We start from the raw sequence: 72089 nt of genomic DNA on the forward strand, positions 1-72089 counted from the left end.
CAACAATGCCACCGTGAGAGAGTCCCTCTCTCTTCTTCACTCCACTCAACACTCATATGTTATCTTCTCTCTTTTCGTTGCACGCCACACCACCACTCCAATGCTACACCAGTAGCCCATATAATTCATAAGCTATTGAATTGCCCAATTCCTGCCCACTAGACCCCAACCAAGCAATAATCACTAGAACCCAACACAAATTAACATTTACAACCCTTGTCTTTTTTTTTTCTTTTCCACTAAAATCCAACCAAATCACATATAGATTCTTTAGAACTCACTATAAATCTTTTCTCTATCCACTCCATAAGTTGTACCTAAGAATTCACTAGAGATTACTTACTTTCCACCTTAAAATTCATATATTCTCTACTTCTTTGTATAGGTTTTTGAAGCGTGCATGAGACAGACATGTTGTCAACTCATAACATCTCTTACGTTCCATCCTAGCTCCAACGCATGACCACTAAGCACCATCCTTATTATTTCCACTCTGGTGGCTTTTAACACTACCCTATCTTGTTTTTAATGATTTTTGGTTGATTCTGAAGGTCATTTTTGAACTTCTAATTTTTGAATTTATTCCAAATAATTTGTTATTTTTTTTTATATAATTGTGTTGAATATGAGTTTCGTTTGATCAACATATATGAATATGTTATGTTGCTTTTGATTTGGCCTTGAGATGATTTGTATATTTTTCATAATGGCCCAAAAATGTAAATCCTATTAAGTTTTATCCTTAGATATCGCATAAAGATAAATGAATTCATGTATGTAAATATCAATGTTAGTATTGGTTTTCATATCCTTATCTTTCTTTGTTGATTTGTATCTTCCTCGTAACTTAACATTGACCTAGGAGTTATAAATTCTAATTAGGTTTTTTCTTGGATGTCATATTAAGAGTATGTGAATTGATATGATGTGCATGAATCTACTTTTACACTTTTATCTTTTTTATATATCGAGTGAACTTGGGTAGAATTGGTATAATATTATAAGGCACATTAAGTGTGAGTAGAGGCATTTTAGTTGATTTTGAACATAATCTAAGAAACGGGTTCAAAAATCAATTCACCATTCACCATCTTTTAGGGTCCAACACTTGTATTTTAAAAGTGGTGATTGGTTATTGCAGCCAAATCTAGATCCCAAATCATTATCTTTAGCATTTAGTAAACACATATATACCAATTTAGGTGGACAATTAGTAAATAAGCACCATATGTATATTTTATTATAAAAATCAACACAAAGCAGCTGACTTTAGGTAGGATGTTTTAGGGTGATTTTCACATTCCTTTTATCATAAACAACTCCTTACCTAGAACCTCTAAAAGACTATTTAAGGTTTCTAGTTACCATAAAACTAGGTGAAGACATCTATTTTTTATTTTTACCTTTAGTTCACTAAAATATGTTCTACGACAGAATGATAACTCTACTAAAGACTTTAAGAGCTAAGCTTTGTCTATTTGATTCTATGATAATATAGTCGTTATGCTTCATGTTCTTAATGTTTTCCTTATTATTTTTCCTAAACTATTTAATGTTTTATTATTGGATTTTATATTTTTTGTATGATTATTTTGGTTTGATTGGATTTCATATTTTTCATGACTGGATATGTGTTTATACCTATGCACATACTTCATAACATTTATATTTGTGCACACATTGTTGTAGGTCAATTTGGGGAACCAGTGATGTCCCGTTAGGTCATTGATCTAGACAATAATCATGAAACCACCAAACTCTCATGGATAGTCTATTAAGTCATGATTAGTAAACTTATAAGGCTTCACCTTAGTCAATGCTCTTTCGTTTTATAAGCCTTGATTTAGCGTATTAAAGCATGTTAATTGAGTAATGAGAGACCTTTTTTAGACCAATTTATATAGTTAACTTACCCTTATATATAATGGCCATATCCTTTTTGTAGGATGTCTCATTGTATTACCACTAGTAAGCCTAATCTGATGGGTAACAAGAAGATCCAACTAGCAAAATATTTGTTTGATCCTATTCGAGTGATTCTACCTAGTTTGAGCTTTTTCTTCATCTCTTATAGTTTGGTTTTATATAAGGTCTTCGAGAGAAATTAAGTTTTCAAAATTTGATTTTTATGTCTCTCTTTGTAAAAACTTAAAAATAATTTGCATAAATATAAATATTCATAAATATAAAAAATAATTGATTGGATATAAAGTAGTCATTTATAATGGGTGGTAAGACTTATTGAGTCTTCTGATGATGATCAATAGTTTTATAACTATTTTGATGCCCCTAAATTCTAAGCAGAATTGTTTTATCAACTTAGACACTTTATCATGATTTTTGTACACATAAAGATTTTGTCTATTATTATCACTATTATTACTATTATTAACATAATTATTATTGTTATTCTTATCATTATCATTATCATTATCATTATCATTATAAACTAATATTATTGTCAATATTATCACTATTAGTAGTATTATTATTGTCTCATCATCATCATCACTAATATTATTATTATTATTATTATTATTATTATTATTATTATTATTATCTTCACAATTATTACTATTATTATTAACATCATCATTATCACTACTATTATTATCACTATTAATATTATAATAAACTATTATTATTACCATTATTATCATTATTAATACCACCACCACCATTATTATTATTATTATTATTGGGAAAGAGAAATAAATAAAAAAGAAAGGCTAGCTGGCGATAAATTGGTCACTGTAAGCTGACACACACCACCTAAGAAGGAAAAGAAGACAACAAAGAGAAGCCGCACACGTTGCCCCACGCGCCAACAATTTTTTAAATTAAAATATATTAATTAAATATTGAATGATGTTATTACCCTTGATCAAGCTAACAATTAACAAAATGCTAGAGGCAAAATACATATTATCCCTGATTCCATGTGTTACTTTTTTTGGAATCCAAAGGCACGTGTGTAATTTTATTGTATATAAAAAAAGCAAAAATATATCCCTGCTCGACAATGCTAGCTTTTTCTGATTTGAGGGGCTTTTTTGTTATTTAACTATTCATTAACACACGAAAAAGTTGACAATATCTCTAAATAAAGACTAATTTATCATATGAAAAGACAAAATTGCCTCTAATTCAAAGCAATTTTTTCTAGGAAAACAAAGGGATTATAGCATTTCCAATGAAAAATACTATTTAAAAGAGCCAATTTGATAATATGGTTTTTTTGAATATTGTAAATATAGCTTTTAATGTATTTGATACACAATTATTTTAACAACCCAATATGACTCAGTTGACTTGGAGGGTCTAAAAACAACCTAGACGATTCTCAATCAATCCAATATTAAAGGATAAAATTAAAAACAATTCAATTAAAAAAAAAGAACAAAAAAAAAAATGACTTGAGTCAACTTATGTGAACTCGCCAAACCCATGACATAGATTATGAGATTATGATAATCTCATTAAAGCAAACCGAAAAAACATTGATTTAAAAAAAAATCAAATGAGAAAAAAAATATATAAAAAAAAACACTATTGCAATGAATGTGTTCTGGTATTTTTACAAGATGTGTAGTAATAAAAATTTTATGAGAGAAATGCTAAAATAACATTTTATTTAGCTTTCCATTAGAGTATGAAAAACAAGAAAAAAAATTAAAATATTACTTTTTTATTTTTATTTTTTTGATTAACGTGGATGTCTGGGTTAGTTTGCGCGTATCTCGACTAATTCCACGGGTCCTGAAGTTAACAACCATGTAAGCCTCCAGTACCTTTAAAATTTATAAAACTCGAACTTATAAACTCTAAAAAATAAATTTAAAACCAAAACGATTAAACTATAATCCTTAAAATTACTATTTTTTTTATTTTTAATCTCCATTTAGCTACTGAGCTGGAGTAGCTTTTATTTATAGCGTTGAATATAAAGAAAAGAAAATAATGGGACTGCAGTGAATTTGCCTAACGTTTTAATTGTTTTTTTACAGCAATAAATGATTACGAATGGTACTTGTAGACCGGAACCTCACAATGTTTCAAAGCAAGGGCTGTCTGCCTCGTCGCTGGATGAAAAGTCACGTGACCTTCTAGTGAGATATTTTGTCGGATAACGTGTTGGAGCATGATTGGGTTCTCATCTAGTAATCTCCTAGCGGACCCTCTCCTAATCAGCCTAACAATAGTATCGCCATCGCCATCGTCGTCGTCGTCGTCATCAATCATAGTCTCCTCTTCCTCTACAAATAATTACAACACAGAGCAAAAGCCACCAAAACCCAGAGAAGAAATAATTAGAAGTGCAGCCATTTTTATTCAGTGTAAGCTTTTTCTTAAGAGAAGAAATGGCTCTCAGTGCTGCTTCGATCTCCCATAATAACACTCCACGCATTCTCTCCTCTTCTTCAAATACATTTTCTCAGCTCAACAACCAGAAGAAGATCTCTGCTTCTCCTCATTTCTCCCTTTTATCGCTTACTCCTCGCTCTTCTCTCTCCAGGTTCCTTTTCTTGTTTTTATTTTAATTCAGATACGTACATTTTTCCTCATTATTTTACAATGCTGCTCTTCTTCATTCCTGATACGTTATTAAGTTTTTTTTTTTTAAAAATGCGTTCAACAACGTTGTATTCTTTTTCTCTTCTTCTTTAAATGCTCAAATTTTATTTTATTTATTTGTTCATCATTTTATTCTGGGTTTTGAATGTTTTTTTGTTCTTCTCATTTTCGTGAAGATTTCTGTGTTCCTTTTATTTCAGGAGTAGTTTTGTTTCCCAGTGGGGAAGAAGGGAGCCTTACTATTTGCACGGCCATGTCTCGTGTTCGGTTAAAGGTTCGTTACCTCTTCTTTTCTCTACGTTGGGTTTAGACTCTTATTTCCTGTCTTCTTTTTAGCTGATTGGTACGATGGGGTTATTTGGCATTCCGTGTCTTAGCTGTTTTGCTGGATGAATCCAAGGAAAAGCTTCACCTTCCGAAAGGTGATACGTGGTCGGTTCATAAGTTTGGTGGCACGTGTGTGGGAAGCTGGGAGAGAATTAAGAATGTAGCACAAATTATTGTTCAGGATAGCTCAGAGGGGAAATTGGTGGTTGTATCGGCGATGTCCAAGGTGACAGATATGATGTATGATCTCATAGACAAGGCGCAATCACGGGATGGTTCCTATGTATCTGCTGTAGATGCTGTTTTTGAAAAGCACAAATTAACAGCTATGGATCTTCTTGATGGTGATGATCTTGCTAGTTTTTTGTCCCGGTTGCATCATGATATTAATAACCTCAAAGCCATGCTTCGTGCAATATACATAGGTATCGGACTGCTCTCTCTTTACATGCATGCATGTATATGAGGTGTTGAAATGGATTAAATCTCGTCTTTCTTATGCAACTAGTAAATTGCAATATCTGATTTTGTTTATATTTTTTCAGCAACTCTTTATTTTATTTTATCTTCAATCCATGTTGATATGAACTGCTTTTCTGTTTTCCTGTCATATCTGGCTTTCTACTGCAGTATTGCCTCTGACAGCTTTCTCCTTTCATCTGTTGCAGCTGGTCATGCAACCGAGTCCTTTTCTGACTTTGTTGTAGGACATGGGGAGTTGTGGTCTGCACAGATGTTGTCATACGTTGTTAGAAAGGTTCAGTGGTTATTTGCTCATTGCCATGAAGAATACCTGCCAATTGTAACTCTCACAATTTATCTGATTTATTGTTAGGTTGTTATTTTCTCGTGCAGAACGGGCTAGATTGTGAATGGATGGATACAAGAGAAGTGCTTATAGTAAATCCCTCTGGTTCTAATCAAGTTGATCCTGATTTTGCGGAATCTGAAAAAAGACTTGAAGAATGGTTCTCTCGACATCCATCAAAGACAATAGTTGCGACTGGTTTCATAGCCAGTACGCAACAAAATATTCCCACAACATTGAAGCGGGATGGAAGTGACTTCTCTGCAGCTATAATGGGTGCCTTGGTGAGGGCTCGCCAAGTCACAATTTGGACAGATGTTGATGGGGTATACAGTGCAGACCCCAGAAAAGGTTTGTTCTTGGTTTATTTACACTTGTTTTTTTTTCCCTGTACAAGGTTCTACCTCTACCGCTGTACTATCTAGTGGAGACCATTCAGATTGTGGAGAATGGCCTCATATAACTTTGAGAGGACACCAGTGATGAGATTGGATTGTAATGCTGAAAGATTCCTTTCCCTTTTCATCTGCAGTTAGTGAGGCTGTAATACTAAGGACATTGTCTTACCAAGAGGCCTGGGAAATGGTGAAGTTCACCACTCTTCTCGTACCTGTCAATGCTGAACTATCTAACTGCATGTTTCTAAGTTTATATTTGTGTGGATTTGCAGTCCTATTTTGGGGCAAATGTCTTACATCCTCGCACTATTATGCCTGTGATGCGATATGATATCCCCATTTTGATAAGGAATGTTTTTAACCTCTCTGCTCCCGGGACGATGATCTGCCGGCCTGCTGAGAATGAAGATGGCCAGAAATTGGAGTCGCTTGTCAAAGGTTTTGCAACTATTGACAATGTGGCTCTTGTGAATGTTGAGGGGTGAGGCATTTCTTGGTGATTTCATATTCATTGATTTCATGTTGTATTCATTTTTTTCTCTCATTTTATGTTTACTCTTCCGTTGGCAGAACTGGAATGGCTGGTGTTCCTGGTACAGCTAGTGCCATTTTTGGTGCTGTGAAAGATGTGGGAGCTAATGTCATTGTTATATCCCAGGTACTTTTTATCCCCTGGTTTCAGATTGGTGTTTTTCTCAGATAACATTTATGCAAAGTGACTGGATTTCATGCAGGCTAGTAGCGAGCATTCTGTATGCTTTGCTGTACCTGAGAAGGAAGTAGCAGCTGTTGCTGAGGCTTTGAAGTCTAGATTTCATGAAGCTTTGAATGCTGGACGTCTTTCCCAGGTTCTGTTTGGATTGAACTAAAATTCAACATAAACAGTACCAAGTCTATGAATCTTTATGATTTCACTGTCGTCTTAGAGTTTTTCCCTTAAATTCTTTTTATCTGTTTTTGGCTTATCATATTTTATGGGAATTGTGGAAGTTCACGTGTTATGACATTTTTGGTAAAACTTTTAGTGTCTGGAGAACAGCCATACTCGAAAACAGCCAACATTATCTTATTTCAGTTTCAAAACTTGAGCTCATGGACTTTTGAAATCTGATAGGGGTTTTTTGTTTTGAGTATGATCTGTTCCTGTCTTATGCACTGATCTAATAATAATTTGCTTCATGCCAATTTAATTTACTGTCACAGCTACATTTTTCTGAGCTTGTTCTCTGATATGTGGACTCTTGGTTTGGAGCTCTATTCCTGTAGTTTGCTTTCTCATTGGCGGAGCATATTATCTTTTTCCACTCTCTAATGTATTGGAATCATATTTTCCCACTTCATTGTTTTCTCAAAATCACTCTTCAGGTTGCAGTCATTCCAAATTGTAGCATTTTAGCAGCTGTTGGCCAGAAAATGGCTAGCACACATGGAGTCAGTGCAACTCTTTTCAATGCTCTGGCTAAGGTAAAATCATTTATATATATATATATATATATATATATATATATCGAGATGAGTAGTCTGGATGCTCAACGTGTTTATACTTTCAATATTATGTCTTCTTATTTATTTATTTTTGCTATTTTCTTCTGACACAAGTATGAAATGTTTTTGCAATGCAGGCTAATATTAATGTCCGTGCCATAGCTCAAGGTTGCTCTGAATACAATATTACAGTTGTTATCAAGCGTGGAGATTGTATAAGAGCTTTAAGAGCTGTCCACTCGAGGTTTTATCTCTCGAAAACCACGATAGCAATGGGAATCATTGGACCTGGTTTGATTGGTGCCACATTACTAGACCAGCTTAGAGATCAGGTGTGTATTTGGATGCTGATATATCTTTTATTTTTCTTTCATATGTCAGTAATTATGGAATAATTAATGTTTGAATGTGAACATTAATGGATCCATTATCTTCTGCGATTATGATAGAGTTAATAGCGGTTGATCTAAAGTAACATGACTTTAAAAATTTGTAATAGAGGTAAAAGACAATGGAAATGTTGTTTCTTATCATTCAACTGTCATCTATTTAAATAAGAATGTGGTGCTCGATCAACATTTAGAGGTTTTTTTGTGTTTTCTTGCTCACGCTAGTACTACTAATGATGAGTAAATGCTATATGAGTGCCCAAAATGCACTTTGCATAGTGTGTCGATGGTGACTTTCACCAAAAGAAGATTTAAGGCTGTTGGAGGTCTATCTTATTCTTTCTTGTTCTACTTAAACGAGTACTGCATTTCATAGACAGGTCTTTTTATTTCTTCCCATAAAAACCAACCTTCCCCAAAGTGTTTGCTTACATAAATCATGTTGCAAAATGCACTTTGCAACATTGCAAAATAAGCAGTAAATACCATGTTGTGTGTCAATACTTTCACCAAAAGAAGATTTAATGCTATTGGAGGTCTATCTTATTCTTTCTTGTTCTACTTAAACGAGGACTGCATTTCATAGACAAGTCTTTTTATTTCTTCCCATAAAAACCAACCTTCCCCAAAGTTTTTGCTTACATAAATCATGTTCAAGTTCTAGTTCAATCTAGGATTTATTATCACTCGAATTCTTATGCCGTTACATTAAAAATAAATGAAAGTTTTATTTCCCAAGTTTGTATGTCATGACCTCTGAACTAGGCACCGAAAGGTTTCAGTAAAGCTTGAATAAATGAGCATCAGGTTCCAAGAACTGTTCCTGACCACTGATACTTGCACCCTTGACGTTGGAAGCCATGCTGTGGCTTGCAAAATGGGTAGACAGGAGTTGAGAACATTACCTAATGGAGCAATGCATATATTTTATTCTTTTTTAACTAGGTATTGTTATTATTCTAAATGCTATATCAGTCTGAACATGTTATGAAATTTCTTTTGGCAGGCAGCAGTCCTTAAGGAAGATTTTAACATTGATTTGCGTGTTATGGGAATCACTGGCTCGAGAACAATGCTTTTGAATGATGTGTAAGTCTTAAGAATTACATCAGATTCCTGCCTGTATGATACTGTCTATTACCTTTTCTTTCTGAGTTCCTATGAACAACTATTGGTTAGCATGTGGCACATTTTTATCAAATAGCATAACTAAAATTTCTGCACGAAAATGCTAAACTAATAAACAAACAAACAAAAGATCATTCTCTTCAATTTCCTTTGCATATGATGTATTGTAAGTGAAAGACCATACCTAAACCTGAAGAGCAAGCATCTAGAATTCCGAGGTTTAAGAGGCTTTATGTTGTCAACTAATTTAATGCTGGAGGGAGGGGAGGGAGTTGCAAACTCTCTTCGAGCACTCAACAACTCATTCATTTAGCAACTCTCTTTCAGAAGCACTCGACACATTTAGCATATCGATAGAATTAGGGCCTTTTAATTGGCGTCCAAAATGTCTTCTCTTAAAGGGATGAAAAATACCAATTTAGTTGAATCAGGGCAATTTCTATTGGGATTTACATAATGCTTGTTCCTTCATAGTCTTTATTTAAAAGAAAAGGAAAAAGAAAAAGAAAAAGAAAAAGAAAAAGCATACTTAACTAATATACTCCTAAAAATTGTCCTACATAGACAAGATGTCGTGCTCATTATCCTTAATTGGACATCATAAAAAAAATCCACTTCGAAAAACTCAAGTTCTCATTTTCAATCAAAACACAAAAATTGACTATGATAGCCCTCTTAAGTTGACAAAAGCTAACACCAACTACATACATTAGTTGCATTATTTTTCCATTCTTCAGAATTGGTGGCTTAACTTTATAACTAAAATTCCTGAGACAAAAGGACAAGATGATTCCTTCTGGAAGATAATTTGTCCATAGGTATTGCTGTATTGACATGGTTGTTCAATTTGTTGGCATCAGTGCATTGTTACTAGGGTGGGTTTGCGTTCCCACGCTTCTAAACCAAAACATGACATGTTTTCTTCTTTATCCAACGCTATCACACACCTTATTAACAATACCTAAACCTGTCCTAAAATTTAGGATAGGTTGGTACACCCAGTTCATTCGGGTTGTTCCCATTTCCCACTCTTGCTAGAAGCAGAACTCAACCCTTGCTAAGAGTATATAACTGAGATTCATAGTTTACACGCTCCCTTCCTCTGAGATTTTGTGTTTAGAAATATCCAAAAGTTGTTGAATTTGAGAGCTATCGATTTATCTGGTTGGATGATTTGCACCTTTACAGATCATTAATTTGTTTTCTGTTTGGGGACAACCGTAATGCTTTGTTGGTAACAGTCATGTAAAGTTATGTTTGTATGTTCATTAAGCTCATTAGTTTCTGGCTGCAGTGGAATTGACTTGTCAAGATGGAGAGAGCTTGTAAAGGATAAAGGTGAAGTGGCTGACCTGGAGAAATTCAGGCAACATGTGCATGGAAATCATTTTCTCCCAAATACTGTTTTGGTAGACTGTACAGCAGACTCTAATGTTGCAAGTTGTTATCATGATTGGTTGCGAAGAGGAATTCATGTAATCACCCCAAACAAAAAGGCAAATTCAGGACCACTTGATCAGGTAACATGAACTATGTTGGGATATTGTTGTTGGAGTGTTGCTTCTTGAACTAGTTCCTCATTATTGCACATCACGTTTCTATTCCATCTTTGGTAGAGATTACATTTCTCTCTCTGTTCCTTTTTTTTTTTTTTTCTAAACTAAAGTTTTTGAGGTTTGCTACACTTTTTATTCCTGAAGTTGTAGCTCTACATATGGGTGCCTGATGATGAAACTTCTGCATCAATTAAGTTGGTTGGTTTCTCTACTTATTAACTTAACAGGAAAAGTTTGCTTCTCATCAACTATTTGTTAGTCGCTGAACATTTTGTTACTGCTATGTTTGTCATGCCTTTGTCATCATCTCTCTGCTTATGTCTTTGTCTACTACATCTGCTCTTCTTGATCTTTTCTTCTATATAAATTCAGTATTTGAAACTGAGAGCTCTTCAAAGGCAATCCTATACACATTACTTTTATGAGGCAACTGTTGGAGCTGGCCTTCCAATTATTAGCACTTTACGAGGTCTCCTTGAAACTGGGGATAAAATACTGCGCATTGAAGGAATTTTCAGGTGAGACATGTTTTTGCTTAATAGACAGAAACATGAGCACTCAAGAGGCTCTGAATATATTATATTATATAATTCCATCAATTTTTCTTTCAAGTATCTGTATCAGTGATGTTAAATAATTTCACTGTACATCTTTTACAAGCGTTCTCCCCATTTTGTTATCACAGTGGAACTTTGAGTTATATCTTCAACAATTTCAAAGGCACGCGAGCATTTAGTAACGTAGTGGCAGAAGCAAAGCAGGCAGGATATACTGAACCTGATCCAAGGGATGATCTATCTGGAACAGATGTTGCCAGAAAGGTTCTGTATACCTCATTAAATGTGTCAAATTTTTTAGTTCATGCCCTCTTATTGTCAAATAACTACATCTATTGGATTTTGTTCTTTAGATTTCATATATATGGATGACTTTCTGTCCCATGAGTGATTGAGTCAGTCTTGTGAATCTGAGTCATTAGTCAAATATATTGTAGGGTCAATGGGTGTCCCATGTTATTTCTTGCCACTAAACCTTGATTGAATTCAGTGGATGGAAATCTTTTAAATGCTGTTGTTGTCAGCACCAACTTGCAGTCAGTATGAAGACATGACATGTGATAGTTGACTAACTGCAACTTTATTGATTGTGAATTGTACTTGTCAGTTCCTCACAGTATATTCAGTTCGTTAAGAGCAGTCATAAACCTGCTGCATTTTACAGGTGATTATTCTTGCAAGAGAAACTGGTTTAAAGTTGGAGCTGTCTGATATCCCTGTTCAAAGTCTTGTCCCTGAACCACTGAGAGTAAGATTCATGTTATGTAAATCATAAACTGGGCTTGCGATACCAGTTTTCCTTTGACATTATGTTTTTAATTTTTGCTTCAGGCTAGCGCATCTGCTGAAGAGTTTATGCAGCAGTTACCACAATTTGACAATGAAATGGCTAGGGCGAGACAAGAGGCTGAGGATGCAGGGGATGTGAGTATCTCTCGAGATGTTTCTGCTTGTTTCTAATTACATTTTTAACAGAATTCTTCGATTGCCAACTTATCAAACTACAAATTCATAGGAATCTATGTGGATGCTTAAACAAGGAATATAATATGTTGTTTCATACATTTATATAAACATCCATGCAAACAAGTTAAATAGTTTTAGCAGATGTTACAGAAAAAGTATACCATTTCCGTGGGTAAATAATGGATATGAGGCATTGTGATGAGGGGGGCGGGTTGCTTTCCCCCATTGTAATGCCTCGCTGTAAAAATAAAAAATATATTTTGGCTTTTTCATAAATTATGTTAACTTTAGTACTTTGTTGATTATATTATGATTTGTTCCCATAAACCACATTCAACAGAACTTGTTATCAAACACACCTTTTGTAACCTTATGTGTTTGTAAAAAAAAATTTTCAGTTCAAAAGCTAACCTTATTCACATTTTCTAAAAGACATTTAGTTATTGGATCATAGAGGAAGGTCCATATATTCTTTTCACAACCATTTGTGATAATGGCTTTTGTTCTTCTGATGGCCTAAAACTGAGAAAAATAGTTCAGAAGTGATTCAGGTTATGTGATGTAGCGTAAATCAAGTTTATGGAAAAGGGAATTGTAAAGAGAAGTTCATTATGGATATCAAATGGGGGAAAAGAACACGTATTTCACAAACTCTTGATTCTTTTGGTCTGGTTCTTCTGGTGGCAAGCATAGCCCTGAAATTGAGATGTTATTCCCCGCTCCTCTGATTTTTGAGGGTCAGTGCCACTGGCCCAAAATCCATTCATTAGTGTTAACAGTATCAAGTACTTGTGAACTGCGGTGATCTCTGAAATCAAAGATTTTTTTGAATAAGTGTGTCATCCTTCCATAATCAATTTGCAAGAAAAATCCCATGGCCACTTTGTGTTGGTTTAGGTGGAGCATGTTTTCTTAAATATTTGTCTTCATATAACGTATTTTTTATTGTTTTTTTCTGTTTCCGTTCTCTCTTCTTTGTATGAAATCCAAAGGTCTTGAGATATGTTGGGGTAGTGGATGCGGAGAGTCAACAAGGACTTGTTGAGTTGCGAAGATACAAGAAAGATCACCCTTTTGCACAGCTTGCTGGTTCTGATAACATCATAGCTTTCACAACTACAAGGTATAAAAAACAGCCTCTGATTGTTCGCGGACCTGGTGCTGGGGCTCAAGTGACCGCCGGTGGAATATTCAGTGACATATTGCTACTGGCCTCTTATCTTGGTGCTCCATCATAATAGCATCGTTTTCTTGGTTATCATAATGTTATCAAGATACATTTTGCCTTTACTTCTTTCCATAGGCCTTAATAATGCTTTTCTTCAAGGGCAGTGCTGGTCATGCTTGAGATGTCGTTATGCATTGTAATTGCTCTCCTAAAATAAGCTTATCTGCGGAAGCTTCAGGGCTAGTATAGTGTGAGCTTAGTTCTGCCAACATATAAATATATGAATGGCCTTTTCTTATTTTCTTGCTCCAGGTCTTGTAGTTCCTGGAGAATGGGAAGTGTTAAATGTAAGCTTCCAGAAATGTTCACACTTGATATGATTATGAGATTGCCATTACTTTCGTTCTTGATCCTCTGTCTGAACCCCTTTGCAATGTGTAGTTTGTATTTATTCATGCAATTGATCTTTTGATTGGTGTGGCAAATGTGCTCATCTCAGCTTTAATAACATCCAATTGGCTATTTATTTAATCTCCTTCATTCGAAACGACAGGTACATGGGGGAATGTCTATTTGCAATTCTGAATAACAAATCTTGCTGAGAATTCAATTCAGTTCAAAATACTTTTTTAATTCATCTAAGAATAAATAAAGAGTCTAAAGGGTGAAATTGATTAAAAATAATAATTTTAAAAAAGAATCTGAAAAAATAATTTGAGTAAACTTAGGTTAAACCTCCAAACACGTAACTTGGATTATAAAAAGAACAATACTATAGAAAGTAAAATGAAAAAAATTACAAACCTTAATTTTCAGTCAATCTAATTGAAAAAAATTAAAAAAAAAACACGAAAAGCCACCTAAATGAACCCAAGTTAACCTGTTAAACATGTGATCTAGATTATGAGATCTAGATCATTCCACGAAAAAAAAATTGAAAAACAAAATTACAAGGCCCATTTTTAGTTAGCAACATGAAGTACATTGTTAAGGATGAGAAGCTTTTCAAAGATAGTGATAATTTAAGGATGAGAAGCTTTTCAAAGATAATGATAGTGATAGTTAGCAACATGAAGTACATTCTTCAAGTCCCATTTCTTAGCATTTATGTATAAGGTAGTTTTTGAAATCTTTTCAAGATAGTGATAATTTTTAAATAATTGTAATCATATGGAAAGATTCACTTAAAGGCATAAATTTAGCATGGATATCATACAAGATATCCAAAGCATGGCTTATAATTGTCTTTGAATCGATCATATTAAAATCCATAAATTTTTCAACCTTGTACTTTTTCATATTGGCATCTTCAATCTTGTACTTTTTATCCAAAGCTTGCCATAATACCTTAGCACTTTTGATTTAACTATATACATCATATAATGTATTGTATAATTCATTCGCGATATAGTTATTGCACATAAAATCACTATAATTCTATGTGTTCACAACTGTCACAATTATACGTCAGATTCCTTATCTGACAACTTTGACACTTCTTTAGTCGAGAACTTTGTCAAGTTCAAATAAATTAGATAAAATATAATATTTTTCTACTCTTAACTTAATCCATTGAACTTTTCAAGTTTTGCACACTGCACTAAAGTACATGATGATGGAATCATCCCTACCAATGTAATACTTGTCAAAACAATATTAGTTGTAACAAATGTTTCTTGATTTAAAATCATGATAATTCTATATAAACAATAGCAAAGATATGTAAATAAAGATTTGGCTTCTAAAAAAACAAGTAAAATACAAATAATATAAACTTAAATAACCACAAAACTAAATAACTTAATAATCAAATGTATAAAAACTATGCAAGATTTTATTAATCCCTTTTATATTATTTTAGTTCTTTTATCATGAATCATATCATTATAATTTTGTATAAAAATTAAATGAATTGCATGAACATAAAAACAAGTATAGAGGTTATACTATTAAAAGATATCTAGAAACCTTCTAAAAATTAAAAAAATCATAAAGCTAGATATGAAAGTTAAACAAAGATTATAGATTTAATTGTTTGATTCAAAAAAGTATAATACATACATGAATATAGAAAACTAGATAAAAGTTAAATTTAACTTAAGATTAAAGTTGTTAAAATATGTTTTAATAATTAATCTAGTTTTCATAAGGAATTATAAACAAAAAAAAAACTAATTAAAATAAAGTCTTTTGATTGTTGACTAAATATTAGTAATAAATTAAACTAGTGTTCATACTAGTTTACTATCTAAGCATGTAATTTTATATATAAAGACAAGCATGCAATTAAAACTAAATATCATTTGAAGATTTTATCATGTATACTAAACATATATCCAAACTTGCATAACATATTGAAGCATAATACTAGATTATGTACTAAACATATATTGAATTTATAGTTAAACAAAACTAATGTAAAATACTTATTTATTGAAGCACTTAAGATTTTATTAGGCTAAAAAATTGTTGTTGTCAAGGATTAATTTGTTGTCTTTTAAGCTATATTGTTCTTTACTTGGTACAAATATGATGTTTGTAATAAGTCTCATAAGATTCTCACACTACCATTTTGTTTAAAAGCACTTTTGAACCAAGTCCACAAATCAAGAGAAATTGAATCGAGTATCTTTCTCAAAAACCTAACCTAAGCTCTATATTGGATGAAAAATCAAAGCTCAAAAGGAAGAGAATAAGTTGAAAAATAAAGGTGATGAAGAGTTTAAAATCTAAAAAAATAGTGTATAAACATTCTTTTTCAGCCCTTTTCTTTTGATAGAAGGTTTTTGAACCAAAATTGATAAAGAATTAATTCTGGTAATTCCTTTCATTATGAGGTTTGATTAGCATGCATAAAACTAGAACTAAACTTGATAGTTTTGGCTTTAAATATGACATTTTTTAGCTGAAAAAACTGTCTAAAAACTATTCAGGTTACTAAAAAAACTTATCAGACTTTGTTCATAGGCTAGACATACTAATAATGATGTCAGCTCGGAAGGATCAACTTTAGAACCCTCAATCAAGAATTGAAATACTCACCCAATAAAGCTAAAATCATATAGAAAACCCTAACCTAATGATTTTTTAAACCAAAAATCGAAGGTATATGGTTAGAAAACTACAAAGGAATCTTTGATAAGTTTTGGAAGTTGAGTGAAGAACTAAAGAAGAAACATACTCATGCTGTTCAATTATTAATAACGATAAAAGTTCTCTTTTCAATGTTATTTTAATTACTTATATAATATAACTTAAAAATTAACCCTAATTAACTAATGGGTCTAAATTAAATCCACATAACTAACGAACTTGAATCTAAAACTGAATAAGAATAAAATAATCATAATTAGATACTAGGCTTAAATTAAACCTGCATAACTAACTAACTAACTTTCTCTTTTCAAAAGGATTTAACCTCAAATCATCACCTACATAATAATAAAAAAACGATTAAAATATTAAATGTAGCACTAACATTATATTCACTTAGAAGTTTTAACTTATATGCATTGTCATTAATCTGTTCAATGACTTGGAATGTACCATACCCTCTAGAATGCAACTTAGATTTTCTATGGTCTAGAAATTTTTCCTTCCTCATATGCATCCAAACCCAATCATCGAGTTCAAAGATAATATGCTTATAACCCTTGTTGGTTCTAGATACATATTGTTCATTTTTTTTATTTGTTTTCAAACACTCGTAGAGTTTCTTTGCCATTTCAACCTTCTTATTTTTATCAAGATTAACCATTTCATTAACAGGTAAAGACAACAAGTTCAAAGAAGTTAGTGGATTAAAACCATAAATAATTTTAGATATTGAGTGATTAATAGTAGAATTTACACTTCTATTATATGTAAACTCAATAAACAACAAACACTCCTAACTTTTCAAGTTCTTTTGAATGATAATATGCGATAAATTAGTTAAGTACATATTCATTACTTCCATTTCACCATCCATTTATGGATGACAAGCAGTTGAAAATAATAATTTAGGTTTAGAATTTCTTTAGTACTGATCTAGCTTTAAATCTTTTAATAGTCCCATTTGCATTTCATTTGATCTTATACATATACTTATTTCCAACAATGTTGACATTGTTAGGTTTGGGTACTAGTGTCCGAGTGACATGTTGTATAAGTGCATTGATTTCAGCTTTAATTGTTGCATGACACTCCTCATGTTTGTTTTCTTGAGTAAAACAAGTGGGTTCCAATTGAGTAGAAGATGACAACACTTTCTCTGTTGTACCTATGATGTTGTACAAAAACAGATTTAAAGATGAAGTAAAAAGCGAAAGAAAAGGAAGAAAAAAAACAAAGAAGAGAACATTAGGGCTGGAAAAGTCTGCAATTTTGCAAATATTATTCAATTCATCAACAAATGTCTAACATTTCGAAAAATATGATATAAATATTAAAACTCTAATTAGAACAAACAAATGAGCTTATAGTCTGATAAATAAAATATCTAATAATAACTAAATAGGATATAAATACTAAAACATTAACTAGAACAAATAATTGAGCTTGTTAGAGAATAATATAAATCATATCTTGGGACCTCACCTAATAGCTTAAGCTATTGGGTTGAGATGATTCTTTGACATGGTATCAGAGCTTTAATGACCAAGCGGTCACGAGTTCGAATCTCACCATCCCCATTAAGTTGATAAAAATTAAGCACAAGGTAATGTGGGCCTGTGCAAGTTTCAAGCCCAAAGGGCTTTCACTTGAGGGGGTGTGTTAGAGAATAATATAAATCATATCCTGGGACCTTACCTAACAGCTTAAGCTATTGGGTTGAGATGGTTCTTTGACAGAGCTTATAGCCTGATAAATAGAATATCTAATAATAACTAAATCAAACCCAATAAATAAGTTTAATTAAAAACCTCAACTAAAAGTTCAAATAAATCAAAGCAAAAACATAGGCTAAAGCTCAATCTCTCCACGGTCTGAGCTATCCTCCATCGTCTATGATCATACAAGTGTGTAAATAATATTTCGAGTCTGGTGTCCCCACCAATTCTCTCGGGATTGAAGAAACTTGACCTTGTCGAGTGTAGTTCAAGACAGATCTGATATTGCTCCCAACGATCATGATCAGGCTATTGTGATGTCTCTTTGATAATCCAAGTATAGTCTAAATCTAGTTGTTCAATTTATATACTAAGATTCACTGAAGTTGACCATTATGGTAAAAAAATGTGCATTCAAAATATCATTAATATGTTTCTTTTGTGCTAAAGATAAGGATAATGGGGCAGAGCTTTTAAAAGGATCATCAAGGATATGTTATTGTGTTTTATATAATGAGGTTATTTATGTCAAAAGTAGAGCTAATATCAAAGTTTAGTTGTAGTTTAATGATATAATTATTTGATTCAATCATTTGTTACACTTTGAATGGTCTAGTACTACTCATTTACAATTTATAAATGGTTTTCAAAGGATATCGTTCAGGTCTAATCTGTATCATAAAATAATCTTCAACATTAAGTGTATCATGATACTACTTTGAAATTTGTATTGTTCATTACTTGCTTGAATATGTTTTATGATCTTGACATGCAAATTATGAACTCTACATGAAAAGACTTAACTGAATCAAACATTTTAGAGTGAGGAGACCAAAAAGAAAGATTTACTTGCATTTTAGGTTTGTGAGCATGAACCTTATATGACTGGGAGTATGGAATGGAACACACACTTTTTGAATCCTGGATGGATATAGATTGGATATAACCTAGTGAATCTAGGACTTATTTAGCCTCTTTATCATGAATAAAGGGTAAGGATTTAGAAAGCTCAACAAACAATTTAAGACTTATGACATGTTGGATGTCAAGCATATGAGACAAAGCATTAAGGAGCTTAGAAGGTTGTTCAAAATCTATGACATGTTGATGTCAAGCATAGGGGTAAAAATTGGATGTCAAACATAGACTAGGGAACTCAAAATGAAAACTATCTTGAAACTCTCTCGACATTGCACTTACCTCTTTAGGCAACTCTACTAGAGAGTCTCCCAAAAAAATTACAACTAAAAAAGACATAACTGACTCTTCATAAACCTCTTTTTCAAACTTTTTTGGACCTATTATGTTAGCCATATTTACCTCCTTAGGTAGTTTCACTAGAAAGTTTCTTGAAATTTCTTTTACAACTAAACCAGACACAATAGGTTGTTCCTTAACATCATTCTCAAACTCACATGGACTCACGATATTAAGTCTTTTCATTCATATTCTTTTTTTCTTGTTCTTATTGCTAGGTCTTGGTGGTAATCCAATGAGTTTGATCTTTCTACCTTTAAAATCAAAAGAACATGAATTTGATCGACTGGAAATGGTGACATCTAAATCATATATCCATAGCCTACCTAAAATGGCATGTCCTACATTCATTGGAATCATATTACATCAAATCTCATCGTGAAAGTCTATGAATTTGATAGGGAACAAACATCTCTCATTAACTGCTATGGAATTAGTATTAACCCATGACATATTATATGACTGAGGATTGAGAACAAATTTTAGGCCTAAGCGAGCTACAATATTTGAAGATATTTTATTGATATAACTTTTATTATTAATGATAATCTTGCAACCCTTATCCCCACATTTGATATAGGAGTGAAAGATAACAATCCTTCTCTAATCTTCAGTTCCTTCAGGTTGTGTCAAGGTATATCTAACAACACATAACCTAGTTGTCTCAAACTCTACGGTATTTTGTTCATGATTGATTCTAAAGATATCACTTAAAGTAGAATTCATGGTAGCTGTAAACTTAAAGTTCAATACTAGACGACTATTCACAAATGCATGAGATCATAAATGATTCCGGCAAGTGAAATCATAATACAAAAATTAAATTAAATTTTTTTAATATAGAAATTAATCAAGAACAAAACACACCAATAAAATTTTAAGCATGTATTGTTAAACCCTTAAGTGTAAATAATTAACCAAATAAAAGGTCACAACTTCCATAGGTTTCGACAAGGTTGGCAATTAATAAAAAAGACTAATGGCAAAACTTGAATGGCAATATATAAAGTGAGTAAAGATATAAGGGTGTAATGCATGGATTTTGTTTTAGACACAGAAGGTACTATTAGTGATAATTCGAATAACAAGTGTAATACTAGAATAGTAAAATTCAATGTATCAAAAGGTAAAGTGATTTACTGACCAGATTGTGATGGGAATATGCTAGAACTTACTGTTGTTAACATGGAAAAGACTTTTAATGTGGCACTGTTAGCTGACAATGGCACTAAAGTGTCATTGTTGGCCGACATGGCTTACATGGTGATATGGCATTGTCGTGGCAGGGTAACGTGGTGCTAGTGTTGTTATATGCATTGATGTGGTCGTCTGCAATGATGTGGTGCTACGTGGTTGTATGTGATGATGATGGTGCTGATGTGACTGTGTTCGATGACATGGCAATAGGTGATGACATGGCAGTAGGTGCTGGCATGACAATTGAGTTGACATGGTGAATTTCTATTTCCCATATCTGAGCTGTAAACAAAAAGATTATTTTTTTTTAATGTTGGATCAACAGTCGATTATGAGTTAACATAATCCCTAATAAATCGATTAATTATAAGAACAATTAAAAACCTACGCTCTGATATCAAAGTTGATATAAGACAAAAAAAAAATTGAAGATGAAGTAATAAGTTAAGAAGAGAAAACCAAAAAAAAAAAAAGAAGACAAAGGCAAAGAAAAGAAAAATGAGGTTAGAAAAGTCAGCAACTTTTTAACTTTTCAATGACTTTTGCATAGGAGGCACAATAATTGAAATGATGAAAGTGTTTCATGTTTTAATTTACAATTAGTTATTTGACCCGCGTTTCGCTGCGGGTCAGATAATATTTTTTGGTAAAAAATAAATATGTAAGCTTTTCAAATATTTTTTTAATTCTAATTATAAATCAAAATATACATTTATTTAATTAAATACATCGAGAACTATTTATGCCAATAAATGCAAAAAACAATATGTTAATGCGTTTATTCAACTCCTCTCACTGTAGGTCGAATAATTTTCTTTCTAATGCAAAAGAATTAATATGTAGGACTTATTAACGTATTTTTTTGACATCAAGCAAAAAATATAACCGTAAATAAAAAAATCAATACTTACATATAATAAAATATAGTAAAGATCATATACATTAATAAAAAAAAAATATAAGATTTCAAAATAACTTTTAACGTAGTAGAAAAATAAAATAATGTTGAAATTGCTATAGTGAATATCATTTTCTTAGTCTTCGTATAAATTTTTTTAAAATTAAAAAAAATAGTGATAAATAGAGCAAGTGTAAAATAATAAAAATACCAAGTAAATATAAAAAAATATAAAAATTTTGTTTTCTATAAAAAAACCAAAACCAAAACTACAATTTTACCATAACTATAGTAAAAAGTTTGCAAAATTTACAAATACATTATTTTTACAGGAAAACACCATTTCTTTTTAGTGTATACACACACACACACAATTATAATGTAACGAAATTATAATTGTAATATAATTTTATGTGTGAGTAAATAAGGAATGAATAGTAAGGCCATTTTCTGTTAAGTATCAAATTAATGTTAAATAATAATTAATATAATTTCTCACAAAATTAAAAACTACTGTCCACAAAATAATAGAAAACGTGGCACAACAGAATGCCACATAGCACCAGTCAGTGCACGACTCCCAATGAATAAAGATTGAAAAGGTTGCCAAAAACTGAAAATTTCTTATCAACTCGATAGGATAGCCCCACCCTAACGATCAAATCAAAGATTCGTGCGTGTAATTTAATTTTTTTAAAATAATACTTTTTATTTTTGAATTGTTTTAATATATTTATATAAAAAATAAATTTTAAAATCTTTTAAATATATTATTATAAAAAAATACTATAAAAAATAATTTTAGAATCCTCCTAACACTCTTTCCAACCAAAACTACGAAGAAAAAAAAATGTAATTAAAATAACATAATTTTTAAAATATATTTAAAAATATAGTTATAATTGTTTTTTAAAGTATTTTTTATTTTAAAATATATTAAAATAATAATTTTTTATTTTTAAAAAATTAATTTTGACATTAACATATTAAAATAATTTAAAATATTAATTTAAAATAAAAATAAAAATAAAAAAATTTATTTTTTTTTAAAATTTTTTAAAATACAGAAATAAACAGGAAAGGTAGAAACATGCACACCATTTTTTCTTTTACTTTACATGGCCAACTCCTTACAACCCAAACAGCAGCAACAACAAGAACCAGTTTCTTGTCTTATCCCACACCACACTCCCTGCTTAAAATGCGCACCCTCCTCAACTCAAGGCCCCTAACACCTCCACCACCATTTCTCACATCAAATTTCCATTCTTCTCCTCCGCCTTGCACTCTCTTTCATTACAGCTTTAGACCTAACAAAAGAATTCATTTCTTAACTCCTTGTTCTTCTTTAAAGCAAAGAAAGAAACAACCAGAGACTCTTAGAAAGACTAATGCCCCGCAAAGTTTAAGGTGGTTCTTGAATCCAAAAGGTGATGATAGTGATGATAAGATTAAAGGTGATGGTGGTGAAGCTGAAGAGGGATTGGAGGGAGACACTGCATTCAAAGGTACCCTTTTGGCTGGAGTCTTGTTGGTTGGTGTTGTTGGTGGGTTTGGTGCTGTCGGGTATATCTATAAGGATCAGATTAATGCTTTCTTGAACCAGTTTTCTGGGTTTATTGAAGGTAATTCTTCTTTCGTGAATTTGGGTTTCATACTTTGCTTAAATTAGTTATGAATTTTGTTATCTAATGATAGAAGTTCTGTATCTTTGTGTGTTATTTTTGAGAACTCAATGACCCATTTTGGGTTTTCAGAAGAAATTTGGTTTCTTGAAGCATGAAATTTTAATGGACAGATACATTTGAGATTCTCAGTGAATTTGCTTGCAATTGTGATGAGTTTTAGTTAGAATCCAATACTCTGTTGAATGATTTTTTGGAAGCTTGGTTTAGGTGATTTATTGGAGCTTTAAATTGTAGTAATGAGATGGAATTGCTGAGAGTTTGTGTAGATGGGAATTTTTTTTCTTCTATTTTTTGGGATTCAATTACAGCCAAGTTGATCAACAGTTTCTGCGTTGAAGTTTTCCATCGTGTTTTCATTATCAAGTTGTTATCTTTGCGTGAAACTAACTTCTTCCGAGATGTGAATTTGTTGGAGCTTGTAATTTCAATTAATCACCTTTGTTTTGATGTCTAAAATGTCTTTTGGTAAGCCCCCAGCTGGCAGATTACCTTTTTTTTTTTTTTTGTAAATATCTTTCAAAGGTGACTGGAGGATTATGGAGGCTTTAAATTTATGAAGTAATTAACTTTGTAAAGGAGACTTGATGGTTTGGAATTTCAAAGTCTTGTCATATCCGTGATAATTAAAAAATAAATAAATAAAAAGCCCGAGAGAGAGAGAGAGAGATTTTAAATGAAATCGATGATGTACATTGAAATGCGAGTGAAGAGGATTTTCTAATTACTTAGAAGAGTTCAATTGAAAAAAGGCTTTGAAATGGTATAGTGTTTTTGAATGGAGTTAGAAAACTGTTCCAGGATAAGGTTATTGTTTGGCATCTTCATGTCGTAGTTGACCAAGGACTTTTAAAAACATTTAGCAGAATTGAACGTGATTTAAAGCCTTTCTGAGCTGTTTTTTTTTACTCTTCTTCTTATAGACTTAAAACACTGGGTTAAGGTGGCTCCTGGGTGGAGACTATAATACTCAGTTTCCCCATTTGGGAGGAAGAGTTGAGGGCTGGTTCAAAAAATGACAAAGGATGAGGGTAATGGTCCTGCTTTACCTAAGCTTTTGCAAATGGTGTTCTAGAGAGGAGCATGAATTTACTTTCACCGCCTTGGGTCCTAAAAAGAATTCTTTTTTGAATGTCAAGATTCTTTCTTCTCGGTGTGAATATCGGTGCTATAAGTTTATGGAATCCTGTAGTGGAAAGAGTCTCCTAGCATCTTGATGTATGGAAAAGTGCTTTCTTTTCTGTATTTATTTTAATTAGCTGCCTTTATCCAGGTTTGCTTATTCTGTATTTATCTTTAGTACTTTTGTTTTATTACTTGTGTTTGATCAATGTCCTGTGGGGCTACAATAAGGATTTGAAAGGGTAATGTGGGATTTCTAACGTCCAGAATGGAAGATGGGTGTGGGACTATAAAATAAATTGAGAAATTAGTTGTAAGCCTAAGACAAAGGGGCCAAGTCCTTGGTAAATTGGTTGCTAGCAATGTCGTATTGGTATAAAAATGGCTATTGTGGTTTACTTTAGAACCTTGTTTTATTTCGCTTGCGGTGATTTGAAGCAAGCATGGTTAGAATAAAATAATTGGGATGTCAAGGTTGGTTACATCTACAAACTTGATGAACTCTTCGTTTCATAATTTTTAGAAAAGTGAAGGGTCACTTGGAAAACCATGCTGCTGTATTTAATGCAAAGTATTTGGATGGAGCAAATTTGAGATTTTTTCAGAAATTCGCACACATGGCCTTTGCTTTAAGCAGTTTCCCATCTAGTCCAAATGAAAGGGTTTAGTTCTGCCTGTTCCTTATTATATTTTGAGAGAGATAGAGAATATAGTAGAATGTAGGCTTTTAGTTAATTTCTATTTTTATTAATGTACTTTTTGGAGTCTCATTTGGTTCTTTTGTGGACAGGTTATGGACCAGCTGGATATGCTTTATTTGTAGCAGTTTATGCAGGATTGGAAGTATGCATTCTATCCTTTTTCTTGACCATAGTACTAAATGTCTTATCACTAATATATTCACTTCAAAGATTTATACAGATTTGTTTTTACATGGCATTTGAAGAGATCTCGCTTTTTTGACCCTTCCATATAGGATACTGTCTACTTTGGTGGGATTTTAACTGAATAATTGGCTTTTTGAATAAGATTGGACACAATTTAGGTGTATGCGAGACAGTTTATTTTTATTTTTATTTTTTTTTGCTTCTGTTATCTATCTCGAAGGGGGAAAAAGGAATTCTTTGTGTGCAACACCACATGCTAAAATGCTTGTTATGGTGCAAGTATGCACGCACACGTACATTAATGAAAACAGAAGATATAAGTAGCCCTATATATCTTTGTGAGCACTTGATTTTCATTTTAGGGTTCTATGTTTTCTGAATCCAACATCCCCATGATTGTTTTGTCCAATAATAGTTATTATTTGCTGAAACTGATTTGAAGTTACCCATCCTCTGCTAGATCCTTGCAATTCCAGCAATTCCATTAACCATGTCAGCAGGTCTTCTTTTTGGCTCTCTTATTGGCACCATTATTGTCTCCATAAGTGGAACGGTAAGCTTGCTTGTTTTTATTATAAATATAGGAGAAAAAATGACAGAATTCTGAAAGCTACATCTGATAATCATTTATGTTTTCAGGTTGCTGCAAGCATCGCATTTCTGATAGCTAGATATTTTGCTCGTGAGCGAATTCTTAAACTAGTTCAAGGAAATAAAAAATTTCTTGCAATTGACAAAGCAATTGGGGAAAATGGGTTCAAAGTTGTCACCCTTCTTCGTTTGAGCCCTTTGCTTCCATTTTCTCTTGGGAATTATTTGTACGGATTGACATCTGTTAAGTTCATCCCCTATGTCTTGGGAAGGTCTGCATGTTGTCCATCTTGAAGTTAATTTTCTATATTCTAGTGTTGTGTTGTTATCTGATGTCCATTTAGTAGTTTCAACTATCCTGAAGGTTGATTGCTATGTATTTGTATTTTGTTGCCTGCTTTCTTTTAAGATGATTCAGTTGTTAACAGTGAACCCCTGCATGGTCGGTTTGTCTTGCTTAAAATTTGTGGTGTAATTGTGTTTTCTATTGACTAGTACATGGAAATCTAGAATGGCATCATACTATGTCTGGGTTGTTATTCTTTGCCCTGATGGAGCTTGATTGCTGTTCTGAATGATGTTCTATTGCCAAAGCATACATTTTTTGCTGATATAATGTTACATTTCAAGGTTAATTTAGTGATTTTTTTTAATCAATTGAAACATCTAATAGAATGAGAATATTTTAAAGTTCTAGATATCTTCCACAAAATTGCCAAAGGTGTCTGAAAAGTTTCCTCGTAGGCTACTATGTAAATGTGATAATTAACTTCCATATTTCTGTGGCTCGAGATTTCAAGATTATTTATAATGCATGAGAGTTTTGAAAGTTGTTCTTGGCTCTGCTGTGTACTATAACATTCATAAAACACATGTAACAACTGGCAAAACTTTGTTAGAATATATCCTATTATAAGTTTTTCCATCATCAGCATGATGTGCCTGAGGATGGCTAGGGTTTTTGGTTCTTGTTTTCTAGAAAATTTTGATTTATTAGGGTTTTGTCTCTGATTCCAAGTTGTAAAATACACATAAGAGATGCCAATAAGGGTTTTAGAAGTGAAAAGTATTACTTTCTTTTCACTCTACCCCCATATCAATGTGCTAATAAACTTTGCTGCTTAATTAATACGTAATGGCTATCAACAGTTTCTAATTCAGATTCTATTGGCATGCAGTTGGTTGGGGATGCTTCCAGGAACATGGGCTTATGTGAGTGCTGGTGCATTTGGCCGTGCAATTATTGTGAGTTTCTCCTTACTTTTCTGCTATAGTGTGAATTCCACACATATTTGGGCAACATTTCTGAGGTTTAATTATTTTGTTTCAAATCAGCACTTATTTTCTCTGACACTGAAAGTGAAAAGGAGAGAGTAAGAACTGGATTGGGCTTATTATTATCTTATAGTTTGAGCATAGGGAAAATGAGCATGTGCTCGTAACAGCGAGTGCCCCCATTGGTCATGGCACTAACAAATGAGTGCCTTGGTAAAATGGCATTGTCTTAAGTTAAAGGATGTATAAATCATAAGTTTTGAGCGTCTTTGAGGTCCAGTCATCTTGAACAAGCCAAAATCATCTCTCTAAATTAGCTAACCCGTATCCAATGACCCAAAACCCATAATGGAGATGATGCCATTCTACAAAGCTTTCATAGAAAAGGCATGAATTCTAGGAAAGCAAGTGTAAGCAAAAGCTAGAAAAAAGTGAAAGGAAATGTGATGTCGGACAGAAAAGAGAATGGAAATAGGGAAGAGAAGAGGGGAGATGAAGCTAGAGATGGGGAAGGAGAAATAAGTAGCAGAGAGTAAGAGGCGGAGAAAATACGTTTAATTTATCAATCAAACTGTTTGACATTAAAACATTAGGTGCTTTATATAGAGCCACCAAAGAAACCATAAAGTTTTAAAATAAGTAAAACTACATATCGGTGTATTTTCCTCCTAATATAAAAATAGCAAAAATCTCAAATAGGTCCTCCATCAAAATGTTTACATGACTATCAAAAAGGGTGAAAAGAAAAAGAAAGAAAATGGCAGTAGGCTAATGATTAACCAGTAATTTATAAGATTATATTAGTATGTTTCTAAAGCTTAGATTTTTAAATATTGTATGGTTAAAACTTGGCACATTTTTCAATGCATTTATAGTTACATGTAGTGGATCCATATCTCTCTAGAGATTTATGATAGTTTTAGTCATTTGCAGGAGACAAATGAGACAAGGTTAGTTATCCTGAATTGAAGAATGACACAGCTGGTAGGGGCCTTCTTGCCCGTAAATGACTAACAGGAACAAACTACAAGGACCAACTAGAACTGATGAGGACATGATCAACTAGAGAATTGGTTAGAAATGAGAGATTGGAGTCTCAAGTCTTAACTAGAACTTAGGAGAACATGATTATTTGAGAGTTTCAATTGATAAGCCATCATTTTTCCTGATCAAGAAACTAGGGAGTCTCTAAGCAAAAACATTTCCGTTGTAGTTCCAATAGCAGTATGTGTTCTCTTTACTAGGACTACTACAATGATGTAAGTACCAGAAAGACCTGATTTCAATCTTCTAATTGGATGCAATTGAGCCTCTGTACTGGTGACAAAAGTTATTGTTTAGGAGGTAAGGAATAAATTCCTATCAGATGCTAACTGCGTATGCTCCTATATAATAATCTGTATATGTGATATCAACACAGAGACAAGGAACTTCTTGATTAATTGGCTTGAAAGGATGGTTTAATACATCATTATGGTCTTAGCTGAAAAGAAGTGTGGATATTTTGCAAAATCCTCCATTTAAATATTTAATCAGTCACCTTTCTAATGCTTAAATTCAATACCACCTTATATATGTGAAAATTTTCCAGCTTTGGTCATTGGCTTCAACTCAAAGAGTCAAGGGGACATGTAGTCAGCTTCCCTGTAAACAAACGCCACCCTTCTTTCTCGACCCTTTGTTCTCAATGCTATTTGTGTGATGTTTCAGCAAGAGGAATCTGAGATCGGATTAGGCGGAGGTAATGGTGGGCTTTGGACTCTTGGACTGGGATTATTGGTCACGGCAATTGCTGCAACTTATGTAACACGGCTTGCTAAGGTAAAACATCATTAATTAAAGCACTTTCAATATGATGAAATTATAATTCTACATCTAAAATCTCTTTTAAGTAGATTCCACACCACTTATGATTATGATTAGTGTAGAAGGAGCTGTTAGTGAACTTAAAAGATTGAAGGGAGAAAGAATAGAGTAAAAAAAGTATGACAAGTTATTACAATGAACTATATCCATACAAAAATTAGTTGGGTTTGAACAGCGGGTGGGTAAATTGCTGCAACTGGGGTTTGAATGGATTGCATAACTAATCGAATCCACAAAATTGTTATTCCGTCCGCTCACTATTTGTTTCTTCTTCTCCATTCATGCTCTGGTTGGTATAGCATGAGGAGTTGGTTTGGAACATGTGAATATATAACATGTTTGATAAATTATTCTCTGCAAAAAGTCCTTGGAACATAAAATTTAATAATTAGTTTTTGGAGTTTTATATAGGAACAAGATAAAATACCGTGCAAAGTAGGCGCGATACTCCTACCCTACAAAGAAGAAATTCTCGCTATAAAGATCACTCCTTAATAAAACTTAGCCACAAGTGTGGCTGTTACCATAAATCTTCTGAATCTCACTCATATATTCTCTGTTAAAAAAGACCAAATGTGAGGCGAGACTAATAATTGTATGAGCTACATAGGATGAATATCACCACCACCAAGTGAAGAAATCTCCACCATGTCCTCGAGTGTTACACGCTCACTTTTCTAAAGACGTGGTCTTGGTGAAGGCCATATGCTGTATTTGTTTATGATGTGATTTTGCTCGTGTTTGATTTTTGTACTTGTATGTTTATGTTGCAGGATGCTGTAAAAGATATTGAGTAGTAGAAGTTAGAACACACAATGGGAGTAGAAAACAAACAAGTGAGGGGCATTCTTTGTGACCTTATAACACTGTAAGTAATTGAAACTGTAAGAAGATTGGTGCATCACCATCTTGTAAATCCAAGTATATAATTTAAGCCAAGCCAAGCCAATCCAATCCAATCTACAAGGCAATTTTATTTGTTTTCCCGTTTCTTTGTTTCGTAGATAAATAAGAATGGTGCTTCATCTATTTCTTCATCCATTTCCAATTCTTCATGTGGTTGGATGAATTCATTTTTCTTTTCCACCCAGATTCAACCCCTGCATTATATTTTATGTGGGTATTAATGATTATGCTTAGAGCAGTCAAGGCGAAATCGATTTGAATGGGCGAGCTCGAAGCTCTTATATGAAGTTGGTTGACCTTCTTAACCACGCCGTGCGAAGAATTAAATCATTTCCACTATCTTCTAATTTAACAAAACTAAATTTTAACCGATTTCCATTTACTTTGGTATCGAGTGGACAATAGTTTACAAGGGAAATAATTTTGAAGGGTTAAAATTAATTTGTAAGTTAATTATTTAGCATTTCTTATTTCTTTCTTGAGAAATTCATATTTCATTAGAAAGTAATCCTTTAGTCAATAACACTGCGTTTCAACCTCAGTTTTGATGCGTTTTAAAAGTGATTTTGGTAAGAAAGAATATCAAATTGATGATTTTTATTTTTTTTTATGATTTTGATGTATTAATATAAAAAAATTATTTTAATATATTTTCAAGTATAAAGAATTATTAAAAAACATTTGTATCTTAATATTAAACATACACAAAATAAAAGAATATTCTCCCTCCAAAGTACACACGTCTACTTCTTCTATTCTATATTATTGTGGTGAATTTTTATTTATATAAGTAGTGAAGCACTTTAGGTTTTTTTTCATAGTTTTTTTACTTTTAATTTTTTTTCTTTCAAATTCACCTTTCAATATTTTTATTGAATTTGAATTGGTCATTTTCAGTTTTCTTTATATAAAGATGATCGCAATTTCAAATAAATATCTTGATATTTGATTGATATTAAATATTTGCAAGTATCTATTTTTGTTATTATATCATTAAATAAATAATAATTTAAAAAAAAAAATTTAAACCGGTCGAGTCCTGATCCAAATCGTAGGTTTACGAGTTAAGTTACAAAACCTTGGTCAATCTAATGTATCGCTATCTCAATATTAAAAAAATATCATTTTGAAGTTTTTTTTTAAAAATCAAACCACACTTTTACGAATAGTTTGGGTTGTCTTTGGACATACCAAGTCAATTGGGTCATATAGAGTCAATTTTCGTGTAGATTAAGGCTAGGTAAGAAGTCAGGTCAAAAGATTTCAAGGTTGATCCATTTGTCTGGTTTAATAACAATGTCAAGTAGTTTCCTTTTATTTTAAATTCTTTTTTTCTTTCTTTTTTTCTTTCAATTGAATTGTTTTTTGTTTTTTTTATCGATTTCATCATTCAACATTTAGTTAATTTTAAATTGGTCTTCATAATTTGTTTTAGCTTATTTTTTATGAGGTTATCACAGTTTTAAACAAACATCATGATATTTGGTTGATATGCAATTCTACAAGCATCTATTTTTATTATCATATCAATAAATAAATAAAAAACAAAGTTGTTAAACCCAGTAAAGTTTATGATCCAAGTTGTGAGTTTGGTAGGTTAAGTCATGAAGTCTAAATCGATTTAATATGTTTATCTTAATATTAAAAAAAATATCTTTAATAATATCATCTTGAATATATATATATATATATATATATATATATATATATATATATATATAAGTCAAACCATAACTTTACCAAGGGTTGTTTTTGAACCATTCAAATCAATTAAGTAAATTTAGAGCAACTCTTACGGGATTAATTTTAAACTATGACTAAATAAAGAATCAAGTTGAGAAAATTTTAGATTGACTTGTTGGTCGAGTCTAATAACAATATAGTTCTTTAAGGATTAAACTTTGTTTAGATTCATTTTTTTTACTGTAGCATAGCATATTCCAGCAAAATAGTATATTTTTATAATCCATTTGGGCATTGCAAGTTTTCCTTTACACCATGTAAAATTAGTAATATTGGATCAACTCTAGTTCAATTTGAGACTCTGTCTTTAGGGGAAGTAATGGAGTTGACAAGTGTTGTCTGGTACATCGATGAATTATCAAGTCATGATTCCCCCCTACAATATCAAAGGACGTGTAGTTTCGTGGGCTACATAACGACGGTAGCTCTCATTTATTGTTTAATAATTAAATAAAATAAAGCCATTAATTAAGACACTTGTATTATTAAAATATACATTAAATCATGATTTTTTAATATTTCTATGATATGTACCTTTGTATCTCCCAAAACTTTATACCACAATAGATATACTACACGTAACTAGCTAAACAATTGCCGATTATCCAAGAAAAGAAAAGAAGATTTAAAAAACTTTGTGATGATTTGATGATTTAAAGGGTATATTTGATTTGTCTTCAAAACGTTTGTTGAAAAACTTTTTGAAGGGGGGTTTAAGCTTGATCTATCAGAGCTCGTTCTTTGTATACTTCAAGTATAGATGAAAAAGACATTAGAACTTTTGTGAGAGAGATTCATTGATTATCTTAAATATTTTTGTATCTTCATAAATCCTATCTTCTTCTTCTTCTTCTTCTTATTCTTATTCTTTTTTGTCTAATGTAAGACCCTCTATTTATATAGGTTTGTTTTTTAATGTCACATGATATTATTTTATCGATTGATTTTTATTTATGAGATATTGTATTTATAACAAGATATTTTAAATATCTCATCTCATACCAATAAATAAATAAAAAGTTCTATTTATTTTATTTTAATTTTTTTTTATATAAAAATAAAATAAAAATAACACATAATAAATTCTAATTAGTATAACTTTTTTTTTCCTACGCATTCCTCCTCAAAACAAGTTGTTCATTTAAACCTAAAATAAATGAACACGTATAAAAAAAATATAAGGTTAATAGTGTTCTATATTTTCATTGTACAAAAAAAATATATAAAAACCCGTTTTTACGACATTTTCCTAACTCGAAATTGGTGAGTTCCCACAATGTTGAACTATTACCAGCTGTCAAACTACCACAACATATAGCAAGGCTATATCTTACTAAACTCTCTGTACACTTCTGCAGGTTCGTGAAGTAACATTGATCCTTACATCACATGCAGAGATTAGTTTGTCAGCAGTTCAATACAGAATGCCACTGTAGGGAAATAGTACAGTAAAACCATCCGCCTTTGCTTCGGCAGTTCACAAGGCAACTCTCTTCTCTTGAGTTTATCTTCGGTTGGATTCAACGGATTGAAATAGATGTGGGGCACCATCCATCTTTGGATCCACTAAATCCCAGATTTTAACAGTAGATTTTGTACTGTAGATAGAAGATAAAATGGAAAGCCCATCGACTGCAAAGAAAACTACAGTAGGAATAAAGTGTGCCCAAGGTCTGATTTGAGAAATTATTGATGGGTTAGCAAGCATCAACCCCATATATACCACCAGTTCGAGCCACCACCAAACTCTTTTCTGCATCAAGGGATCCAACAAGGAAAACTTTTGCCAGATCACCGGAGACATTGGCAGCTTTAGCATCCATTGAATTGGAGGTTGAGTATTAGAATCAAAACATGTTCCAATCTGATTTTCTTCAAGTTGGATACGGAACCCAGAAGTAGGAAACTATTTAATTCAGCTGCGAAGAGACCACAGTTTGTGACTATCGAACCTTCCAAGTTCTCCATTCTCTTTGTGAAATTTGGTGAAGTGTGGCTCTCTGTTCGAACATTAGGAGCCAAAACCTTAAATGAAGCACCATCTTGATGAGAACTTTTCATATGCAAACAATGTCCCACTCCTGCGGAGATCAAAAAGAGACGGCAACCAATGCTTGGCTGCTTCTGTTCCCTTCACCAGGCATGAAAATTATTTGCACTTATCTCCAGAGTTGAGAGTTTTTATCCATAGGATAAGGATGAATCTGACATGCATCTTTGTATTCATTGGATTTTAGCCCCTCTTTGTAAATACACACTTTAACCTCTCTGCCAAAACATGATTCGGACAAATAGCAAATGTCAGCATATCACCGTTCACACTGTTACTCAGACTTCTACATACTTTCTTATGTAGAGAAAGCATCTAAACATGCTCATGTTTTACTTATACCAGTTTTTGATTCAGATCTAAGGTTATGCGATCATCCATCAGCATCTAGGGTCTTGCAAGAATATATATGACAATGTCATTACTGAGGGAGGAGTCAGAGAATCCCATCAGATCATTATCACTACCATCTTCAGCTTCAGCTTCTTCATCAATAAAAGCTTTCATATGATCACCTTTTAGAGGTAAAGACAGATCAGCCAAGATCAACGTTCTTCTTATCTTTGTCCTTCTTCATCAGAACTGCATCAGGAAAAATGGATATAAAATATACAGTACTTTTTGTGTAATGATAGCAGCTTATCGATCCTCAAGAGTAACTACTTTATATGTATGCGATCTAGTTATTTAACTTCCTGTTATGGTGATACTTATATTATTAAGCCATATTGCCTTGATAGATTCAGTAAACAATTTGAATTTTACCAGCATATTCCCTGTGAATTTGAAAGGAAAACTAGGATTCCAACTTTGAAAGATATGTTTCAACTTTGACATAATTTTACTACACTCAATACTCATTCTCAATGCAAGTTTCCCTTGCTCACAAGTATTGGGCTTTTTTTGGTGACTAAATGTTATATAAACCGGTGAACTTCAAAGTAGTCTCAAGTTTGTCCTCAAGAGTTGAAAGTCATTCTCAAGAGTCCTACAAATGTTACTACAATATCCCGGAAGGGAAAAGAGAAGAATGACCCTATCTTAACAAAGAAAAAGATAATTTATCCTTTCCATATAAGAGACAAGCAAGTAGTTGATGTTGATTTAGGCAAAGATGATGATGCCCAAACATATGCTTACATAAAGAAGATACCATTTGTGATTCTTAGTGCAAAGAGAATGAGTGTTTCAAAAGATTCTCTCAAGAAAAAATTCACTACCTCGAGTAAAGGAAGGAAGTGCATAATCTTTTTTTTCACAATTGGTAAATGAACACCTTTTTTTTCTGCACCTCTCATATTTTTTTTTAAGAAGACACTCACAATGATATGTGTGTATGAGGAGAAGGAAGACAATGTTGAAGGAATTTTAAATGTTGAGGGTAATGAACATGAAGACAATGATCATCATTGGAAATGTTTAAAGCGTACCAAGAAGGAGTTCAATCCTTGTAGACTAAGTTTTTTTTATGATATCCCTAACGCATCAATCATGCCAGATAATGTTGATGAATTGGTTGGATACTTTTTTTGTTCTTCAATTCATGTCATTTCTCATACATTAACCTTTCTTTTTAATGTGATCTTAGCTTCAACACCAAGAGATCCTTTAGAGGTTCCATTGGGTCCAATTACAAGACTTAGAGTAAAGAGGTTCAATGAGGCAATTAATGGACTTCTTCCAGATACATGGGCTAAGATGAATTTTGAGAGGATATCAAAGAATGAAGAACAAACCTTGATTAATTTGATTCATATTCAAAAATGGCTTGTAGGGGAGCTTCCAAACATTACAAAAAGATTGGAATAAGAAGATTTAAATCTTCTAGTTTTGACATTTCTATACTTTTTTATCCATAACTAGAGCTCTAAAATTAATTTTGATATGATTCTAGTTGCATTGAAAAGTAGACATCCACACATTTGCAATGACATATGCTAAATATTCTAATTCATCAAGACGAGGGAGAACCAATTATTTTAAGTTGGGCTTCAATTCTGCTAGCAAATTATGAAATTTGATTTTGGGCTTGTTCTAATTAGTTGGATTATTATTTATTTATCTTTTAATTTATTATAGGGTCTGTGACATTTAAGGTTTATTTGGATTGGGTTTTATTTTATTATTTTAGTTATTTTAGGCTTTTAATGTTAAGGTCTATTTATCAAGTTTGGGTCTATTAAGTCAAATTAAGATTAGCTTTCTACTATGTAAACCAATTGTTAACATTGATTTAGGGTTGATGAATTTTTATCAAAAGTTGTTGCATATTGTCTGTTTATTTTTCTTTTAGTGGTTGAATGATTCTTACACTAAATTCTTGATTGAACTTGCAAACTCTCTAAAGGATTTATCAACTTCGTTGTGATTTATACTTCTCGTTCGCGTCTTGTTATAGGTGTAAGGTGGGAGTAATAAATTTCATATGACTTTGATACTCTAATACAAGGTTTTTTTTTATCAAGTTGCAAACTTTCTTCAAATCTCAAATTAGCAATCTAAAGGACAATTCCACATCAGTTTCGTGTCAGAGCACGACTAATTTCTAGTTATATCTCTTTAATTTTCATTGTTACAAGTAATTCTAGGATTTTCTTTAGATCTTTCCATATTTAGTGTTTGTTTTCTTGTTTTTCTTAGTTTCTTTCTCTCTAGGGTTTCAGCTAATAAAAAAGAAAAAGATTAATTCTTGATTAATCTTTGTGGTGTTTTGGTTTTTTTAAAAAAAAAAAAAAAAACAAGAAGAAGGAAGAGAAGAATAAGCTTTTGATAGGAAAAAAGTCTTGAAGTTGCCCATAAAAAATTGAATACAAACAACAAATTATGTTTATCTTTGTGACTTGAGAAATTCAGAACCTATTAAAAAAAATTTAAAATCACAAATCTTGAAAGAATTCTTGGAGAAGCAATTTGGAAATTTTGGATCTTGCATGAACTAGGGTTTAGCTAAAACTTGTCTTGGAAATTCTTAGTGATCTTGATTGAATTATTGCAAATTTAATAGAATTATCTTGCATCAATTTCTTTAGATTCTTGATTTCCTGCGTCGTTTTCTTTATTTTCTTGAATTTCATAGTTTTTGTTGTATCTTAATAATAATTCTTGCTTTTATTTCATGTCTTTATTTTCATCATTATATTCACATAAATTTACATTTTTACTCGTAAGTTTATCCTCAAGTTTTGTTTTGAAAAGTTTGAATAATTGTTGATTCTTGAGTCTTTAAACATAAAATAAATCATTACGTAGTTTGGTTGATTGTTTGATAAGTTGCTAAGTTACTTTTAAGAACCAAAGTTTGAGAATATAGTGTTAGCTAGTAGCGAGATTATTAGAGTGAAAAGCCTAATAAATTATGTGAAACACAAGAGGAATGAATTTTATTGTGAGGATAAACACGTGAGGTTTGTGTGAGGAAAACATTTCTTTCCTATTAACCATTATTTCAGGTATAAACAATGTCTTTAAAAAGTGTTGGGGAAAAAAAAAGCAAGAACTATGGAGGAAATGTAGGATAGAATGGAAGTTATGGTAGAGGTATTAATAAGTTTGATGAGATGAAAAGCAGATAAAAAGTTTCTTGTTGTAAAGAAAAGAAAGTTGAAATGTTTGTCATTAGGGCTACAATGAATGATGAGAGTGTGAATGATGATTCTAAAGCAAAAGAAAAGGAGGAGGATGTAGTTAATCATGATAGAAGACTTCAAATGCAACAAAACTTTATGTATGAGTCACGACCTAAAAGGAGAATGAGAGGTAGGTCACGACCAATTAATATATTTGGCCATGGTAAGACTTATAAGGAGCATGATAGTTTAAATCATAATTTAGGTGGTATTAAATTCAAAATCTCAGGGATTCAGGGAAAGTGTGATCTGGGGGCTTACTCCACCAGCTGACCTCCACCACGCCTGAAACAGCCGTCGCTTCTTCCTCTCTCTCACCTCTATAAAATCCTTCTTTTTCCCCCCATGATGGACTTCGGTCACCGTTCCTCGTAGCGACGCCGCCCAAACCATCAGCTCAACCTCCTGATCACGGCCGAAACTTCTGCGTCAAGTGAGTCGTTCCTACTACTGTTCACGTTCTGTAAATAATTAACTTTGGGGTGGGCTGGACAGCCCAGTCCAAATGGTTGGTCTAGTCCGGCCCAGCCCACATATTTAATAATATTTAATTAATATTATATTATATATATTTCTTAAAAAAACAAAAACAAATCCCAAAAAAATTCAAAAATCCTTTCAAAAAATTTGTGATTTTCCCACATGTTTTTCTACTAATTTTGTTTAATATTGGGTTGTATACTTATACTGTAGGATACAGATCCGGTATTAAAATACCTAGTTTCCTCCAAAACTTTTCTAAATAAATTCAAAAAAAAAATTAAATATTTTAAATTAATTTCCCCTTTCAAAAGATAAAAAAATATTTTGTTTTCATGCATGCGATCAAAACCTAAAAGTTTTCTAAGCATATCTTCATAAAAACAAAAATTGCATCTTTCTCATGTTTTAAAATGCAAAATGAATATTGTAACCAGTTTATTATTATCCATTAGGGTTTGACTAAAATATCAAAAACCCTTTTACAATCTTTTTTTTTAGGGTTTAGATGTAGACTTTAATAACTTGTGAAGTGTAAAACTACACGATAGAATACACCTTCAAGTATAAGAGATACAAGGTGTAGAAAATGTAATGCTAAAGTTTAGACTCTAGAATGGTTAGAATTTAACTTGATAAGGTAGAGACTCTCTCATGAAAAGAGATCTACCTTGAACCGTAGATGAGATCAACAAATAGAAACTCGACCTAGAAGAACAATCAAATAACAATGCAGCTTACCTTAGATAGGGTGCACTGAGGATGATGTGTATTTTCCTTGCACAACCAGTCCCTTATCTAGACTCTTGCAGACCATAGGTTCATAGTGACTATAATACTAGGTGGCGACTCTTGAACATTAATTATAATATTATGATTAAATCCAAAAAAACTTTTCAATATCACACCTCATCAAGAGGTACAATAAAACTTTATCGTTGCTGACAACGTCACCGGACACCCGCAACAGACCCATGGAATAATGCTACGGAATACCTACAAGTATGGACATGTTCCATTGATCTAGGTATTTAGTCTTAAGAAGGTAAATACCACCTTTTACCATTGAATTACTCCTCCAGTCCTTTCAATCACCAAGTAAAAATTCTCCTATAAAATTAACCATATTAAGAAATTTCCAGCTTTCCTTGGGCAGAAATAAATCTTACACTCGTAAAGACCGTTTTCGCATCCAAAAAGTTCCGCTTTTGCACCTGAAGATGAAGCTAGTCCTGTAAATGCAGTCGGGATAGTATTGCCTCGACGAGACTAAAATTAATTAAAGTATTCAAAACCACCAGGATACTTGGACCAAAAGATTTAAACCCAGACACAAAATTTGGTTTGGTCATCCCTAAAATTTGAAATCACCTTTCTAAGGTAAGCAGACAGCAGCAAATTATATAAAACGAACTCGGATATGATGCAAGACACCTTGATTGACATTGCTTATGCTGTCAGGAAGAAAGTTGATGTAAACATGTTACAGTAGCTGTTTTCCAACAATGTAAAGTACACCTAAGGGATATAACTCAAATGGCGAAGAGGGAGTTTTTTTAGTATTCCGGTTACCCTCCGCCAACCGGATTTTGGAGTTACAACAAGTAGTACACAGTTCTATCATACTGTACATTTTTCCAGTTTTTACAGAATACATTTTCACGGGCCTGCATTCCTTTTGATGTACATAATAAGCATAAAACAAAACATCTGCTGTGTCAAAGTATGGTCGAGCAACTACCCTATAATTAACATCTGCATGCAACGCCTTCGATTCCACATCAACTTCATTCTAAAATCTTTGAAGCTGCATTAGAATCATGCTCCGCCCCCCAAGTCTGATGATGCAGTTAGTGCAAAGACACTTGAGGTAAACAATAAGGCCAAGCCCTGTTGTATGCAGCTGCATCTGCATCTGACATACCGCAACAAGAACTTCAGTCAGTACTCAAGGGCTTTTCATATATTTCTTTGCTTTCCTCGAGAAGTTTCTAGCCATCATTCTGTCAGAGAATGTCAAAGGAAGTTCCTCCTCAGCAGCCTCACTGTTATCATACCAGCCTGTGGAACCAATCTTATCTTTTGAGGTGCCTCCACTAGATTCTGTATGTAAGATGGGGTCTTCAGGTATCTCCCTATACAAGTGTTTTAAAATGAAGAGTGCAGTGTCATGATCCCTCCAGTAGTTCCTGCACGTCATGATTTGTCAATTAAAAACAGAACTAGCATCTTCTTACCTGCAACAAAATGGAGAGAAGACTAGCAATACACAAGAATTAAAAGCAAAAAATAAAAATAAAACTGACATGAAATGACATGGGAACTACAAGCAAGAGTCATGCTACATCCTTCAAGAAACCTCTTTGGAGAGAGAAAACAACCTGCTAATGCAAGTAATGCATCCCCATCCAGAAAAGCATTATATTCTCAACAGGGATATGGCTGCAAAACACTTCAATGATACATGGACAACAAATGTCGCATTTCAATGATACATGCACAGCATCTTACAGGAACATCAATTTTAATTAACAATTCTGGGTCTTCCTGTGAGCATAACCAGGTAAACAGTCCGAAGTTTCTAACAGAAAAATTTAATAGTCAATATATCCCCAATCAGTTCAACAAGCATGACCAATTTTATACGAAAATAATTCGCAGATTCTGCTCCATGGAAACCAAACAAATCCTGGATCTTGATTCATAAAACATCTTGATCTCAAAGTTCAAGGAACTTACGTGTGTGCTCCAATGGCTTGCAGATATGGATGCTTAAATGTTTTATCCTGCATGGTTACCACACAAACAAAGGTTAGGGAGGGAATCAGAAATGTGTTGGCAATTATCATACATGGGAAAACTAAAATCCTGTACAAAGTAAAGCAACCAGGAGAAACTGTTCTTTGTTAGGAATAAATTGTATCCCTACCCCAAAAAAATTACCAATTAACAGGAAAATCTTTGGGACATCTGTTTTGTGACAATTTCTGAAGTGGTCGTGTCAGAAACTGACAAGCGCAAACCTCTTCCCCATATCCCTATCAGCACTTATGGAATAACTAATATGATGTGGAAAGACGCTACCCATATCAATTTCTGTTGTTGAACTGTAGATGACACGACCTCTCATTCTATCACTAGTACCAATGCATTACAGCAGTTCTACCAAATTATACTAGTGCTAGCTCCAATACCACATGGAACGATGAACAAAATCATAAATCCCTACTTCACCAAAATGCAAATATCATTTTTATTGCTTGTAGTAATTCAGATTATCTGGGGCTTAAGCTATGTAGATTTCATCTATTGTATGAAAACAGCACATTATCATGATAGAAAAATTAGCTAATAACTAATAGATAGTAGCAAATGCATCTCTGAACCTATTATTTTAGTGAATGCCAGTATAAGATGCAAATAACTTCATTGTTAAAGAATGCATCTCTAAACCTTTTATATTGGTGGACAACCTGTTATATTGGTGGACGTCCGAATACAATACAAATATCTTCATTGATAAAGAAAATTAAAAATAAAAAAAGAAGACACACTAAGCTCTCACCGATAATGGAATAACAGGAAACATTCCATGTTATATGCAGAACTGGAAGCCAGATGAAGCATATTAAGGGAATCTATACACCATTGAATGTCAAAAGTAGATAACCACATTCCCATGAACAATTTTGTTCCTTTTTTCTATTTATTTGTCACACGAGACTGGTGAAGGGTATAAAAAATTGTCCCATATTTTTTAGAAAGCATATGCATTAATGATGCAGACCGGCATGCTCAACTGCATACACATGTGTGCACTCACATGTGACAATTGTACAACAGAGTTTTGGTCAAAGAAATGTTCACACAAGCGCAAAGCATTTTCAACAAGGGAGCGAAATAATAGTGCAGCTTTAAACAAAAGCAAGAAAATGTACTGCCACGCACTTGAAGTATGTGGTCTATTCGTCCTTCACTTCCAGCTAACCTCTCCATCATTATTGAGCCATATGTTCTCTCTTCTTTTTCAAGGGAATTTTCTTCTAAAACACAAATAACAAATGATCAATGAGCAAAAAATAAAGAAGTTTTCAATGAGATTATAAACAGTTTTTTAGGAAGAAGGGATATCCTTTCTTTCCCGTTTTGTAGAGAGGGGGGATGGGGCTGGTGTGGGGGAAGAAAGAAGGGAAGCAGATGGTATAAAGAAATTGTAAGAGAAGTTACACGATGAAAACAAAGAAAATTTCTCTACCTTCTTCACTATATGCAATCCTTGATTGGCAAACTGTAAGCACCTTACCCTGTTTAAATACTAAAATATTTAGAGCTTTGCCTACAGCATTTCCTCAAACATGAAGAAAAAGCAGGTGTGAAACAAGTATTTAAGGTATGGGTAACTACGTTTCTTGTGAAACACAGACCAATTCATCCAGCACAAACCCAAGCTGAACAGTGAATCCACAACGAAAAATTAACAGATAAAGCTACACATCAATGCACAAGTAGTCCTAAATAGCAAGCTAAATATTGAGCACGCCCATGTCTATTCATGTATCCACTAATCTTCTCTCTAAGTATCGATGTTCACATCTGTTCTAGTTTATGAGTGTCGTTGCTTATGTAGGTCTCATTGAGTCCATCTACCTATTTGTTTACGATATTACCAAAGGGCATGTAGTAGATACTCTGCAAAGCAAGGAGAATTAGGGCTTGGATTCAGTCCTAGCTTGGGAGAGAGGGAGTGCCTGAGAAGGCTCAGAATAAATCAGTTTAGAATATTTATTTCTTCATCTTACCTTTTATAGATCAAAACTCCTTCAATATGAGATAATTAAACTTAGGGCGAAGTTTAGAGTGGGAATTTTATATTTTACACATTCAAAGGTAAAGCGAAGTCTTTCAAACCAAGAGATATGCAACTTGAGAATCCTTAATGCCAGAATCATTTAACAATCCTTTTTAACTTTTTCCCCAGTTAAGTAATAAAATTGAAAGAAGTGTGTGGTATGTGCACAAGATGAGCTTACTTCATGCGAACAAAAGGAGATAACCTTGGGAAATCTTACAGAGCTTATTACCTTTACAAAGTTTAGATGATTCATTATTGCTTGAGAACGACCAGCTAAATCTTCAGTAAGCTCCTGTGTAACAGAGTATGAACATATCAGGAAGAATAAATGAGCAGATAAAAACCTAGGATGGTGGAAGTCCCCTTTATCCAAAAATTATTTTTCTTAAGAACCTTACCTGAAACCCAATGTGCAACCTTCTTCCACCTTTGTGGTAAGGAATAATAACTGGGCGCTTGCTGATAAGTTCTTTACAGACTAGAGGTTCTATTCTGTATAAGAATTTGGAAAGGCTTTTATAATTTGTACCAAATTAAGGAGATACCACCACAATGAAATAGGAAAACAAACACCATATAAAAAGGGGGACATGAGCACACAAGGCTTAAGTGCACAAAAAAGTATAGGAAGTGTAAATAGTGTAGGCATAGAGAAGCTGGTTTTTTGTGCATGGCAAGGGAAGAAGAGGAGGAGCTGTCTGACACTTCTCCCAGTTCAAAACAAATACAAACAAATCAAAAGTTCATCCCAAGATCTTTCTGCACCTGTTCCATTGCAATATGATAACTACTATTTCACATGTGAAAAAACAAAATATAAATGTCTTAGAAATGAAAATTGATGGGAAAGGCAAACCTATATGCTACAGGATCAAATGGGTGAAAAATATTGAACATTTGACTACATGCTGGCATCTCTTCACTGATATTTTCCTCTGCCCAATATTTTTGCCCTTTACCTGGAAAATTGAAGAAAAACAAATATTAAAACAAGATTTGAAAATGAGACGTGCTATTTCAAGTATTAAATGAATATTCAAAGTCAATGTTGAAAATGAGACATGCTATTTCAAGCATTACCGATTCCAATCCGAATGTTGCGAAGAGAAAGAAAGACTCCAAGAGGAGATCCAACAGCAAAGAATGTGTCAACCTGATATATGAGCATTCAAATAAAATTAATGGCATGATCTATCAGGTATTCTGTGTAGTCTCAGCTAAAATGAGAAATTTCTAACAATTCTCCCTTCTACATCTGAATTTGAAATTCTATCACATGTAGAGTTGGCAAAAACTAGTATACCACCACAACATAAAGATAAAAGGAAATTACAAATAGAAGGAACAAGAATTTGTGTACCTTGAATTCAAGTTTTGTGTACTTTATATAAGGGGTATAACTCTTTGCTGCTTCATCTTGTCCGAGTGCCAACGTCTCAGATATGGGTTGCTTTGGCATGTTTTCAGTAGCCTTTCCCTTTTCTGTTTGACACATAAAATCCAGATATGCCTAAACATGAGGGTGCCTTCACCTAAGATGCAAATAAATTATGTGATTTGATGAGCACCCTACCATTTGCATTTTCACCACCACACTTGGATTCCAATTCTGCTATTTTAGCTTTTAAGGAATCAATCTGCAATACAGAATATAAAGTCATATTGAAAACCCAAACAAGATAAATTCTAAAGAATATGAATTATCTAAAATGCAGACCTCTTCCATCAGCATATTAATTTCTTTTTCCTTATTGCTGGTGTCTTCACTGGCTTCCACACCACTCATTGGGTCATCTAACTTCATTTCTGTACCTTCACATATGTGATCTCTTTCCTGAGAAAACACATTACTGGAGTCATGAACAAATTCATGGAGACTTTCTTTTCCACCCATTTGCTTAAAATTTGAATCTGATGCAGTTTCATCCAAATCTGACACATGAGGACTCAAGATTGTGGAAAAATCACGAGCAAGCCCATCCTCTTGTAATAAAGTTGATCGTACAGTCATCATTTCTTCATCAACAGGATCCACTGTGTCCTTGGCTTCACTGACTACGTTGGAATTGTTACCCTCCAGATTGATTGACAAGTCATGCTTCGTATCAAGGGAAGATTCTTCACTCCTAGGATGTTCGTTATACATCCAATCCATTGGGAATGGAGAAGACAGATTCTCTTGATGGCACAGGATGTCATATGAGAGGACACTTCCCAATGAATGACCATATATCGAAACCTGGATAAATGTTAGTGTACTATTGAGACTGTTCAGTGGAAATCAAGAGTATAGCTTGATGAAGAAACAGAGCATTTGCTCAAAGAGCTTATACCTTTCCATCATAACCAGGATTCCGCTTAAGAAACTTCAAGTACAGGCGGTTTAATTGGTTTGATACCTGGAGCAAAGTGATACCAATCAATTCAACCTCGAAACATGTTTGTAACGGAAACCGAATTGCTTTAAACTTTCAACTTCGGCCTCCGTGAAATAAATAAAAAATATTTTTTTCCAAACAAATTGGTTGAAGAGATGAAAGGAATAAAATACTACAAGAAATATAAAATAACAGTACTCAATAACGTACATTTGCCAAAAGAACCTTGCTATTTTCATGAAGAACTAGCATCAATCAGGAATTAAAAGTAGCTACTACTAAAAAGCTAAGACATGGCTTCAACAATATTTAGGGTACCTGCAAAAGTTAGTTAAATTTATCCTCAGTTGCCATTTTCTTCTATTTGCCATGCTTCTCTAATAGGGAATTATCTTATGAATCATAGGAAATCACCGATCCAAACATTCTCAATTCAACTCATGTTCTCATCACCCACAATCTTCTCTGGTAGTAATTTTGATGTTAATGGAGGTGCAACAGATTTATTCACGAGCTCAAACCATCTTATTAACCATTCCATTTCACTTTTTGCAGCCTTAGTAGAATGGTAACTTATGGATGCTACTAGTGGCATTACTAGAAGTTACATGTTCTATAACATTGCAAAAAGCAGACAAGTAATTTGTTACTTCCATGTCCTGTCAGTTCTGTAGACACCATCTCACACACAAACCATTATTGCTGTTGCAATTCCATCCATGCTAAAAACTTGGAAGATTTACTCTCAATCAGATTTGAGGGGTTTGGTAATTATGTAGGTAGTGTGTAGAGGTGACATGCAATATTCCTACTATTTTGTGCATCTGGTTTGAATGAAGTCAGGAATATTTCAAGATGAGCAGCTTCCTTTCCTTTTTATATGGGATAAACATTGTATTCGTAGGGTGCTTTGCTATAGGTGTCTATAAAGGTGTCTCTTCAGCAGGTAAGCAAAAGGAAACGAAGCTATCTTTTACTATCAGAAGGAAAGGAATGCCATCAGCTCTAACCACTACCACTTCCTAGACCCTGTCTCAACACAGCTTCCAACTCAAGTATGCCTCAAAGCTAACTTGTTTCACTTTATTAATTAACCTAATTTTGATAACATTTTCCTAATTGTTAATGTCTGGAATTTTTTAATATGAACCATCCTGCGCACACCATTTCTTCTGGAAAAAAGCATTTTCCTAACTTCTTCCTTCCATTCCTTTTTTTTTTTTTCATCTATTTCATTAGAGATGTATATCTCATGTTTCCTTGTGTAGAACCACTCACATACAGGAAAAAAAAAGATGATATTTATAACTATTTAAGTTACCCTTAATTCTAATTTGAAGATTAACTACTTAGGGTAATTGTTTATGATGTGTAATTTTATGTCTGAATTATTCTATACTTGACATTAGAGATAAAATTTAGTTCTTCAATTTAATATAGAATAGATAACGCAACATAATGTAAGCTAGCATTCTTCATGGTTGTCTTGAAAATGTTGTGACTTCTTTTGTTTCATGTTTCAGGGAAAAAATTATTTTACCCCATTGTTATTACAACTTCAGTTGAAAGTCCAAGAGCATGAAAACTGAGATCATAACATTAGAGACCCATGAAAGATGAAAGTGCTTTCGAAGTAGATAGGTAAGTCAAGATTCTCTTAAGACAGCTCTTTCCCAAATTCATCCATTCATCGCAAGCATAAAATTACTTCACTAATAATCAGAAAAAAGTTGTGTCAACATGAAGAGCTTTTGTGTGCTTTCTCATTTATTCCTTTTATTTTTCTCTTTTTTGTTGGAAGGAGAAAGCATCCAATATGGACAAGTAAATAATAGAAGTTGAATATCCATTCTGGTAGACATATGTGAAGATGGCATCTCCATCTCACAACAGAACCCAAGGATGATTCTTTATAATGAGCCTTCATTGCAAGGTAATTAGCAATTAAAAGGAAGAAAAAATTGAAGGATCAAATATGCAGTACCGAATTAATAATGTCTTGACAATAGACGGGGCTCATGTAGTACAATACATCATGAACTGTTGCACCCAGCATTACACGCAAACCACGTACACCATCTAAAGTAATCTTTTCAACTGCAGCTTCACCACTAAGCTTCAAGCCCTTTCTCCACTACAAAAGCAAAAAGGAGTGTGCAATATGAGAAGCAGACAGGAAGACATGCAATAGAATTTTCAAAGAAGTTTGCAACTAACTTATGTGAAATCAAATTGTACAGCACATTAAGTCCATTTCTAGCATGCCCTATAGTTTCTACGGAAAGTACGATGCAACCATCCATCCATAAAACCAGAAACCCTATACAAGCACTCCCCCCAGTCTCCCTTACTTCTGCCATATAGTTTGAGTGCAACCAAAACCAAAACCCAAACATGCTTTGGTTTTAGTGAACTATAAATAAATAAAAATTGATATTTTTTATCACAAATTGGTACTCAAATTAAGAAATTTTTGGTAAATAATTGCAAGCTTCTGACCCTAAAAAGACCCCAAAAGAATTAATAATTTTTTGCTAATAATTCAATGCAATTCCATGACTAACACTTTTCAGAAGCAGTCCTAGTTTATGAAATAGAGAAGCAACCATACACCATTCAGCTAACGTAAACCTGAATGTTCAAATGTTATTATCATATTCACTTCATTTTCTTCAAGGAGGGGGGGGGATGGAAAAGGCCAATACTATAGACAGCCTTGCCCAACATCTTTCCATTCATATTAAATCAATATGATAAATTTATTAAGAAAATAAAACGAGACAAAGTCTCCATTCATCACCTCTTCACAGGGGAGTCAAACAATACAAATAGATAAATAGTTAATCAAAGGCTAAACACAAAAGTATGTCATCCCAGAAGGACAATTTAATTTTTCTCTTTTGAGAAGTTCATTTTAGCTGTCCACTTTGAAAAGCCAATGTGCAAGATAAAATAGATTTATAAAATGATCTTATGCATGGTGAATGCCAAATGTATAAACATCACAAGTTAGAATCTTTTAGGTCTAATTTGTTCGAAATTGACCATATTTAACTTGGATATAAACATACTAATAGATGCCTCCTTGAAAATAATTCCTGAGATCAACAATATTCAACATGGACACAAACATACAAGTAACATTGTCCCAAAAGTTTGGACCTTCTAAGACAGACTGAATTTGCGATGACAGTATTATTTAATTTACCTGGCATGGAATGAAAAGAACTCGTTGAGCACCTCGTTGGTGTGAAGTAAGATGTTGTTCAGCAAGACTCGCGGTGATATGGCAGAAGTTTCCAACATCATCAACAAGATTGGACTTCTCTAATCTTTGGCCAATACCATGAACCATAAAAACCACATGCTGAACAGGGACCTAGACCAAGAATACAAGATTAAAACCCTATGCTATCAACAAGTTTATTTCAAACTTATTGCAGAAAGATGTTAAATGAGAGAGTCAAATGCAGGATGCAAAATCATGAGAAGTACTTATTTTACAGCAAATTATGGAGAGAGAAAAAGGCAAATCTGAATGAAATGCATAATTTAACTAGGTAAATCTAACACATTTTGCCACCACATTTTTTTTCCACTTTACACAAGATAGGAATTCGAGCAAATCATATGTAGCCATTATCCTAATCATAATGTTTGTAATTTGTTGATTAAGATGCATAATTGATAAACACATCGAGAAACTGAACATTACCAAGGAAAGATCATGTGTGCATCATGTATTTGTGATATACAGACAAACTGTCCAATACAACTTGCAGAACGAAATAGTGAATACCTGTGAGCAGTAATCATCCATTTCCTCCTCCTTCCGCTGTCGTAGTTCATCCTGAAGTATAAGAAAATAACCGTTAACAGGAGAGACAATTAGTTGTTAACTTCCATCAGCCACAAGAAATGCAGTCCTTTATCATACCAATTAAAAATTATTAGCATATCAGGCATCATGTCATAGTAAAGTAAGCTGGATAAATAGCCCGGTTTATAAGACAAGAAAAGCACAAGAATAATGAATAATTGATAACTGTTAACAGGAGAGACAATTAGTTGTTAACTTCCATCAGCCACAAGAAATTCAGTCATTTATCATACCAATTATAAACTATTAACATATCAGGCATCATGTCATAGTAAAGTAAGCTGGATAATTAGCCTTGTTTATAAGACAAGAAAAGGAGAAGAATAATGAATATGATCTACTGAAGGTGATCAATGATTAGCAGTGGCAGCAGGAGAAGTAATGTTGGCAGTGTCATTGGTGTAACTGTGGTCATTTGTTGGTGATCACAAAAGGATGGTCATAATGATGGTTAAATTGTAGAATTGAGTAATGCATGTTCCTTCTTGTTCCTAAATTTTTTATATAAATATTTTTCACAAAAAAAATTTCAGAAACTGTTTCAGAAACCAGAAGAATATACAAATACCAAACTAGTATCAGAACAAAGTATAGAAATACACCTGGGTTGGTTTTGCTGAGTGAGATGCAGAGTAACCACGCCTTAACTTGATTTCATTCCCACTCAAGCTAACAATATTAGAAAAACCAGAAGCATCAATGTTGAGCCAAGCCTCCCAAGTATCATCTTCTCCCGTAAAAAGGGCATGAAGTCCCTACATTCACAATCAACCATGTTTGTTATGCATCATATGCTGCACTAGATAACAAGAAATAAAAAGGTAAATATCCTTTCTCGGAAAACAATACAAATACCAGTGTAGAGCCTTGCAGATCAACACGGGCTGCAAAAAGGCCTGATGGTTGAAACATCCTTCGGTGCCAAACCTAAAGACGAGTCCAAATTTGAAGAGAGAACGACCTTCATAATAGCAAGAAGTAAAATGCATAAAGAACACTAGAAGCCTAAACTATGCATTTCCAAAGTAGATAATGCAACTCCAGCAAGATTCTAACCAAGTACTTTTCAAACTCTCATGCAAATTTACTTGACATAACCAACAATTTCTGACAAGGAATAGCCATCCATTATTTGAAATACTGTGGATCAAAGAAATAGATGTTAGTGATAGTGCAAACCTGGCTCCGGTATGCAATCTCTAACTGTTCAGCTACGTCCTCTCGAAGAGGGAGCCAATCCAAGCCTCCTTTACGAGCAAACCAATGACCTCTCAAAACACGCCGATTTTCTCCATTCCAATAAACAGGAAAACAATGTCTCTTCACCAGATCTACCTGCATAATGACACCATGCCAGTTTTTGATAGTGTCAACACGAAATTTTTGTGGATGAAATTTCACAAAAAAAAAAAAGTGTAAGAATAATGTGCAACAAAAAAATCATGTTTACATACTCAAATGCATGTTAACAATACAAGTCTCAACAAAGATGGATAAACAGGCAACTCCATAACCAAACTGTCCTTCCTTATTCTTCTTGAAAGCAACATGTTTGCTAAAATTTTCTGTCAGTTATTGATACTCTTTTCCAAACTGATCTGGGAAGAAATTCAAATATGATCCCTTTTTTTTAACAAATGAATAAGATGTACAAGACACAAAAACTGATGGAACCACAGAGATGTTCTGAAAAATTGATACAGCAGGAACTCAAACCTGAGTTCTGAAACAAGTTAACAAAAAGCAAACAGCCAGAGCAGAATGCTGCAATTGAATTCTAATGATAGTTTTCTCACCACACACAATGCACTAATGCTGGAAATTTCTTACTTAAAACTTCCGTGAAAAACATATGGCCTTGCATACCTCATAGAGTCCTCCCTTGACAGGCACACCCACTCTCTCCTCTTCAACTTCACGTAGTTGAGCTGCTCGTCCACCCTCTGGAGAATCAGCATTTTCTAGTGTATTGAACTTCTTACTGGTGGTAGGCCAACCCACTGGGCCTTCACTACATTCTGCATACTCTTTCCACCAACTAGTGAGCAACTCTTCTTCTCTCTGTGAATCACAAAATCAAAATTGGAAAAAAAAAATGATTGCACCATCAGGCATGAAATCAGGTTCCATTGCCTTGTATACATACTATAACTATGCCATTCAGTGTGTGTTTGGCATTGTGGTAGCTTTTACGGTTTGAAAAGGTAGGTTTAAGAAAAACTACAAATTATAGCTTTTTTGTAATCAAGGTTTCAAAAGAAAGCTTTCAGTAGGATCCATGCAAGACTATAGATTGTGTTGATTAACTAAACACTTTCAAAACTATGGTTGGGGCAAAACACAGTTTCAACCACACTTCACTACACTAAACGTCAACATTACATTTTCATGTTTGAACTGAATATCCACAACATCATGAATGTGCGAATAGAAGCTTGTTTTGTTTTCAATAAAAAGTTCTCAAATACAGAATCTTGCAGTCCCAGATGCACATAAAATGGGGGTGCTTGAACATCAAACCAACAAATAAGCATTTAAAATGACCTGCAAGAAAGATGCTTCTATTGCAAGAGAATCCCTCATACCAAAACGAAAATAGTCGCTCTTTCCCACTATCTCAGTGAGCGGGACTGAGGCAGCTAACTCTGCAGAAACACCAAAAAGAAAAATGAGGGCTTTTTTTCTTTTTCCTTTCCCTTCATAAATTAGCAAGTTAGTTCTTTCTTCTCATAAATTAGCACAAACTAATAGGGATGAAGGAACATTAAGCCAAGCATCAAATTCCATGTGTTTAGGCCAAACGAAGCATTTTGGAACCAAGCAAGGCAAGGAAATTAAAAAAAAAATCAAGCAAACCATAATCACAAGTACTTTTTTTTCTACATAATAAGTAGAATCTTAAAAGTTAAAATGCTCTGAAAAAGGAAATTTTCTGCTGTTATCATAAACCAAGGCAAATTAATTAACATCAAACAAAGCAAGTACTAGCAAACAACAAAACGTGAATAAACTGACTAAAAAAAAGCTAAAAGCCTAAAACTCACCATTCTCTGCCAAAGGCACCTTACAGAAATACCACCTAACATCACCACCATCAGATAGACTTCTAGTCTGTGCAAGATACTTTTGACGACCTTTACAATTCTCAATCACATCCTCCAATCTTGCAATATTTGACGGCGTATTCTTTAGCAAATCAGGCAGTATTTCCTCTGAAACCGCCGGATTTGCCTTGGCACCCGCCATCTAAAAACTAAATTATCAAAATGGGGTTTCTTCTTTTCTTGAAAACTAAAAAATGGGCACTCTTCAACAAAAGAAACAAACTTTGCCTCAATATTGCATTTTTTTTGCGAAATATCAAATGGGTTTCCTTCAAACTTTGCCTCCAGATTCCAAGTGCCAATTTAATATATACGAGATCACGTGTTTGATAGTGTTATAATTGTGAATCAGCGCTAGACCAGTAATAGAAATTAAAGGTATGATAGAGCAAATATTTCATGACGAAAAAAAAAGTTGTGTTGGTGATCCAAAACTTAGAGACTGAACAAAATGATATGTAGTAATTTACAGTGTTTTGTGAGGAAAGATACAATATTTTCGCCACATGATTTAGCTTTTTAGTTAATAAAAAGAAAAAAAATTACAAAGCTAAATTCTCAACCAACTTAATATTAAAAAAAAAACCAACAAAGATAATTTTGGAAGGAAAAAAAACCCATAAGAAAAAACGTTGTAGCAATTGACAATGTTTTGTGAGGAAAACTATAACGCTTTTTCCAATAAAATAAAATAAAAAACCATTTAGAGAAATATTGTAGCAATCCACAGTGTTTTGTGAGAAAAAATACAACGCTTTCCTCGTATGATTTAGTTTTATTGTAATTATAATTCTTAACCAACTCAATATTTTAAAAAAATCGACAAAGATAATTTTAAAAAAAATCATTAAAAAATCACATGGAAAAACACTGCAATAATTCACAGTGTTTTAAAGAAAAAAATTATAAAGCTAAATTCTTAATCAGCTCAATATTAAAAAAAAAATCGACAGAGACAATTTTAGAAAAAAAATAACAAAACAAACACCAAAAAAAGGAAAAAAAAAATCATGTTGGAAACACTGTAGCAATTCACAGTATTTTGTGATGAAAGCTACAGTGCTTCCCCACATGATTTAGCCTTATTTGTAATGACTTGTAATTGTAATTCACAAACAACTTAATATTAAAAAAATAAAATTGAAAAGGATAATTTGAAAAAAATTATACAAAAAACCATGTGGGAAAAAACACTGTAGCAATGAACAGTAATTTTTAAAAAAAGTTACAGTGCTTTCCTTACATATTGTAACTGTAATTTTTAACCAGATCAATATTAAAAAATAAAATAAAAAAAAGATAATTTTGGAGAGAAAAAAATCATGCGGAGAAACACTGTAGCAATCAACAATGTTTTAAAGAAAAAAAATTACAAAACCAAATTTTCAATCAGCTCAATATTATAAAAAAATCGACAAATATAATTTTGAAAAATAAAGAAATAAAATAGAAAAACTAAGTGGAAAAACATCACAGCAATCCACAGTATTTTAAAGAAAAAAACTATAAAGCAAAAATTTTAACCAGGTTAATATTTAAAAGGTAAAATTAACAAAAAAATTTTGGAAAAAAAATAAATGAAAAAAAAAAGAAAAAATAAGAAAGTTGAAAAAAAAAATTTGAAAAAAAAAACGAAAAAAAAAGAAAAAAAGGGAGAAGCTTAAAAATAAAAAATAAAAAAAAAAGAGGAAAAACACTGTGGATTACTGTTGTAATCCACAGTGTTTTGTGTGTGGGGGAACAGTGAATCCCCCACACGGTTTAGTATATTTGTTAATGTTAATGTTAATTAACAATGCAAAACCAAAGAAAACAAAGACATGGCCGCCAGCAAAAAGGACAACATCTAATGCCCATTCGCCCACCAATTTAATTAACAATGTAGAAGCAGAAGAAAAGAAAGGCATGCGTCACAGATATGCGGGCTGAAGCAACTGTTACAATCCACAGTTGCATGAGTCTGAATGAACAGGAAAACCACGACATGATTTAGTTTCTTTGTTAATATATATATATATATATATATATATATATATATATATATATATATATATATATAATGGACGCAAATGGGTATTTTTAAGCTACGAATTAATTTTTCAAATATTTTTGAATTATTTTAATGTGTTATATTAAAAAATAAATTTAAAATATATATATATATATATTAACATATTTTTATTAAAAAATATGTTTTTAAAAACAAATTACCATTTTTTTAATAAAGGAAGAAAGTTCAGACATGAATATATTTGATAGCAAACATTAACCAAAGACTCCCGAGCAATTTTTAAGCTAATTTAGATGCCTTAAAAAACAAGTACAGGAATAGAAAGGACATGTACTTCAAGACATTATTTTTTTAATTTCAAAAACTAACCTTAGGTGATTTCACTTTACACACAATTTATTATTTACTATTAATTATTAATTATGATTTCACTAAAAAGAATTGATTGGGTTAGTGTTGGAGTATTTTAATCTTTTTATATGTCTTATTAACTATTAAAAAATTTATTAGAGATATAAATGTTTTTTTCATATTTTAGCACAATAAAGTGATATAAGTCCCCTCCAAGTTAGAAATTTTAAAACTAGTTAACAAAAATATTCTTGTTTTTCTATTTTTTTAAAAAATAAGATCAAATGGCAAGTTTACCTTTAGAATCAAAAAACATAATTTATGCATCTAGGGGCCTTTTGGTCTTTTCACTTTAGTTTTTTTTATTATTAACAGTTTCATGGAGGGAAATTTTGTTTTTTTATACATATAAATTATTAATTAGATGGAAAAAGTTGATGGCACGTGTTGATCACACCCCGATGTATAGGATATGCCCGTGCACTTTGAACGGCGTGTATAACATCTATGGTGGAAGATAATGCTCTTTCACCGTGTTGTTGGAAGCATCAATGAGTTCTTTTCCTAATTGTGCGGCTTATGGTGGCAGTAATGGAGCGGTATGTCGCTGGTAGTCCTTTCTTTTTTGTTTTTCTTCTTTTCTTTCTCCTCCCTCGAAATTTATAGATTGGTCCTTTTTGTTTTTGATATATCAACTTCAGTCCTTATTCTTTTAATTTTTAATTTTTATTCTTAGTCTTTTTATAAAAGTTTTATTTGTTTTTAATTTCATCCTTCAATTCAAATTTATAGTATACTATTTTTTTCAATTTGGTCCTCATTCTTTTGATTTTTTAATCTTTTTGTTAAAGTTATTTTTATTTTCAATTTAACCATCGAATCAAAAATTTGTAGTTGCCTTCTAATTTATTTTTTATTTCAATTTCCATCCTTATTCTTTTAATTGCTATTTTTAATTTTGGATCCTTTTGTGTAATTTTTTTTTTCTGATTTCATCCTTTAACATTTGATTTGACAGGGATTGTGTTTTGTGATTTTTCCATGTATGGTGCTTTCATTCTAATAATTAGGGTCACGAGTTTAAAAGGTTAACAGGAGCTAACATCTTTTTATTTGGCTTATTTTCTTTTTATGATTTCATTGTTTGACACACAATTTTTAAAAAATAGCTTTGTGGTTTTCTTTAATTTTTTTTTCCATCTGGTTATCCCAACCTCAAGTCCTGAGATTCAAGTTAGCAAGTTAACCCAAGTTGTCCTTCCCCTTATTGCCCAGGTTATATGTCTATTATGTTAACTTAGGTTGACTCACATCAGTTTTTTGTTCTTTTTTACCCAATTTTATTATTCCATATTTAATTGGTTAGAAATTCAATAACATCATTTTCTGCTTTACGAAAAGGTTTTTTCCCATATCATCGTAGTTTTTTTTTCAACTTTTGTCCATTTACTATTGTTGTCATTTTTTTTTATCTTATAACCCGAGTCATTTATTTTTCTTCTTTCTTTAAAATTTGTTTGTGGCATCTAAACATTTTTTTTTACATAAAAAATAGTGCGGACCTGCGGTGTAAGCCGGATCCCTTTGTCTTTCTCTCTCAACCTAGAAAGCTAAAAATCAAGTTTGATAAAATCTTGATCTAGAGATAACCATGTATAGAAAAAAAGATTTGAACCCAGAGATAACCTTGTATCTAAGAACCCTATGTATGTGAATGATGTCATGAAGTCAGTTAATCTTTGATAAGTTAGTGCATGATCTTTGTCCGTGCAAAGAAAGGTTGATTTGCCATAAAAAAACAAAATAAAAACTCACGTTTATTCTCCAACTTGCTGCTGAAATTTGCAACTAAAAAAAATAGAATATAGTCGTCTCTAACTAACCCTAATGGACCCATTTTAGGTTGCAAGCTAATAAGTCTAAACTAGTAATCAACTAACATAAGTCCAATAATGAAATAAACTCATAAACAATGTATAATGAGCCAGAACAAACTCAAATTAAAAAATTAGTATTCAATGTTAAATAAATAAATAAATAAAATATTGACAGATTTTTAGTCCTAACTTCAAACATGTCGTTCTCTCTCATCTAGATGAATTATTGTGTCTACCATATATGGTTGGAAAGCTTGAGATTTCTAGTTTCTATCACAACTTGAATAGCAGCAAACTGCCACATATAGCTCCATATATGTTTTAAACAACATACAAAGGTCTAGTCTTGCAGATTTGACAAGATTTGTCTAGTAACTTTGACCATCTGAAAAAATATTTTCTCGAGCTCCATTTGACATGAACATTTACCAAAATGTATTTTTATGTGTCTAGTATCTCCTTGTAAAATTTTAGCTCATTTTAATATACGGTTTGAGAGTTATATCTGATCTCGCAAAACTAGTTAGCAGATATTTTAAGGCCAAATTCGAACCTGGCTCGATTCGTATCATCCTCCCCTTTTTTAAAAAGATTTGACCTCAAATATGTATCATGGAAAACATCTTTTAAGGTCAACAAATCATTATCAAGCCAAAGAATAGCATCATCATAAAAAAACAATAAGAACTTTGTTAGTAGAGGTGATCATTTTCAGTTCGGTTTTTATCAAAAAAAAGTAACTAACCTGAATTTAAAAAAAAAGACCAAAATCGGTTCAAACTAACTAGTTTCGGTTTAGTTCGGGTTTTTTGGACAAAAACTGGTTCAAACCGGTTTGGCTTGGTTTTTTCAATTTTGGCTCGGTTTTTTCCGGGTTTTTTTCGGTTCGGTTTGGTTTTTTCAGTTTCAGGTTTATAAAACTAAAACCGAACCGGTCAATTTTTTTAAAATTTTAATCGGTTTATTTTCATGGTTCGGTTTTTTCGGTTATTTTTTTTTCCGGTTTTCTCGGTTTTTTGGTTTTTTTGCTCACCCCTATTTATTAAAAAAATAGGTCCCTTGATATACAAGCTCTCCTTTTCAACCATCTTTTCCTCCATCAATTTCAGTTGCTCATCATATATTTTCTTAGGTGTCAAAGATACAAGAATTATAGATCTTCCATTCATCTCAATGGAATACATATTTGTCTTCATCATGCATAACTCTCCTATCATACTGTTATAATCTACCAAGCAATAAGTGACTGGCTTGTAGTGACATAACATCATATAACACCCCATCACAATATTTACCAATAGAAAAAGCAACCAAAACCTGTTTATTCATTTTCACTTCACCGCCATCATTCAACCACTGTAGTTTATAAGGCATGAGATGTTAAATAGTGTGCAAGTTTAACTTTCTCATCAATTTAGTATTAGCTACATTAGTGCAACTACCACCATATATAATTAAGCTACAAATCTTATTATGAATATGACATCTCGTGTGGAATATGTTCTCCCTCTGACCTTCCGAATCATCAACCTTGACATACATCTTTAATGATCTCCTCATCACAAGTGTCTCCCCTCAACCAGATACTCAACACAAACATCATCAGCATCTTATAATTGTAGCATCAAATATCCATCTGCTATTTAGCTCTTAAAACCAAATTTTCTTTTTTTACAATGCATAAATCAAATATACATCAATGATTCCTATCGTAAATGAACCTTTAAAGATTATTACTCTTAGGTTTCAATTAAGAGTATCAAGGTAGCATATTATTGTATAATGTAAATATTTTGGCCTTAAATAAGTGTCCACTGATAATGGTTATGCATACACAAGTCTTCACTAACTAATGTGTATAAATATTGATTGGGGGCAACATTCTAAAATTGAACCATCAATGTGATTGTTCATAATATCAACACACCCTTGGGCTAATGAATCCATAGAGGTCATGGTCAAACTTTTAGTCAACAAGAGGACATTCATACCACTAGATCTCATTCTTAAGTAAACAAACCTATAAAAATCACTATTTAAACGTTTAAAATTAGGGTATAAAGCTTCATTCAGCAAAATGAGAATGAATCTTCATCATAGGATAAATAAAATGTTTGGCACCATCCCTTATAGGTTTAGGATTCGATTCATTAAGCCCAATATAAGCTCATCTTAATCATTCACTAACATTACTTGAAAAGACCATCAATGGTTACAGGTCTCGACTAGGAGTAATTGGTTTTAGATATGTCAGTTCACTAATAATTATCAAAATAAATGATCCTTACCAATAATTATTATGGTAGTAATTAGAAGTGGAAAAGATGACCCTAACATAGAAGGAATAAACTTAAACCTTAGGTTTAACTTATTATAGTAGACTCATCCTTACTTATATAGATCGATCACTATTAGATTAGGCGCAATAAAACTATTATGAATGGAAAATAAGTAACAATGCAACTTACTTTAGGTAAAATGTTTTATAGTGATAGTGTCTTCCATTTAGCATAATCAATCTCTTACCTTAAAATTTTAAAGATCAGTTAGGGTTTTTAGTGACCATAATACTATATGATAACTATTTCATATATCACACACATATATATTTTAGACCATTTCCCCCTCTAAAAAATAACTTTTCTTTAAGGATAAAGAGCGAGTCACCACAATGTTATATGTAATACTTAGGATAAGATCGATCACCAACCTATAATGTGTGTGTGTGTGTGTGTGTGTGTGTGTGTGTGTGTGTATCTTTATCAGTTAGTATGCTTCTACAAATTACACTATTCTCTTCTCTTTCAACTTTTATTCTTTGAAGTTAGGGAAGTAATATCCTTTGAGGTTTTGATCTTATTGATACCAAATAAGTTACTACTATATCACTCTTATTTATCAAATTAAGGAAAGTCTCTACATATTCATTGAAGGATAAATATTGGAATGAAGATCAAAACAGACTGTTTATTGGAAAGATGGAGTTTAGGTTAAGATTTATTCTTATATCACTAAACCTTGAAAAATATATAATTGCCTATATTTGTACTTATCATATACCTTTATAAATACTACCTTTTATCATGAAGCAAGTTTTTTAATTTGAGCTTAACACTCTCCTAAAGCCTTATAAATATGGTTCGAGATAAAAGGTCCTAGAGTTATAATCCTATCCTCTGTTGAAGTTATTGCCATTTTTAGATATGATTTGGTAGGTTTTTTAGAGTTATAACATATAAGGTGCTTATATACCTAGTATAGCATAAAAGCTACATGCTTTTTAAAGGTAGGAAATTTAAGTCTCTCTCTCTCTAAATGAGCATGCTAAATTTAGGCACACATATTACTAAATCCTTAAAAGAGTTGGTATCAATTTATATGGAGGAACAAAGTTCCTTTCAAATAGGTAAAGACTATCTATTATGGCCAAATCATATAAGGCAATAGTTTTCAATATATACCTAAATATAAAAGTGTTGTTGTACTTTAATACGAATAGAGAGAGGATAGATAAAAGCTCTTTGTTGGGTTTGGAAGAGAGTCTGGGTAGCTGGATTATATTAAAATTCTTTTTAGACCTTTATTGGTCAGAAAAATGATCTCGCATCTTGTTTAACCATTTAAGATATTCAATGGTAGCACCACTAAGCCACTAAGAAATGGTTTTCTTCCAGGTATTCAAATTCATATGATCATCCTAAAAGGGAATTGTTTCTTTGTTAATGTCTATAGTGAAATATTAGTGTTTTTTTTGTCTTTAGGTACCTTTTTATATAATGGTACGAGAAGTGCTTTTCTATAAGTTTCTATAAGTAATGATGGTAGACCAATTGATGTTAGGCAAATAGTTTATGAAGTTTTAGTCATTAGAGATGATCATAGGTTTAGATGGAACAAAGCTTGAGGCTGCCATTTTTATTTTAGGAAGGAAGAAACTTGTTTTTGGTTCTTAAATGAATCTTTGTAGAAACTTTTCTATGTAAAATAGGGATTATAGATTTTTTAAGTGAGAGATGAAGAATTAGAAGTAATTTAAGAAACCTAAACATCACGCTTAAAAGCTAAAGAACATGTTTTAAATTTAATTTATCAGTTGAAACGTTTGACATGTCAAACATGTTTTAATGAATGGTTAGTGATTTTTTGGGTGCACAATGTACTTGCCATGTTATATTTGGTTGATTTGATTAATCGATCAATTCCAAGTAGAAATATGACGGGAGAAAATACCACTTTGTTTGATAAATAAAGAAATATAGGAGATATTGTTTACATAAAAAATAAATATCCATGTGTCAAATATAGAAGAATAATGATTGTTTATAATAAATATGGAAAAGAGTTAAAATTGATCAAGTATAATGGAATCATTTGTATTGATAGTCTTGATCAACTAGGAATGTTGAAGATGAAGTCGACTAAGCGACTAGGATCATGATCAACCAAGGAAAAATGATTGGTTATAAGCATTTGAATGTGCACAGAGAAGTATAAAGCATAGTTTTGAAACCCAGCTCGGCGGGTCGACTCAGGACCTGGCCGACCCGGGGTTGGAACCGGGCTGGGTTGAAATAAAAATAGGGGAAGGAAAAACCCGACGTGACCCGATCAAAAATCCGGTTACGACCCGTTGACTTTTGTTTTTTTTTTTTTACTAAAATGACGTCGTTTGGATTAAAAAAAGAATTGACCTCGGCGATCCGGTGACCCGGTCAACACTGGAACCCGGGCCTTGGACTGGACCGGGTCTGAAAACTATGGTATAAAGCTTAATTCAACTTAAAGTGAGAGTCCTCAACATAATAACCAATTTGACCTCTATTTTTATATATATTTCATAAAATAAAATAAATTTGAAAAAGCTTTTTTTTTCAATAAATCTTGTTAATTTTAATCATTTTGCTAGTTTTTCATCATTTTTGTTTATTTTCTCATGTCACGTTAAAGCTAGAAAATAATATAAAAATAATAAAAAGAAATATAAAATAATAAAAAAGAAAGGAAGAAAAAATACAGTTGGGGCAAAATTGGATAAATAATTAACTTTAACAAGCCAAGGATTAAGTTCAAGAAAAAAAATTAGGAATAATTTATAATACAATTAGAGATATAATTGAAAAATAATTAAGACAAAAAGATTTAATTTGGTCTTAATTAAAAGAAATGAAGGACCAATGACTAAACCAGGGAAAAAATCCAAACCAAAAGGTTTAGTTAATTCAATCATGGGTGAAATTGAAGAAAAAAGGTGAGAATGAGAAAAAAAAAATAAAAGAAAGAAAGAGAGAGAGAGAGAGAGAATTAAGGCCAAATTGATCAAAATTATATAATTTTGGAAAGAATGACGAATCATGAATAGGCATTCAAATTAAGAGATTCAATTAATTCATTTATGGATAAATTAAAAACAAAATCAAAATCCGAATTAAAATGAAATAAAAAAAAATTAAAAAGCTAGGGACTACAATAAAAAGACAGAAATATTCGGTCCATATTTAGGGTGTGTTTCTTTACTGGAAAGTGGTTTTCGGGAAATCACTTTCCAAACTTTCCTGTGTTTATTTGTCATTAGGAAAATTGGTCAACGAAAAACACTTTCCGGTCAACGGAAAACACTTTCCAGTCATAGGAAAATTTGGCTTGATTTCCAGGAAAGTGTTTTCCTTTTATTTTGGATGGAAAACACTTTCCGGAAGTTATGAAAAATTTACAAATGTCATATTATTTGCTGATTATATCAAATTTGGTCATCAAACTTTTGATTGCTATATGTATTTTGTTTTGAATATTTTTTTTCAATTTCATCCTTTATAATTTAATTTTTATATAACTTTTTTATTTTTATAATTGTTATTTGTTTTTCCCTTATCATTTTTTAATTGAAATTTTTTATCTATCAAATTTGGTCCTCATTCTTTGATTGTTACTTATTTTATTTGAAATAATTTATGAAATGTTAATTATTATTATTATTTTAATTTCTTCATCTTTCAATTTTTTTTATTTTTTAGATTTGATCTCTATTATTTTGATTATTATTTATTTTATTTGAGATAATTTATTAAATTATATTTTTTTTTCAATTTCATTCTCATTCAACTTTTAAATTTGTAAGATTTGTTCCTCATTATTTTAATAAACTTGAAAAAAAAAATATTAATAAGTTATTTTCCAGCTCATTTTCCATGACATAACCAAACACTGGAAAGTGTTTTCCAACTTATTTTCCATTACACTACCAAACATCGAAAAATAATTCACTTTCTCGGAATTCACTTTTCAAAAGAAACTACTTTCCAGCAAACAAACGGGGCCTAATCTTATAACAACGATTAAGTTTTAATTACAATTTACAACAATTCAAATATTTAATTTCAACTATCCCAAAACACAAATCAAACAGCTATTAAAATCCCAGATTTTGATCCCTTAAATTCCAACAATTTTCAATTAATTGATCCAAATAATTCAAAACCTAGATCTCGTAACTTTAGCAATTCTTCCCACATATTTTTTTTAAAGAAAAGATTGATAAAATAGATTAATAACACATGAACAACAACATAGCTAACATTTGTTGTAATAAACTTTCCCGTCATATAAACCTCCTATAAAATTGTTAAGATTACTCTTCTATCAACTCAGCTATTATTATGGGTGTTTTAAAAAAACCAACCAACCAACCAATTAAACCTTAGAAACTGGGAAAACATTACCCGAAAAAGCCAAACCGAGAGAAAAAAAACTATCAAATCGATTTAGAAATCATAAAATAACTTGGTTCCGTTTGGTTTTGATTTTAGAAATTGAAATTGGGTAACCGAATCAAACCCAATGTAAGTTGTAAACCCACTTAAAAAAAAGTGTATAAATAGATAACTTATTGACCTAATTTCACTAACCTTAAAAATCCCTCTTTTCTCGTTCAAAACAACCGCCAAACGTTTATCTCTCTTGTTCCATCTCTCTCCTTTGTTATCTCCCCTGTTGAAACTTGAGAGGTTGTTACAGATAACCTCCATCTCCCATGTTTTGTTCTTTTCTTCTACTTTATTGCCTCTATTTGTCGGTTAATGGCTTTGGTTAATGCTTTTTCTTTTTTAATTTCAAACGAGTTGTTTTCTTTTCCAGTTTTTTAGACTATTCAAACTCTCTTTTTGTGTTTCTTAGCTATTTAGAAAATGGAAAGCCTTTAACGCATGCCTACTGTTCTATTTTGGCATGTTTGTTTTTTCTGCAATTAGGCTAAGATTATCTCCTATTCTGATCACCTAAACTCCCTGGATCCGTGCTTGCAAATTTCTATGAAAATTTGTTGCTCAACTATATGTTTACACCTCTTTTTTTCTTTTTCTTTTTTCTGTCAGTTGTTGTTTTTTATTGTGATGCTTATTTATTTTTTCTTTTGAAAATACAGAACATTTAAACAAGTAACTAACACCTTGTTTAATAATACAATAAAAGTTGACTAAGAGATTTCTGGTTACAAAAAAAAATAAAAATGAACTTGACCGAATCGATTCAGTTTGAGTTGGTTCTCGGTTCGGTTTGGTCCAATTTTCTAAAAAATTTCATCTCCCAGTTCGGTTGGAGTTTTAAGCCCAACTTGAACCTGGAATTTTGAACCCAACCCGGACCAGACCGTGAACACCCATAGTCGCCACTCCTTTGCAAACCACTCTTCTACTCACTGAGCATAACCTCTTTGCCACCATCAAACCCATCGAACAACCATCACAAACCCGCAACCTCTGTCACCTACATCTCAACCCGCAACCTTAATTCCTCTAAAAAAAAATAACACTAATAATGAACACAAACGTACTAAAAAAGCTCAATATAATCCTCTTCTTACATATGCTAAACCTGAACAAACCTTACCACCTAAAACCAACCACAACCTCTCACCTTATTGGATTCCAACTAACAAAAGTCACCATTGACCATCATACATAAACTTTCATCTTCCCCCCATATTCATTACCATACACCAATAACCACCCAATAACCTCCAACCATAGACCATCATTCTCCTTAACAAATCACATAATAACCTTCAACCACAAACCATCATCCTCCCTCATAAACCACTAAATCAATCTCTACCTAAGACCACCAGCATCCCAGCTGAACCAATATAGCCTACACATTCACAATCATCAACTCTAACCAAACTCAATCTCCCACCAACACCACCAAACCAACCCATCAAACCATACCTTAAAAACAATTATTTTCATCAACCAATATCCACCAACCTCTCACGAATCATATTTAATCAACCTTTTATCCTCTAATTGAATGACATAAACCCATCTCCATCTCTCTCTCTAAGTCACCGTCTTTTTAAGAGAGAAAAAAACCATATAGCCTTTTCTTTACCTCGTCGTTGTCCTCTCGCATATAATGGGACAAACCATAAACACCACCATCAAGTCATTTCCCTATTGATCCAGCATTGCCAGCAGCTTAGTTCTCAACCCCTTTTGCCATGGTCCAACAACAACCCACCTCCATTGTTTTCCACTTCAACTTAACACTGACAGGCCCATCAACAACCTCCACCCAAAAACTCACACCAATCCACCATATAATCAACCTAAAACTGAGTCTAAACTCAATCATTTGGTAACCATGTTTAGCCTTGAAAACACAGTAACTTCACCAACTATTAAAAGAGAAATAAGGGCAAGTGATTTTTTTTTGTAGGTTTATTTAGATGGCACGTGCAAAACATATGCACGTTCCAGTCCAGAAAGTCAATAAGACAGCGCATGAGACAAACGTGTGTCGTGTAGCCCAATCAAGTTCTCTAGCATTTTCTCACATGTTTTTACCCTAATTTCAAATCAATGCATATTGATCATTTGGATAACATGTTTATTTTTGTGTTTTAAAAATGTTTTTAACAAAATTTAAATTTTTTTGTTTTAAATTAATATATTTTTTATGTTTTCAGATCATTTTAATTACTGATATTAAAAATAATTTTAAAAAATAAAAAAAATTATTTTGATATATTATCTAACAAAAAGCATTTTGAAAAACAATTGGTACAACACTTCTAAATACTCTCTTAATATTGGTTAATTTATGAATGTTATATTTTCCTATGTTATAAGCAATTTGTAACATTTGATTAATTTTCCATGGGTGGATGAGTTTATTTGTATTGCTATACATGTTGTGTTTTGTATGAAGGTGAGATCAAATATTTACAATAATAGTATTCTAAAGAAAACAACAATAAATTTTAAAATTAAAAATTAAAAAAGATAAAAAAAATATTTATTATAAGTGTGAATTTATGTAATATAATAATTAGTACCAAGTCAACATGATAGCATCAAGCCTTATTGAGTAAGAGTGGTGTCCTTATAATCCGTTTTAGAACTAATCAAGTTAAATGGGTCAAAGCCTAATTCAATGTTAACCATCCATATAGGTCCAAAACTTATTTTAGAAACAGTCAATTTGACAAGCCTTCTTTTTTAAGGGGTTGATATCAAAATTATTGTGAATAACCTAATCAACAAGTTTTATTTTTAAAGAGATCGATGTTCTATTTTTCAAAAGCAATTTAATCAACGAGTCTTCTGTTTTAAGGGTTCAACATTGTATTTTTTACAAATAAATAAAACAAATTGCAAATAAAAGCTTAAAAATATAATCAAGATAATTATTGGCAATAAATAAATATATATGAGAAAAAAACACATAGTAAAGGTAACATTTCATAAAAAATGATGTGGTAAGAGTAACATCATTATTCTTTTAAACATAACTAACTTTTTACCTGAACTTCGAAATCAGTGCTAAACTTTAGAAATCCTAGTTTTTTTTAAATCATTAGGTGGTTACTCTAATTTTCTACATATTTTCCCATTATAATTTCGAAGATCCCATTTTATGTTCGAGTATGACAACATTTACATGATATCAAGAGAGAAAGAGTTCAATTTGTTTTAGTATTTAATAAAGTCTCCTTACCTACTACCTATATCTATATAGGATTAATGTTTAGATGTTTAAATAAGATTCAAAATCTATATCATTATATAAAAGGTTGTAAAGTCATTATGAACGATGGCCTACATATGTAATTTCAATATATATATATATTATATATATTATTTTTTTCATTACAATTTTCCTTTATTTTCTTTCACTTTAATTTTTGTAATCTCTTTCTCTCATTATCCATAGATGTCTCATTTTCCTTTTACTCTATGACACGATCAAATCACATAAAATCACCTTTTCTTAGGGTTTAAAATCGGATCCCCACACTCTACTTAATTTTGCAATGTTGCTACATGCTTTTTTATAGAATTAAAGTTATATTATGTAATTTCTTCTTTTTAAAATATAAAACGATTAATTAGTAGCATTTTGATCAAAAAAACTATTTGAGTGATCAACAAATATTTATAGAATCTCAATAAAGTGATAGTTGCTTTAATTTCAAATTTTTTTATGAAATTAAATTATTTATTTTTTCCTTTTCTTTTCTTAGAAAATTTAATTTTCAAAATTATGATTAATCTCTTTTATATCTGAATTTTAGGATAAAAAATTATCAAATATGGTCAATTTCTATTCTATAAAAAAATATTTTAGTTTATTTGATAGACTTTAATATTACATTTGAATTTTTAAACATGAGTAGCATAATTTTAAGTATTCATTTAATATAAGATCTAAAAGTATATTACAAATAATTTGCCCTAAATTTTTGGAAAATCAAATTGTTTAAAATATAAATAATCAATAAAAATTAGTCCTTATATATAAAAAAAATTGTGGTGATTAGAGAATAATTAGTAATATTATATTAATTAATTTTTAAAATTTACTTTAAAAAATATAAAGATACAAGGAAATAATATTTTTTTTTCTGATTTGTCATAAACGAGACAGTAAAATTCCAGTCACGATCATAACTTTTCTCCCTTGGACCACAAAAACACGGCGCACCAAAATTTTAACCCCAACCCTAAACTCTTCTTTGCACAAAATATCTACCCATCGGCCACTCTCTCTTTTATATATATATATATATATATATATATATATATATATATATGAAGAATAGCCTTAAACCCTCTCTTGACGATAACTATCCTCTACACGTCACCTAACCATAAACTACAATCCCTGATTTCCAATCACTCTAACTTCTCTCATCTGTAAAACATTTTTAATCTTAATTCTTACCAACGGTAGTTTCAAATCTTCCTGCTACCTACTGAAAGAATGGCGGAGGAGGAGGTTGTGGCGCCGGCAGTGGTTCCTGTGGGGTCGGATCACAAGAGAAAGCTGGAAGATTTAGAGCCTGAAACTCTAGAAGAAGCTGAGCCGAGTCCAGCCGACGAACAGGAGCCTGAAGAGGATGGGAAAGCAGATGACGTGGAGGATGGTGGTTCGCCTGATTCTAAACGGCTAAGGATCGATGAAAGCAAAACCGATGGGTTAGGTAATTGAGGTTTTGATTTTTAGGGTTTGGTTTCTGTTAATAAATTGGAAATTATTTACTTAATTTGGGTATTTTATTATTTTTTGGTTGATGAAAAATTAATTATTTTTGGAAATGCATTATTTTACTGTCGTTTTTTGTGTCAATGAAGTGATTTATTTTTTGTCGAAAAAAGAAGTATCAAATCAAGAAATAGTAACTTGACTTGTTATTTTGGTTGGTTTGATTGTTATGAAAATTGGGTTTTGTTGAAATCTTGACTTCTGTTTTATCTTGTTGCGAATGCTATATCAAGAGGTGGGGGTGGGTTCTGATGGTTTTGTTTTTGTTGGTAACAGCCAGCGAAAATGGTTTCAAAGGAGATGAGTCAGATGAACATGCAAGGGAAGAAGCTGAAGAGCCGTGTGTTGAGAATGAGCATGGAAAAGATGATAATGCTGAGCCTCTGTCCGAGGAGGTGCCGGAAACAAATGATAAAGAAGACCCAAATGCAGATAATCAGGAGACTAATACTACTGACCAAGCTACTGTTGATGATTCCAAGACGGAGGATGCTGAGAAACCATCTTTAGAGGATGCTGGGAAACCTTGTGCTGAAAAGCTGTCTGAGGAGGCTGAGGAACATCTATCTGAGGATCAAACAACATCGCGTAAAATGGAGGTTCCAAATGACAAGGTGTGTTAACCAAGCCTCTTCTTGTAATTGTGTAATGAAACCTGATCAAGCTTGTTCAGGTAAAATGTTGGGGAATTGGGTATGATATGTGAGGGAATATAGTGGATTTCTTATGATAATCCAGTCATCTTTTTTTTTAGAGCGTGGATGTCATCCTGTCCAATTTTACTAAACAGTTTTTGAGCGTATAGTTGCTTGGTTTTTGTTTCCCTTTATATTGTTGTCGGGTTCTCTCAAAGATTATTCTTGCAACAAAGGTTTTAAACAATGCCGTGGCAGGTTGGAGTACTTATTGGCAAGGGTGGAGATACTATACGTTACCTGCAGTATAATTCTGGAGCTAAAATTCAAATCACAAGGGATGCTGAAGCTGATCTACAATCCACAACAAGGCCAGTGGAATTAATAGGGAGTTTAAGTAGTATAAGCAAGGCTGAGAAGCTCATCAATGCAGTCATAGCAGAGGTACTGAAATTTAATTTCTTTCTTTGTTACCTACTTTCCTTGCTTTGCTAGTTTTCTTTTTTCTGTTTTGAGATTATCTTGCCATTTATTTGGATGATTTCGTGTTGTTTTGCATTCACTTAATATGGATATCATGTCGTAGGCTGATGCTGGGGGTTCCCCCTCTCTGATAGCTATGGGCCTTGCTACTAGTGCACAAGCTGCTGAAGTGGGAGATCAGCTGGAGATTCCAATTCCCAATGAGAAGGTTAATTTATGATTTCTGATGGATGCATTCTTTAGTTGTGTTTCTCAACTATGCTGATGCAAGCTTGCATCCAGGTTGGTCTAATCATAGGACGGGGTGGGGAAACCATCAAAGGTCTTCAAGCCAAATCAGGGGCTCGCATTCAGGTAGTTGATATTGCTGGCTTGTCACCAAGATGCACTTTCATATAGATATGACCTTGACAATTTCCCTAAAAAATTTCAATGACTGGTCCTTACAACCTTGTTTTACTTCAGCTGATACCTCAACATCTTCCAGAAGGGGATGAATCAAAAGAAAGAACAGTGCGTGTAACTGGAGATACGAGACAAATTGAGACGGCCAGAGAAATGATAATGGATGTCATGAATCAGGTTTGTTTTCGCCTACTTTTTTCTCCTATGTAGAATATATTTCAAATTTGCTGTAATTGTGGTTGCTTCAGGTGGATTGATATGTTACCTTTTTCTGAATTGTTGTGTTGATTTCATGAAATTAAGAGTATTTGATTGACTGGTATCTAATTTTGTATCAGGCCTTGTTTAGCAGTTGAGCTTTGGAATTGCATGCACCAAATACTATTTTCTTTGGTTCCTTGAGGCATTAATGCATGTCTAGGATCTCATGAGCTAGTTCTGTGAATTTGTTTGTTCTATCTTGAAACTGTGTAGGCTTGGCATCAACAAATGGATCTAAATATTCTCATTTTTATCTGTTTCTGTCTAATTGTCTAAAATAATTTGTTTCTTAGTAATTTGACGATTTGATATGGTAATAGTTTCTTTGTTTGTGTGGCTTATTCTGCTGTACTTAGGCTGCCTAGTCCTAGGCTGCCTAGTCCCTGATTTGTTACTTGAAGGTTCAATTTTCTACATAGATTTGTTGCCTGTGGAAGACATATTTATTGTCGTTTTGAATAATCATCATTTGATAACATCCTGTCCAAGAAAAAAATATAGAATATATGTTATACTAGACTTTTTCTTTATGTAGGGAGATGTTTATACAGCCTCTGTTTAGGAAATAGAGTTTTAGGCTGTTTCAAGTTCATCTTTTTGTTGGTTGTGGGTGAATTGTTTTTAACTAAATTATTGGAGCTCAGGATCTGTATGTTTTTAACTGCAATTGCAGACATGATTATTTTGTTTGTATGTTAGAGTCGCCATTCATCCATGTCAAGAGCTGTTCTATAGTTTTCTATGAGAGCTAGAGCTTTAATTAAATGACAGAATGGAGTTTGTGGTATTAATGAACGATCCATTCCAAGGTCATTTGAATGCTCTTAGGAAGATCTATATTCCATCCAAGATGTCGGTTGCCATGATTTATTTGTGTTCAAGGTGCCGATTTCGAATTGGTTGACTTTAAAATGCAGATTTGGCTTTTGCCTTTCCCATGGGGTCAGCATTGCTTTTTTGGTGTAGCAATAGACAGCCACTATTCACTCTCATCAACCGAAGAGAGGTATCAGGCATTAAGTTTCGGAATTGCAGGATGGTAATAGTTGGTAAGAATGCTTTGAGACTTCGAAGTTGTACAATAATAATTCAGTGATACATAACCTTAGTGATCATTAGTACCCCATGTTTTATGCATGAGATGCATGTTGAAGAAAGTACAATACCTGGTGAAGTCCTTGTATGTGAAGCTTTAATTGGAACGACACTTTCAAATTCGCATCTGCTTCTGTGCTGAAACATTTGAAGAATATTATATATGTTATATGATGTGCCTTAAGTTGCATTGGAGCGGCTATAAAAGCATATTTAGCTAGTAAAGCACTGGGAATATGCCTTTTCAACATGCAACTCTACTGATATTACCTGACGTGATTTGATCATTAGTGTGTATTTCTAGGATTTTAAGATCTGCATTGGTTATGATAATGTCCTTTACTGTTGCTCTTTATAGTATATCTGTGCTTGTCTTGATCATCCTGACCATGTAGAGAATAGAACTTGAGACAATGTAATCTTAAACATGGCAGTTCTGCACAACCATACAATCATTTCATTGTCTAATCTGATTTTGTTTTTGTAAGTTGTGGGTTTCATTTTCAACTGCAAACTACGAGCATCTAAATCTCTATCCACATTAACTCCAAAAAAACCATGGCATTTTGTCATTCTCAATCTTTTCTTCAGTAGAATATATTTGAATGTATAAATTCTTATTTCAGAAAATATTATGTTTGGAATTCATATCAATCTGAAGTAAATGGGTAAGGTAAGGAGCTGCATGGAAGGATGGAGTCCATAGGCTGCTCGGTTTATCTTTTTTTTTCTTTTTTTTTTAAGATAGAAAATATCCTTCAGTGGTAGAAAAGAGATGTTAATTGGATATCCTTGCACTTACATAATCAGAAACTCGGGAAATTGTTATATGTGACATCTTATAATGTTTCATGTTTCTCATAGGGCCTTTCTGTCCAGCTTGGACTTTATTCCCACTCTCTGGTCCCTTCCATTCTATAAATTCAACATGTTTTGTACACCTGTTCACATCTATAATGGCTTGCTTTCTTTTTATGATACAAGTACAACATGTTTTGTACACTTGTTAACATCTATAATGTCTTGTTTTCTTTTTATGATAATGTTTTGTTTATGTTACTAGCTGTTGTGTTGTTATCAAATGCAAAATGAATTGAATTGACCTGTGAAGAGAAAAAAGGATCAAAGTGTGTTTCTCACTCGCTTTTATGTTTAATTCCTTCACATTTCACATAGTTTATTCTATATTTTGTCAAAGCTGCATGCCTTTCAATACTAACGTGAATTGTGGCTTTGTTTTGGTGGTGTTTTTGCTTCAGAAATAATGATGTGGTTTTCTCTGTGAAAGACTCAAGGCTTTTCTCTAGTTTCTTTTTCTTGTGCAATTGAAATTGGTTTTGTTCACTAATTTCTTATTTGTCATTTCCTTGGATAGACTATGAGGCCGGCAACTCTCTCTAGCAGCTTTAACCAGCAGCAGTCCTATCGACCCCGAGTACCCACTGGCCCAGCTCATTGGGGTCCACGT

At 32.5% G+C, this 72089-nt stretch overlaps 4 protein-coding genes across 11 annotated transcripts in view; 3 read left to right on the forward strand and 1 right to left on the reverse strand.

Moving 5' to 3' along the window:
* The first annotated feature begins 4112 nt into the window (after positions 1-4112).
* LOC18104351 (bifunctional aspartokinase/homoserine dehydrogenase, chloroplastic) lies at positions 4113-13765 on the forward strand. Its single transcript, XM_006376113.3, has 18 exons — positions 4113-4516; positions 4776-4849; positions 4953-5327; positions 5571-5659; positions 5758-6061; positions 6243-6295; positions 6381-6589; positions 6679-6766; positions 6843-6956; positions 7474-7572; positions 7731-7925; positions 8989-9071; positions 10405-10630; positions 11039-11184; positions 11352-11487; positions 11888-11971; positions 12055-12147; positions 13182-13765. The coding sequence occupies exons 1-18, from the start codon at positions 4362-4364 to the stop codon at positions 13425-13427; spliced, it is 2769 nt and encodes a 922-aa protein (XP_006376175.1). The 5' UTR covers positions 4113-4361; the 3' UTR covers positions 13428-13765.
* Positions 13766-22625: 8860 nt separating this feature from the next.
* On the forward strand, positions 22626-29975 carry LOC18104350 (uncharacterized). 2 transcript variants are annotated; one of them, XM_006376112.3, is made up of 7 exons: positions 22628-23145; positions 25118-25170; positions 25675-25767; positions 25854-26077; positions 26984-27050; positions 28791-28901; positions 29720-29975. In XM_006376112.3, exons 1-7 carry the CDS (start codon positions 22722-22724, stop codon positions 29741-29743), a joined length of 996 nt encoding a protein of 331 aa, XP_006376174.1. In that variant the 5' UTR covers positions 22628-22721; the 3' UTR covers positions 29744-29975. The 2 variants fall into 2 exon arrangements, with proteins under 2 accessions (XP_024438844.1, XP_006376174.1); XM_024583076.2 differs by lacking the exon at positions 29720-29975 and having other exon boundaries at positions 22626-23145; positions 28672-28818.
* A 9197-nt stretch (positions 29976-39172) lies between these two features.
* Positions 39173-52269, reverse strand: LOC18104349 (phospholipase SGR2). 7 transcript variants are annotated; one of them, XM_024584073.2, is made up of 21 exons: positions 51906-52267; positions 51406-51506; positions 50728-50922; positions 50041-50196; positions 49717-49788; positions 49464-49616; positions 48781-48831; positions 48190-48360; positions 46966-47115; positions 44937-45032; positions 44321-44842; positions 44177-44240; positions 43964-44085; positions 43684-43756; positions 43460-43562; positions 43002-43095; positions 42833-42895; positions 42007-42055; positions 41700-41794; positions 40491-40537; positions 39173-39940 (listed from the first exon to the last, which is right to left on the reverse strand). In XM_024584073.2, the coding sequence occupies exons 1-21, from the start codon at positions 52105-52107 to the stop codon at positions 39700-39702; spliced, it is 2820 nt and encodes a 939-aa protein (XP_024439841.1). In that variant the 5' UTR covers positions 52108-52267; the 3' UTR covers positions 39173-39699. The 7 variants fall into 7 exon arrangements, with proteins under 7 accessions (XP_024439841.1, XP_006376173.1, XP_024439845.1 ...); XM_006376111.3 differs by having other exon boundaries at positions 44937-45002; positions 51906-52266; XM_024584076.2 differs by having other exon boundaries at positions 39873-39988; positions 51906-52268.
* Positions 52270-67280: 15011 nt separating this feature from the next.
* The window catches only part of LOC18104348 (uncharacterized), a 6145-nt gene continuing 1336 nt past the window's right edge, over positions 67281-72089 (forward strand). The window contains exons 1-7 of the mRNA XM_024583523.1: positions 67281-67680; positions 68019-68356; positions 68636-68821; positions 68964-69068; positions 69143-69214; positions 69326-69442; positions 71997-72089. The exon at positions 71997-72089 is cut by the window's right edge and continues 1336 nt beyond it. Coding sequence (XP_024439291.1) covers positions 67461-67680; positions 68019-68356; positions 68636-68821; positions 68964-69068; positions 69143-69214; positions 69326-69442; positions 71997-72089 — 1131 coding nt within the window. The 5' untranslated portion in view covers positions 67281-67460. The remainder of the gene's footprint in view (positions 67681-68018; positions 68357-68635; positions 68822-68963; positions 69069-69142; positions 69215-69325; positions 69443-71996) is intronic.

This window comes from Populus trichocarpa, chromosome 13, assembly GCF_000002775.5.
Source record: "Populus trichocarpa isolate Nisqually-1 chromosome 13, P.trichocarpa_v4.1, whole genome shotgun sequence".
Lineage (NCBI taxonomy): Eukaryota > Viridiplantae > Streptophyta > Magnoliopsida > Malpighiales > Salicaceae > Populus > Populus trichocarpa.

What these genes read in the sequence shown, in the direction of transcription:
- LOC18104351 (XM_006376113.3), top strand. Translation starts at nt 4,362, where the DNA reads ATGGCTCTCAGTGCTGCTTCGATCTCCCATAATAACACTCCACGCATT. An exon ending in TGTCTCGTGTTCGGTTAAAG is followed by an intron (nt 4,850 to 4,952) that starts GTTCGTTACCTC and finishes TCCGTGTCTTAG; the next exon opens with CTGTTTTGCTGGATGAATCC. An exon ending in CAGTGCAGACCCCAGAAAAG is followed by an intron (nt 6,062 to 6,242) that starts GTTTGTTCTTGG and finishes TTTCATCTGCAG; the next exon opens with TTAGTGAGGCTGTAATACTA.
- LOC18104350 (XM_006376112.3), top strand. Translation starts at nt 22,722, where the DNA reads ATGCGCACCCTCCTCAACTCAAGGCCCCTAACACCTCCACCACCATTT. An exon ending in GTTTTCTGGGTTTATTGAAG is followed by an intron (nt 23,146 to 25,117) that starts GTAATTCTTCTT and finishes TTTTGTGGACAG; the next exon opens with GTTATGGACCAGCTGGATAT. An exon ending in ATGTAACACGGCTTGCTAAG is followed by an intron (nt 28,902 to 29,719) that starts GTAAAACATCAT and finishes TTTATGTTGCAG; the next exon opens with GATGCTGTAAAAGATATTGA.
- LOC18104349 (XM_024584073.2), bottom strand. Translation starts at nt 52,107, where the DNA reads ATGGCGGGTGCCAAGGCAAATCCGGCGGTTTCAGAGGAAATACTGCCT. An exon ending in TCAAGGGAGGACTCTATGAG is followed by an intron (nt 50,197 to 50,727) that starts GTATGCAAGGCC and finishes GTCATTATGCAG; the next exon opens with GTAGATCTGGTGAAGAGACA. An exon ending in TTTGATCCTGTAGCATATAG is followed by an intron (nt 43,096 to 43,459) that starts GTTTGCCTTTCC and finishes ATTCTTATACAG; the next exon opens with AATAGAACCTCTAGTCTGTA.